Source organism: Henckelia pumila, chromosome 2, assembly GCF_033568475.1.
Source record: "Henckelia pumila isolate YLH828 chromosome 2, ASM3356847v2, whole genome shotgun sequence".
NCBI lineage: Eukaryota > Viridiplantae > Streptophyta > Magnoliopsida > Lamiales > Gesneriaceae > Henckelia > Henckelia pumila.
The window spans coordinates 140,620,975-140,693,063 of record NC_133121.1 but is presented as its reverse complement, the minus strand read 5'-3'; the positions used below and the strand labels follow the sequence as shown (position 1 = coordinate 140,693,063).

General features: G+C 35.3%; 2 protein-coding genes across 2 annotated transcripts; both read right to left on the bottom strand.

Moving 5' to 3' along the window:
• Nucleotides 1–19,851: 19,851 nt before the first annotated feature.
• On the bottom strand, nucleotides 19,852–30,446 carry LOC140880290 (vacuolar protein sorting-associated protein 41 homolog). Its single transcript, XM_073284608.1, has 19 exons — nucleotides 30,046–30,446; nucleotides 29,294–29,563; nucleotides 29,015–29,194; nucleotides 28,671–28,931; nucleotides 27,379–27,511; nucleotides 27,163–27,253; nucleotides 26,060–26,162; nucleotides 25,178–25,281; nucleotides 24,988–25,081; nucleotides 24,732–24,887; nucleotides 24,596–24,658; nucleotides 24,372–24,437; nucleotides 23,043–23,243; nucleotides 21,698–21,775; nucleotides 21,503–21,622; nucleotides 21,339–21,419; nucleotides 21,150–21,235; nucleotides 20,588–20,669; nucleotides 19,852–20,511 (listed from the first exon to the last, which is right to left on the bottom strand). The coding sequence occupies exons 1-19, from the start codon at nucleotides 30,298–30,300 to the stop codon at nucleotides 20,074–20,076; spliced, it is 2,862 nt and encodes a 953-aa protein (XP_073140709.1). The 5' UTR covers nucleotides 30,301–30,446; the 3' UTR covers nucleotides 19,852–20,073.
• Nucleotides 30,447–39,447: 9,001 nt separating this feature from the next.
• On the bottom strand, nucleotides 39,448–43,220 carry LOC140882271 (serine carboxypeptidase-like 51). The gene is made up of 13 exons (XM_073288181.1): nucleotides 42,632–43,220; nucleotides 42,401–42,495; nucleotides 42,183–42,290; nucleotides 41,857–42,097; nucleotides 41,699–41,742; nucleotides 41,548–41,615; nucleotides 41,359–41,464; nucleotides 41,051–41,250; nucleotides 40,898–40,967; nucleotides 40,558–40,608; nucleotides 40,354–40,406; nucleotides 40,028–40,160; nucleotides 39,448–39,592 (listed from the first exon to the last, which is right to left on the bottom strand). Exons 1-13 carry the CDS (start codon nucleotides 42,768–42,770, stop codon nucleotides 39,524–39,526), a joined length of 1,377 nt encoding a protein of 458 aa, XP_073144282.1. The 5' UTR covers nucleotides 42,771–43,220; the 3' UTR covers nucleotides 39,448–39,523.
• Between the last annotated feature and the right edge of the window lie 28,869 nt (nucleotides 43,221–72,089).

Below are 72,089 nucleotides of genomic sequence, written 5' to 3'. Positions count from 1 at the left end.
TACCCGTCCCCATACCCCATAATATATATATATATATACACATTAAATTTTATTATAAAATATTTATATATATATATATATGATATTAGTAAATTTTATTATATAAGAATATATAAATTATTATTCAATATTATTATAAATTAGTGAATTAACTATAAACTTCAAGATATCTAGAATGCAAATAAACAAATAAAGACGAAAATTGCCTTTTGTACCTTGGTGTGTGTACAAGCGCATTCAAAAAGATATTTTCCAAAAGGGTCTAGTAGGATCCTGAAGAAATTAGGGTTGCATATAATCTCATTGTAGATTTGAGTTGCAAGTTCTTCCTGGGATTCTATCCAAGCCGATACTACACGCCGTGCATATTTGTGCATAGAGATGGGTGCGAAACCTCCTCTCAGTTGAGCTACTATATCTCTTTGCACGTCTTGCATCCCGAGTCTTATTACATCCTGCACTAGACCCCACCTGAAACCGGAAAAATGTTGGATTTTATATGCAAACAAGTTTGAGAGTGATAGAGAGAGGGCGTGAGTATAACGTACCCGTATGTATCATGAGACAGCTGATGTACATCAGCTATTAGTTTTGACAAAATATTCGTTTGGTTTTCCAGTATAAAGATTTTTTATCGAAGGAGTTCCTCGAGATGGAGGTATCTGTAGAAAGAAAAACAGCAGCAAAAATACAATGTAAGTGGAGAGAATATAATTTATTTGAGATAACTCAATCGGTGGAAAATGTTCTGCCTTTTGTAGGCATACAATGAACAGCCACGTAGCTTAATTCTCTCAACAGATTCCTAACAAACTAAGAAATAATCAAATACTAGCTAAGAAATAGCTACAGACTTTGACCCACTAACATTTGACTAGGTAACAAATAAATTAATTACCATTTATTCTAATAACTTAAGAATGAATTAAATAAACTTATTTAATAGCCGATAAGTATTGATGTTGTATTTCAATACTCTCCCTCAACATCAGCTTTCTTCCTTTCTCTTATTCCAAGCTGCTGGCGAAGTCTTTCGAACTTGTTTCCACTCAAGCCTTTGGTGAGCAAATCTGCAACTTGACTTTCTGTGCTGATGTGATTCAAAACAATTTCTTCTTGCAGAACTTTTTCTCTGATAAAATGATAATGCACCTCCACATGTTTAGTTCTTGCATGAAAGATTGGATTTTCTGCCAACCGTATTGCCGACTGGTTGTCGCAATACAATGGGATTGAATAATCTGTTGGTTGATGTAAATCCTTCAATAATTGCAGTAGCCAAGAACTCTCTTGAGCTGCCATAGCTGCGGCTCGATACTCTGCTTCCGTTGTTGACAAAGATACAGTAGGTTGCCTTTTGCTACACCAAGAAATTGATCCTTCTCCAAGCATAAAAACATACCCCGTAGTTGAGCGTCGAGTGTCATGGTCACCGCCGTAGTCGGCATCACAATAGCCAACTAATTTTTGACTTCCATCCTTTTTGTACAGTACACCATAATCAAGTGTATCCTTCACATATCTCAAAATTCGCCGAACGGCATCCAAGTGAGGCTTCTTTGGAACTTGCATGTATCGGCTCATCACTCCAACTGCATAAGAAATATCAGGTCTGGTTATAGTTAAATAAATCAAACTACCAACCAATTTTTGATACATCGATGCATCTTCCAAATCTCTCCCTTCATGAGCACACATTTTGGTATTTGGATCCATCGGAGACGAAATTGACTTGCACTCGAGCATCCCAAATTTTTTCAGCAAGTCTCTTGAATATTTTTGCTGACAGAGAAATATTCCCTCTTGAGTATGATCAATTTCTAGACCAAGGAAGTGTTTGAGCTGTCCAAGTTCTTTCATTTGAAAACGAACGGATAAATTCTTCTTTGTTTGAAGAATTTCTGCTTCACAATTTCCTGTTATGATTAAATCATCCACATACACTAGCACAATAGCTAGCTGCCCTCCATCATATTTGACAAACAAACTGGAATCTGCAGATGTCATTGAATAACCATTATGAATTAGGAATTCTCCAATCTTACCGTACCAAGCCCTTGGTGCTTGCTTTAACCCATAAAGTCCCTTTCGTAGCTTACACACATATTCGGGATGAACTTGACTCTGAAAACCCAAAGGTTGATTCATGTAGATCTCTCGATCCAACTCATCATGTAAGAACGCATTCTTTACATCCATTTGCCACAAGTTCCAATCTTGACTGGCTGCAAGTGCAAGTAAAACTCGAACAGTTGTAAGCTTCGCAACTGGGCTAATGTTTCGTCATAGTCTAGTCCATATTGTTGAGAGAACCCTCGAGCAACAAGTCGAGCCTTGTTCCTTTCAATTGAACCATCTGAGCGACGTTTTATTCTATACACCCATTTGCAAGAAATAGGCTTCACATCTTTTGGTTTTGGTACAAGCTCCCAAGTTTGATTTTGTCGTAATGCAACAATCTCCTCGTCCATTGCTTGTTGCCATTCTGGATTTTGTAACGCTTCGTCAAAAGTCGCCGGTTCTTTTTCATTTGGTTCTTCTATTATTGCAGCATTGGCATATTTAACATTTGGTTTTCGAACTCTAGTCGATATCCTAAGAGAAGCTGAGTCTTCTACTCCACTAGATTCATCTTCCATGTTTGGTTGCTCATACACACCTGTCCTCCAAGAATTTTGTCTTGTGCTTTCTTGGATATCATCCCCAAAATCTGTACCATCATTTTTATCAAGGCCCAGCTGGATTTGAGAAGACGACAGTACATCTTTAATGGGATTTTCATTTTCTAACAACCACCAAGAAGATGCTTCATCAAACACCACATTTCGAGATGTATAGCACTTTCCAGATGTAGGATCACAACACCTCCATCCCTTTCTTTGATTGTCATATCCTACAAAAATACACTTAACAGCCTTCTTGTCCATTTTGCTACGTAAATGATCAGGTATAAACACATAGCAAACACAACCGAAAACTCGAAAATAGCTGACCGAAGGCTTCTTATTCCATAATAATTCAAAGGGTGAATGAAAACATAACCTTTGTTGAGGAAGCCGATTGATTACAAAGGCTGTAGTTCGCATTGCTTCTGCCCAAAACCGTTTAGCAACATTTCTGGCATGAAGCATACTTCGACATATTTCAGCTAGATGTCGATTCTTCCTCTCCGCTACTCCGTTTTGCTGTGGAGTGTTTGGACATGTGAATTGATGATATATTCGACATTCTCGAAGGAAATTGCAAAACTCGTTTGAGGTAAATTCACCTCCATTGTCAGTGCGAAGACAATGAATTCTTTTACCTATTTTTGCTTCTGCATCTTTTCTGAACTCTTGAAACTTTGAAAGAGTTTCAGACTTTTCTTTCATGAAATACACCCACAAGTATCTTGAGAAATCATCGATAAAAGTTACCATGTATTTCATCCCACCGATGGAAGCTTGCGTGATAGGTCCAAACACATCCGAGTGGATTAATTCCAATGGCTCATTTGCTTTAAATTTGGATTCTTCATATGGCAATTGATGTGCTTTTCCATATTGACACCCGGCACATATGGTGTCTGTCTTAAATTCATGTTCGGGCAGCCCCTTCACCAATGCTTTTTTCATCATCTCATTTAGCTTGAAGTAACTAACATGACTTAGCCGCATATGCCATAAATCTGCTGTTTCATTTCTTTTAGTTTTATCAACAAAAGCAGTTTCTGCAGACATTACATAAACGGACTCCAGTCGTCGTCCCTTCATCATGGGCTCTTCCATAATCTCAAGATTACGATAAACCTTTACATCTTGCGGACCAAACAACACACAATGACCTGAAGATGTTAATTGTGATACCGAAATGAGATTCTTTTTCATACCTGGGACATGATAAACATTGTGAAGTGGCACTTCTGTGGCATTATTTTGAGGAGCGACTATCGTATTACCGATATGAGCTATCGGTAATTTTGAATTGTTTGCTATCACCACCACTCGGCTTCCCTTATATTCTGCCAAGTCTTGCAACTTTTCTTTATCACCGGTCATGTGATTTGAACATCCCGAGTCAACAATCCAGTCATTGTCATAATCAATATGTTCCAAAGTTGTTGCTGTGAGAGCTAGCTCCTCTTGTTCTGCAGCATATAATGCCTCATCATCCCATTCATCTTCACTTTTCGAAGCAGCAACATTACTCTCCACCAATTTTTTCTTCGAAGGACAAGCTTTCGCCATATGACCTTTCTCACCGCAATTGTAACACTTCCCTTCAAACTTCTTGCCATAGCTGTGATTTTTTGAATCACCCCATGAACAGGTACGTCCACTGCCTTGATGATCTTTTACCTTATCATTACTCTTTTTAGACCAACCATCTTTGTTTTGCCTAGAGTTTACTTTGTTTTTACCGGCGTAGAGTGCTTCCTCTTCACCCTTAAGCGAAACTCCTCCCATTTGCTTAGCTAGTGCTTCTTGTCCAGCAAGCAAATTTTCAAACTCTACCAGTGATGGCTGATTTTGCCATCCTTGTACAGCAGCAACAAAGCCCCTATATTCAGGTCTTAAACCATGGATAATTATTCTCTTCATCCTGGTTTCTCCAATTGAATCACTTGGATCCAACTCGGTAATTTCACGGCATAAAGTTTTCACCTTGTGGAAGTATTGAGAGATCGTCATGCCGCGTTGAGCTATCGACAAAAGTTCACTCTCCAGAAGTTGAAGCCTCGTGTCATTTTTCTTTGAGAATAGTGTGGCGAATGTATCCCAAGCGTCTTTGGGAGTTTTGGCATCCTTTATATGCTCTAGCACATCTTCTTCGACCGTAGTCTTTAACACAAACATTGCCTTGCCTGCTTTTATCTTCCACTTTCTTAATGTACCATGTACATCCTCTGCCTCTGGTTGCACAACTTCGCTTCCATGGACAACCTCCCACAAGTCTTGGCCTTGCATGTAAGACATCATACATGTAGACCAAGTATTGTAATTTTGATTGTTAAGCTTCTTGATTCCACCAATAACTTGAAGATCACTCATCTTCTCAATTGGAAAAGAAAAAAGAAATATTTTGTTGTCAGCAACAGCCTGGCGCTCTGATACCACAATGTAGAAAGAAAAACAGCAGCAAAAATACAATGTAAGTGGAGAGAATATAATTTATTTGAGATAACTCAATCGGTGGAAAATGTTCTGCCTTTTGTAGGCATACAATGAACAGCCACGTAGCTTAATTCTCTCAACAGATTCCTAACAAACTAAGAAATAATCAAATACTAGCTAAGAAATAGCTACAGACTTTGACCCACTAACATTTGACTAGGTAACAAATAAATTAATTACCATTTATTCTAATAACTTAAGAATGAATTAAATAAACTTATTTAACAGCCGATAAGTATTGATGTTGTATTTCAATAGTATCCATATGGATTGGTGCCCATTGCGAAAAAAGTATCAACTATTGCATCAAGTAATGGCTGTGAAAAACACAAGTGATTGCTGTAATATATAAATAAGGCAAAATATTCAAAAAAAAATCAAGTATTGAACAAATTTTCAACAAATACTTGTGTTTCTTTTGCATGTTTAGGGAAGATATGGAAGAAATGGCCGATAACGTGATGACCAAAACAGGCCTTTACGAGCCGAGGAATGAGGGGTACCAAGGCGGATATCACATCAGACATTTGTTCTGGGGTCCTGAGACGATCGACAAGATTCACCACATATAAATACCCATTAGAGTTGAGGCAGACAATCATGAGTAACTGGTTCATCTGTTGTTCATCGCAGACTCCGGAAAGACTTACAATTACAAAGCCACCAAATCGATTGAACATCAACATACATATCTGATCTTTCAATTTTGAAAAGACTAATTGAATGTCCTCCGGTTTCCTATGCAGGAGTATGCGACACACGTACCTGCAACCATCTCGATCAGCTGTTTTCCAAAACGACTCGCCCTTCCAATCTTCCAAAGACTGTGGCACCAGCAGCAGAGATGGAGGGGTTGCGGCGGAAGCAAGCTCTGAAGTTCCGTACTTAAACATCGGTTATGCTTTCAGCGGGCGCCGATGGCCTTCTTCCGTGGGGAAACAGGACAAACTAAAAAGATTGGTAAAGACCGTGGGAAAATAGGACAAACTACAAAGATTGGTAAAGAGATCGAAGAGGTCAAACGTAGGGTTTCAGTTGGCTTTTTCTTTTTATTTTTTATCTTTTCTTTTTTTGGGGGGAAATTTGTAATAAATGCCTAGTTAGAAACACAAATTTCAGCACGATCTCTATGAGTCAGTGAAATTAATTATGCACTGCCTGACAGAAACTTATATTTAACTCCCCAGTTAACAATTTAGGCATTTTCCCATTTTATTTTTAATTTCTCCTTCTGCTTCGTTTCCTTCCCTCTTATTTTCCATTTTTTTTCTGGCAAGTTCTTGCAACGTGATTGATGATGAAGGAATCCCAATATATCAAATGTCATTCATGAAGGGTAAGCTTTATGTTAATTTTAATGTAGAATACCCAGATTCGTTGAGTGTAGATCAAGTTCAAGCCTTGGAAATTTTTTTTTCCAAACCCTCGTTCACAGTTCAAGCTGAAGTCATGACAACTAAATCCATAGCAACCAAAGCCCATCCACTTCGACACCCACCTATGAAACCCACGATCGGCTGAGGCAATGTAAATTACTTGTATGTGTTTGAGGGAAATATGCACAATGTAAATTACTCGTTCTCTCCAAAATCTTTATTTCACACACAACCGGAGGACTTACGATTTTCTTTATTTCCTGGTAATTTGCAAAAAAAAAATTATCCACTTTTGTTTGATTAAAGAAATACCTTAATTGTACATTTTGTCATGTCTTTATGGCTATTCTATTGATTTTGCTGGAGTAGTTATGCAAAATGTTTGTTTGTTTGTTCCATTAATCAATATTATGTGGATGAAGCAATTGCCTTTTTTTTTTTAATGACTTAGCTAATTTGAAAGATGCATGGGCTGGAAGAAGTAATTGCTTTTTTTATTGTTTGTATTTAGGTATTGAACGTTACTTTTGGGTTTCATTATCTTGTAATTCACATGATTGGAATAATTAGCGGTCTACTTTGTATACCTGGAAATATGGAATAACTTTCGTGATTACTTTTAGTTTGCTTGACGGTCGATGAGATTAACTCCTTAAACTTTTGATATGCACCATGATAAAGATAATTGGCTTTCTTAATTGAAATTCTTGGAAGTGTGATATAATGTTGTGCTCGTCAAATTCTGAATTCAAATAAACATAAAAGTGATCTAATATTGAATTTATAAGATTATAGAGTGGTTTACATGGTTCATTTAGTTTAATGTTGATGTATTGGTAGGTAAATATTGAGTAGAATGTGGTATTCTTTTCTTGCCACTTGATTGAGGTTGTTCGATCGGTACTCCTATTGACTTATTTGACACTCTTATGTATATATGTACTCTTGCTTGGTTTTTCTAACAAAAATTTGGGTAAAGCCTTTGGGAGGATAATTGTCCAATATTTGTAGTATGAACATAATGTATTGCACAAAATCACAAAGTTAGTAGGTTGCTTAAAAGTGAGAAACATCAAAGACCACATAGTTGCCTAAAACGTGTACCAAAGCACGATCCAAGAAAGTGATGTAAACAAATCTAATGGAGCCAATCATTAGTTAAATTCAAGGCTCGATATTAGTGGGAGAGAGAGACCTTCTGATTTTCATTTATTTGATTCGTGAAAGTTTCTTCTTTATTTTAATTCTTTAATTAATTTAACATGAATCCTTGTTTGGTGGAGTTCATGTTCCCGATTTATCGACTCCCCTCTTTCTGATCATAGTTAATATATTTGTTGCAGTTACACAATTATTTAGCACATCATGGAATGGTCTATGTTCCAATAGGATACACATTTGGAGCCGACATGTTTGAAATGGACGTAATTCGAGGAGGTTCGCCCTTTGGTGCTGGAGTTTTCTCAGGGGACAGGTCGAGGGAACCAAGTGAAATGAACTCGCTCTCGTGGAGTAACAAGGCAAGTACATGTATGCCCAAAATTGAAATAGTTGCTAGATAGGCAACTCCTAGCCACCACTCGATTGTAGGCCGCAACCTCACAATCCGTATATAGTTTTATGTCTTTATGCCAAAACTACAAACACAATCTTTAACGTCTTTGTGTAAAGACTCTCACTCAGCTAATCTATTAAATACATCTCTCTTTTATATGTGAGTGAGTTTGGTGTGAAGAACTTGACTTTTCACGCTCAAGAATTTTGATGTTTTCTTCACACCTTGGATTTTGCTCTCAACTAGCTGATTTCTTCAAGTAGGCTGCCCATGCTTTGAATCTCCTTGAAAGACTCGTGTTTGAACTCCAAGATGTTGTATTTATAGGCTCCAAGAGTGATATAGCCGTTAGACACAGAAATCGAGCCGTTAAAATACTTTTATACTGTTTCTGTACTTTTTCTGAAGTACTAAACTGATCTTCGGGTACTGTAGCAGTTTCGGTACTATAGTAGTTGAGCAAACTTTGGTTTGGTATTAGTTGAGAAAACTTAATTTTGGTAGTAGTTAAGCGCATCTTCAGTTTAGTAGATAAGCTGGTCTTGGAAAGCTTCAGTTTGGGTAGGTAAACTAATCTTGGCCAACTTCAACTTAGGTAGCAGTTTATCAAGCAGAACTGAGTTGCTAAACTGGATTCTATTTGGAATGATCCGTTGACATCTGGGAAACTTTATGATACAAAAGTTGTAGCCCTTGATCTTAGCTTTCCAACTCCATCAAAATCAATAAATTCGGAGTTCATATGCAAAATTTATGCTCGAAATACTAGAGCTGCTCAAAATCAGTTTAGCACAGAATCAGTTGAGTGCATACGATCAGTTTAGTGCTACATCTCTTGCTTCGTTGATTTTTGGGTAAAGTCATAAACATGAAAGTTGTAGCCCTTTCTCTTATATTTCTATGGAATCAAGAATAACTCAATTCTGAGTTTATATGCGAAAATTATGCTTAATAAACCAGACTATGCCAGAAATTTTGCAGAGCAAAATTTCTGTTCCGAACCAGTGACTTCAACTTAGATTAGAATCTCCTTAGGTTCCGATTCAATCTTTGACTTGCGAATATGATTTGTATATATTTGTCTTATCTTTACAACTCATGGTGAATCGTTCCATTAGGATAATCGAGCTGCAAGATATGGCCAAAATACAGAAACTCCTTGAGGTAAATTGATGGTATATTTTTTGTTAAACTGATCGGATTCAGTTTGGTATTGCGGCGTCTGTTTGACCAAGATAACATCCGTTTTTGCTCAACTGACGTGAAATACAATATGTTCCAAATTGAGTTTTATCCGCATTTGTTTTAGAGGATAATCATTTGCATATCTGATCTATGAGATATCATCAAAATAGTAAAACTCGCCAGAAATTCAGTTTTGCTAACTTTGAGTTTTGGCTTCCATCTTGAGTTATGAACTTCACACTTAGAGTAAATATGTTAGAAACACAATAACAAGTTTTGTTATCATCAAAATCAGGATTGCTTGTATTCCAAAACCCAACAATAATAATGGATCCAAATCGTTCCAATTGGTGAGATATAAGAAAATGACTTGATTTTATTTTATTTATAGCTTCTTATATCACAAAACTACCGTATAAGAAAAATTGAAAATATGGTACCTTGATGATGTTGGTGGTCTAGGTAGGATAATGACGCCTGAGAAATTTTTTGTACCTTGTCCGTAGATTAAGGTAGGAGAATGGTGTAAAATGCAGGTGTCTGTGGCTGAAGAGTCCTAGCCGCCCTGTCAACCGAGCCCTACTCTCACTGGTCTCCTATCTTCGGTAGAGTTCTACCCCAACAAAAATTGTACCTTAACAAGGTAACTTAGAGCTCTTATAAATAAGGTGTTTTTTTATGGTTTTACACATTCACTTTCACGAACACACCCGCTCACTTTTACTCCCTTGCTCCCTTTAACACTCTCTACTCTTTGCATTCGTAATGTAACGTTCCAATTTCTCATTCGAAACGTTACTCAAACATACATACTTAAATTTGGTAAAAAAATAAAAACTTTGCGGAAGCATCATTGATAAGTACATTTTGTATGAATTAGTTCGTGATATTTTTATGTTTATTTTATGTGCATTTATATTTTTTTATGTGCTTTTATGTGTTTTAGTACATGTGTGTGTATTTCACTTCTCGGGTGTTAATTTTGTAGGAAAATAGATTTGTGAAGCATTAATTACGGAGCAGCCTTGGTCAAAAATTCAAATTTAATTTTAAAAGTTTCAAATCCGATCTCCACCGTTCAAATTCAATTTCAAGATATTTTGAAGCTGCTGTCAAAATTTCAGGTCAATCCGACGGCTGGAACTCGAGATATGACTTTTGTAAGAAAACTGCGCGCGAAAAAGAAGACATACACGGGGTCCGTGCACATCGCAAAAATTTCATAATTTAGGCAGAAACATGCTCGCTCGAGTGAGAGGTTGTGCTCGCTCGAGCGAGCGAGACGAAAATCAAAATCCTCGGAACAGAAACTGCTCGCTTGAGTGAGACTTGGGCTCGCTCGAGCGAGCCGCGCGATCAAAGTTTTATTTTTAGAAAATTCCTTGGCCGAGCAGGATACAATCTTTTTAATATTTGGACATATAAATACCCTTTCAACCATAAGATTAAGGGTTCCAGATTTCAGAATTTCAGACGCAAGGCGGCTACTGCTACCAGGCTTGGGAGAAGATTTCTTCTTCTTTTCTTTTGTTTTATTTTTACTTTTCATGATTAAAACCTTGTTTGATCATGAATTTATTTATTGAGTAGTTTTTTTTTTTCGATCAAGGCCACGTGATTGGGCCAGACAATTTATGTAAAAAACTCGTTTGTTTATTTGAGATTTTTAGACTTGATTTGATTTTATTGATTATCGAATTTATATTTGTCTTGCAAATTTCTTGGCCAGTTATTTGCTTGCTTGTTAATCGATTCCAAGTCGACAGAGGAGGTTTTGAATTCGATCACTTTGATATTCAACATAGTGTAAAACTGACTAGAAATAGAATTCGATTTCATTATGCGGTTTGGGTGTAAACTGAATTTTCACAATTATTCATGCATTCAAATTTGATTAGAATTACGAAAGATTAATTCATCAATATTTGAATAGGTTTGATTGTTCTAAAAATAGTTCTTCGAACAAATTAGGAAAATTCCCGTGAATTAAGATTAAGTCTGATGTCTTAGATCGACTGCTTGTTACATGAATTGTCTGGTACCTACGTGAGTCCTTGATCGAACTTTTCCCATATTTGAATTAATCCAAAGTTTTCTGCTGCGTTTTAGTTAATTAAATTTTTATTGCAATTTTTATTTTTATTTTAAAATCTGAATCATCTTTATTCATTAGTCTAAATTAAGTAGAAATAAATATATTTTGGTAATCATATATATACAGTCCCTGTGGGTTCGACATTCGAATTTTATTCACTATCTATAATTTGACCTGGTGCGCTTGCCAGTTGATTTTTAATCATACCGATTTAACCGGTCAAGTTTTTGGCGCCGTTGCCGGGGACTGTTTTGATATCAGAATTTTTATTTCGCTTGATATTAGACTTTTTATTTTATTTTATTAAAAATTCTGAATTTTCTTCTGTTCTTTGTGATTTTCAGGTACTAGCTTGTTGTGTATGCATAACATTCGATCTAAGGAGCTTCTACCACTTGATTTGGAGATCGAACGCACGCTCAGCAAGATCCGGAAAGCAAGAAAGAATCTTAATCTAGTACTTGAAACAGAATCTGAATCAGAAGAAGACATGGCGGACAACCGTACTATTTGGGATATTATCCATCCGCCAGCCGAAGGCTATGGATCTAGCATAGTTCGCCCCGCTGTTGAGTCGAACGATTTTGAGCTGAAACCCTCTACTATTCAGCTGATTCAATTGCAAGCTAGATTTGGGGGCACATACTTGGAAGACCCCTACGCTCATCTGGAGCGATTTCTATCAATCTGTGACACGTTCAAGGTGAATGGGGTAACATCTGATGCAGTGCGACTGCGGTTATTCCCATTCTCTCTACAAGGGGAAGCTATGGAGTGGTTAGATGATCTGCCTGCTGGTTCCATTACTACATGGGATCAATTTGTTCAGATTTTTCTGAACAAGTATTTCCCTCCTACGAAGATGGCGAAGTTGTTCTCAGATATTATATCTTTCAAGCAGAAGGAGGGAGAATCTCTACATGCGGCATGGACCAGATTTAAAAAGATGTTGAGGATGTGTCCTCAGCATAATCTCACACAAAGCCAGCAAACCCAGACGTTCTATAATGGAGCAGATCCTTCAGTGCGTTCTATGCTAGATGCTGCTGCTAATGTATGCTTATTCAGGAAGACGCCAGCTGAAGCCTGAGAGATCATTGGCAACATGGCAGAGAGTAACATTGGGTGGTCGGATGTAAAGAGAGAGAAGAAGGCTGGAGTTTTAGAGGTCGATGCTTTAATGGCCCTGAATGCTAAGATTGACGCGCTGACACACCAAGTGGCACTCATGAAAAAAGCGCCGGTAAATCAAGCACAAAGGAATATGTAACAAGACCAGCAGTTGTTTGAAGTTGAGGCTGTGAATTTTATGGGCAATCAAGGAAGGCAGACATACAACTCAAACAACAACTACAGTCAGAACTGGCAGGCCAAGCAAGAGGAGAAAAAACCGAGTTTTGAGGAGATCATGATGAAGTATGTGGCGAGTACTGAGGCTCGCTTGCAGAATCAGGAGAGCATGCTGCAGAAGCTGGAAATTCAGATGGGCCAGATTGCAACCCAATTGTCCACACGTCCTATTGGAGTTTTGCCGAGCAAAACTGAACCAAATCCCAAAGGCGTGAATGCAATTATGGTAGTGACGAGATCACAATCTGAACAGTCTGAGAAGCAACCAGAAGAAGAGAAAACTATGGAGGGGCCGAAAATTTCAGAAGTCAAGGAGGATGTGCGTGCTTAAAATTCCTCCACGGCAGGTAAGAAAGGTAAGACTTCGAAATTTGAAGTTAATGAGAATGTTGATATATCTACTCGATCTTTTCCCCATAGAGCTAAGCAATTGTTGTTTGAATCTCAATTTCAAAAGTTTCTTGAAATTTTCAAGAACCTGCATATTAACATTCCTTTTGCAGATGCATTAGCTCAGATGCCGAGATATGCAAAGTTTCTGAAGGACTTGATGAAAAATAAAAAGAAGTTGAATGATCTTACGCAGGTTACAATGAACGAGGAATGCTTGGCGGTGCTGCAAAAGAAGCTTCCAACCAAATCTCAAGATCCAGGGAGTTTTTCTATACCCTGTAAAATTGGAAGTCTATCTTTTGAAAATGTTTTGTGTGATCTTGGGTCAAGCATAAATTTAATGCCTTATTCTATTGCTCGCAAATTAGGTGTAGAAAATATTGAACTTGCTGCTATCTCTCTCAAATTTGCTGATGGTTCTATTAAATATCCGAGAGGGATCGTAGAAAATGTCCTAGTCAAGATAGATAATTTAATTTATCCTGTAGATTTTGTTATTCTTGACATGGAGGAGGATTTAGAGGTTCCGTTGATTTTAGGACGTCCTTTTCTTGCTGCTAGTAGGGCGTTAATTGATGTTGAGAGAGGAGAGTTAGTTTTGAGACTGAACGATGAGCAAGTTGTATTTAAAATGTTAAAGTCGGCTACTGAGAGCCCAATTTTAAAATCTTGCTCTGCTGTTTATTTAGTTGATGAGATGCATGATGTTGGTGCATGTCTGCAGGTGCAATTTCCTGCAGGAATTAGTCCCTTGCACAATGTCTTTAATGGTGTAGCATGCAAGTGCAGGAATAATCTGAGTTTTTCAAAGAAGGTGGATAAACCACCTTGAATATCACCACTCAAGAGAGGAGTAGAGTCGGGCTATAGACTATAAATTTAGCGCTGACTGGAAAGCAACCCAGTGTTTTTGTTTTTGTTTTTGATTTTTATTTTGTTTTTGTTTTGTTTTTATTTGATTTTTGTTTCTTTTCCATGCCAGTTTGTCGTGCCCGCCGATAAATCTAGACTGCTGATACCGTCCCAGCGGATACTGTCAAGAAGAAAGAGGATGAATCAAAAACCAGGGGAGTGTTATTTTTGTTTTCATTGTGTTTTTGTTTGTCTTGCATTCTGTTTATTGTTGTGGAGCATTGAGGGCAATGCTTTGGATAAGTATGGGGGGGTAGATTAGTTATTGCATTATTATCTTTGTTTTTCTGTTGCATCTGTCATGTTTCGTGTTTGTTTTCATATTGTTTGTTTTTGTTTGTTTGTGTTGTCTTGCATGAGCTGGATGAGTCATAATAGCCAATGATGATGAAGTTTATTTGAAAAAAAATGGTTTTTTGAAAAAAATTTCTCTTTACTGGACATGAGAAACTGTAGGTTGAACCATGAATATTTTTAAGCACTAATGTTAGACCAGTGAATTGTAGCGAAAGATTTGATGAAGTTTCTGTATGTTTGGTCATTGCACGGCAATAGGTGGTTTGTGGATCTTAATTGTGTTCTATGAATTTTGATGAGGCTCTAGTAAGACACTTATGATCTTGGGCGCACCTAGAAAAAAAATTATATACAATTCCATCCGGGCCTTGAAAGGATTAAAATCCTATAAAAGATTAAATTTAAGGCTAAGTATGCGGATTAAATGAGATTGATGCTCCATCCGGGCTATAGACGAGGGGATTAGAAAGAAAAAATAGAATGATTTTTCGTATCCTAGCCAGTTATAGCTAAGTCAGCGGGTAATTATTGGGGCTAAAGCAATACCGGGTGCAAAATCCGAAGGTGTGTAATTTATTATCTCAAGGGAGGTGGGTTTGTCTAGAGGTCGTTGGAGGGAATGGACACTTGAAAAGTGAAACTTGCACTAATTTGTCATAGGTCGCTAAGCAGATTTGAGACGAATTTGGTCTAAGTTGCATGAAACTGAAATGACATTTCACACACACACACGTTCACGTTAAATCGAAAGTATATTATGAAAAGTTGAGAGCATGTCTGTGTTTTTGGTTTTGTGATTAAACTTCTCGGAGGCTTTGCACATTTATGAATCGTCCTTACTTATGTTTTTGTTTGCATTTTGTTTTTTGCATGTCTTGCTCGAGGGCGAGTAAAAGTTAAGTATGGGGGTGTTGATAAGTACATTTTGTATGCATTAGTTCGTGATATTTTTATGTTTACTTTGTGTGCATTTATATTGTTTTATGTGCTTTTATATGTTTTAGTACATGTGTGTGTATTTCACTCCTCGGGTGTTAATTTTGTAGGAAAATAGATTTGTGAAGCATTAATTACGGAGCAGCCTTGGTCAAAAATTCAAATTTAATTTTAGAGTTTCTAATCCGATCTCCACCGTTCAAATTCAATTTCAAGATGTTTTGAAGCTGCTGTCAAAGTTTCAGGTCAATCCGACGGCTGGAACTCGAGATATGATTTTTGTAAGAGAACTGCGCGCGAAAAAAAAGACATACACGGGGCCCGTGCACATCGCGAAAATTTCAGAATTTGGGTAGAAACATGCTCGAGCGAGCATTGTGCTCGCTCGAGCGAGCGAGACGGAAATCAAAATCCTCGGAACAGAAAACTGCTCGCTCGAGTGAGACTTGGGCTCAGCCGCGCGATCAAAGTTTTATTTTTAGAAAATTCCTTGGCCGAGCAGGATACAATCTTTTTAATATTTGGACATATAAATACCCTTTCAACCATCAGATTAAGGGTTCCAGATTTCAGAATTTCAGATGCAAGGCGGCTACTGCTACCAGGCTTGGGAGAAGATTTCTTCTTCTTTTCTTTTGTTTTATTTTTACTTTTCATGATTAAAGCCTTGTTTGATCGTGAATTTATTTATTGAGTAGTTTTTCTTTTTCGATCAAGGCCACGTGATTGAGCCAGAAAATTTATGTATAAAACTCGTTTGTTTATTTGAGATTTTTAGACTTGATTTGATTTTATTGATTATCGAATTTATATTTGTCTTGCAAATTTCTTGGCCAGTTATTTGCTTGCTTGTTAATCGATTCCAAGTCGACAGAGGAGGTTTCGAATTCGATCACTTTGATATTCAACATAGTGTAAAATTGACTAGAAATAGAATTCGGTTTCATTATGCGGTTTGGGTGTAAACTGAATTTTTCACAATTATTCATGCATTCAAATTTGATTAGAATTACGAAAGATTAGTTCATCAATATTTAAATAGGTTTGATTGTTCTAGAAATAGTTTTCGAACAAATTAGGAAAATTCCCGTGAATTAAGATTAAGTCTGATGTCTTAGATCGACTGCTTGTTACATGAATTATCTGGTACCTACGTGAGTCCTTGATCGAACTTTTCTCATATTTGAATTAATCCAAAGTTTTCTGTTGCGTTTTAGTTAATTAAATTTTTATTGCAATTTTTATTTTTATTTTAAAATCTGAATCATCTTTATTCATTAGTCTAGATTAAGTATAAATAAATATATTTTGGTAATCATATATATACAGTCCCTGTGGGTTCGACATTCGAATTTTATTCACTATCTATAATTTGACCTGGTGCGTTTGCCAGTTGATTTTTAATCATACCGATTTAGCCGGTCAATCATCTTCTTTATTATAAGAGCGTATAATAAGTGCACAAAATAGAATATCATCTAAAAATATTTGCCAAACATGGCCATAACTTAAAAATTAAAACTTGTTTGTCTCTCATCAAATAAAAATGTTTAAAACAACTTCCATTCTAAAGCATTCACACTCATGCATTGCCCGTTGGACCGACCCCTGCCTCTTCTTCATGTCCGCCCACATAATCATCAATAAAACAATCCACATTATTGTTACCTGCACCATTCAAGTATAGTGAGTCGAAAGACTCAGCAAGAACATGCAGAAAAAGGATTTTCTAACTTTAAAAGAGAAAACATTAACTTAAACTTTCATGCAACAAACATAACTTTGATGTAGCCATAACATAAAAATATTTGGGGTGATGAAGTATGAGTAGTGTGGCAACCGTCATAATGAGCCATTCATAAATTTATGTTGATCAACAAGCATATGGCATTACGCCCGTAAACTTTCATTTTTTGGATAGCCGCTTCGGAGCTCATCCCGAAGTGCATACCCGGTATAACCATCTCGTGATCCATGTTTGGATAGCCGCTCCGGAACTCATCCCGAAGTGCATATCCCATGTAATCACCACAAAACGCATAAGTCATCAAAATATTTTTCATACATCATAACATATCATGCTTCATACATATCATCGTCATTCTTCCATAATCATGAACTTTCATAAAACAATGTCGTGCATGCATAAACCAATGTGAGAACCCTTTATGCATAAAATACTTCCTACATTTCATGATTTTCATGGAAAAATAGTTTTCGTTAAGGTTGAAAACATAACTTACATTACAAAGTATATTTGGTCCACGTGAGTCGTTCCGTCCGTCACGGACATTCAAAACTTGAAATGTTGGCGTAAAACCTCCTAAATATACTTAAGACATCTTAAAATAACATGAACATGAATTTAGGACCCTTAAAATGAAGGTTAAAATTTTTGGGACAAACGCATTCCGGACCCTTGCACGGACCCGTGTCCGGATGGGGCACGGACCCCGTGCCCACCCCCGTGCACAACAAAAATTTCGATTTTTAGGGACAGAGGGCACCCGGACCCCCTTCCAGAGTCTGGACACTTCGGAAAATTTTTCTGAATTTTACGAATCTGCATCAAGCTTTCACCAAAAATTCCGATTTTTGAGTTCTAAAACCTATCAACCATCATAAACCTTGGAAAAACAATACCAAACTCAAATGAATCTTCTAATAACACTTCAAAATTCATTCATCAATCCATTGATTCAAAAATTTGAATAAAAAATTCACACCCAACACACTCAACCCAAAAGTTTGGATTTCAAACATCTAAGCCCTTACATCTCATCAAACTTGTACCGAAAACATCAGGAACGCCTCACGTTTCACAATTAAACAACATACTCATGAATCATCAAGAAATATGCATACATCATCAATCTTCAACATAGGGTTTGAATCTTTAAAATAGCTATATTCTTGAATGAGTTTCAAAACGATAAAAACTTGCCTAAATTGTTTGATTGGGATTAACCTCGACTGCAGAACGATCGATCCTTGAGAAGTGGAAGAACCCTAGCCTGAAGATCGCAGTGTTTGAGAGAGTTTTTGAGAAAAGAAAAGGGAGCGTTCAAATGAGAGTTCAGAATAAAATTCTAAACGCTTATTTTTTTTGTGACTAATGGGCTCTAACACGGCCCATTAGTTATTTTTAAAATCCTTTAAAAATTTTACTCTCCTAATTTAATAAAAAAAAATATACTGCATCCCTTTAAACTTAATTTAAAATATTTTCTTACTCGTTTCAAGACTAGACTCGTTCCTGCGACCCAAAATTAATTCCAACATGAAAACTTTAAAATCATACACATCACATAAATCTCAGGCATTACAATAAATCACATAATTAAACATAACAATTAAGCATACTAAATAACATGCATTAAATCACATGATTTAATTATCTTAACGTGATTAAGCTAGTGGAGTTTTTGGACCTTACACGTAATCTAAGCACTGACTTAAGTATTGGATGAGTCACGTCGAAAACATATTCGACGTCCCCCAATCCTATTTCTATTTGTGCAGACTTGATTTGTCCGATCCAACCCGAAATTCAGAAGATTTGAAGATCACTCACCAGACCAAATCCGAAGTAAAATTTTGATTGCATCACATTCGTATAGAGTAATAAATTTGAGCGTTACTTCTTTACAACACTTACATTTTACGTCAGGTTTGATGATCAGAATTTGGGTTTTATTTTATGTTTGGACAGTCATTGGACCCTTTATTTATTTATTTATTTTGCCATGTATTCTCTAGAAAAAATACACGGACGTGACAGTGTGAGTCGAATTTGGCTAAATGATGGAAACTGAGTTTATTTATGCATACAATTTTTATAGATCACATTTTTTTTCAGAAATAGATTATTAGGATTCTATAATATGGTTAAGCACATAAAATTACTCCATTTGAACAAGTATTTATAAAACATTTTTATAAATTTAATTTTTTTTATAAAAAATGTTGTTTAAAAATAAATATGTGTTTAGACAACTATTATATAAAACCGTTTTTTACAATTAAAAAAAATACTATGATTAGTTTTTCATCATTGCTTCCAATTGTAAAAACATAATAATTAATAAAACACATCATTTGATAAAAAATTATACTTGAAATTTTTTTAAAAAAATTATTTTTCGAAATTTTTTACAAAAACTTGTCCAAACGTAATTCTTTAAAGTCTTCTTAACTTATGAAACACTAAAAAAAAATTAAAATTACTACAAAATCATCTAGCATAAATTCCAAAAATTTACACCTTGATTCACCACACAACCGCATCTTAGCCAATTGACGTGCAAGATATTTAAATAATGTTTGCAAGTTTTAAAATTAATAAATTATTACAAACTTTAAAAATAAGTGATTATTTATTTTTTTTAACAAATTAATCATTTATTTTAAAAGTTTGTAAACACCGTCTTCACATTCCTTGAACAGTGTTGGACATTAAATTTAGCTTCCAAGAAATATAAAAATCATAAAAACTTATTAAGTGAAGCTGAACACAAAATCATAAAATTTCACTCATTAACCTTTCTGAAAATCATTATTTCATTTAAATACATCAAAGAATGAAAATACAATCATTCAACCAGATGAATCATTCTTGAACCGTTGATTTCAACATTGAACATAAGGGCTCGGAATCAAAAAATTTCCACAGTTACATTAACCTACACTTTTGAAGGCTGAAAGCAAACCAACCAGAAAACCTTTGACAAGATCTAATACATACAATATATAACACTCTTCCTCGTTTAGACAAATCGTGGTTGTAACATATCAAACACACAAAAATACAAAAGTAGAATTTCAACCTGCAGCAGTAGTACACAATATGCAACGCATCAAGGCATCATCATCTTCATCTTCTTCATCGTCAGTGTCGTCATCATTTTCGTACTTATAAAATGGTAACTCATCCTTGGTAGGTGATGGAGCAGGTTTCTTTTTGCTACCACTAAGTGAATCGATGGAATCCATCAGACATGTCTCGTGATACGCATGACAGCAGTAGAAAACATATATGGACACATTATGTATCGAAAATGGATCAAAACACATGCAACATCTAGTGCCACCTCTGACTTTTGGCTTCACCTCCATGCTTCTGAAGCTCAGAGATCGCTCAGAAAACTGCGAGGACTGGTTCTTATCCGTTTTAGTGTGCGACTCGTCTTCTTCGTTACTCAAGTATATAGCACGTCTGGCTTCCTTATAGTACTTGATCAACAAATTAACACAATCGGCCTACATGATTTGCATAATGATTATTATCAAACAGTTCACTTAAGAGGGTATACAGGGAACTCTTGGGCAAGGATACCTTAAGGATATCATTGCAGCCATGTCTGAGAGAAGTTTCTGTTCTATAGTCCGTGATGATTTTAACTAGACGGTCGCGCAGCCTGAAATGTTTTGATTTAGATATATGAGCTTTATAAGTAAAATAAAATTCTGAAAGGGAAAAAGGGGGAGCCTTTGATGGTTTATAACTAGGTGCTTCTGCTACCAAAAAAAATGCAAGAATTTGGGTAAATATGTTGACTATGAAGTGATTCGAGAAGGCGAAGAGTAGAAGACTCCATCAGGTTTCAATATACAAAAATTCTGACAAGGACTGAGTAAACAGATCCTACTGGCGGTAATAGAATGCTCTCCTATTGGCGGTAACAGAACGCTCACAACACATAGCAAGGGAGAAAAGATCACACCCTTGTGGCACCGGACTGAAATGAAGCAAAATACACTATCTTCGTATAAAAATTTGACCACAGTGACAATTCTTCCACGTAAAAAAGCCAAAAGAAGATGTTATCCGGAGCTTAAGCTCACCAAATATGCATGTTCACTACAAGAATAAAACCAAAACCATGGAATGCTCTTACCGAGGTATCTCCAAACCATTGGGAACCCTATTAACAATATACAAGGGATCAAGATTACCAACAGTATGCTCCAAAAGTACCCCTACCTGCCAGTTGGTCAAAGAATTGAAACCAATCAAAGGGGAATTTCTAGAATAAAGTAAATGCAGTCTACGTTCATTTGACCAGAGCAATAAGTTGGCAACTTACCATCTCTGGTTTGTTCAAACATTGCTTAATAAGTTCTTCCCAGAGTTCATCATCATTCTGCATACTCACAAATTCTATTGCCTGCAAATAATCAAGAAATATACATCTTAACACAGCGTCGTTTCGAAACTAATCGATGGATAATGGAGCATTAAGATGGGCACCTCTTCTATATCCCCCAACTTGTTTATAATTACAGCCAAGGCTTGCTTTGCATTTCCCATTCTTCCAAGGATAAAGACTTGCTCTTTTAACAGATCTCTTTTAACACAAATTTCATATGCCTGTGATTGGTTCCATCAAGGACGTACGGCGACAAGATAATAGAATATTAGACACAATTAACACATGAAGCGAACCTTTTCCAGTGTATAATGCTGACTATTTCGGAGAAAGGGAAGCAACATTTTTGGATCGTAATCGGCATAGAGCTCAACCTGTTGAAAGCGGTCCAAACATGGAAGAAATGTCATCTACATGCAGAGTGCAAAGTATACACCCATCAAATACATATTGAACAGCTTCTTTTCCTATTGGAAAATTTCCTAGAAGCAGGACTCCCGACTCTCGTACCCGGTTTATTCCCTGATGATAGTGAATTACCCTTACTTGGAAGCAGAAAATAAGTAAATATTTGCCAGAGTTTACGGAAAGAAATTAATTAAGTTTTGCTAAATCTCCCGTTCGTGTACTTACTGATCACATAATAACGGGCTAGGGCTCTTGGTTGGGTGGCTAGAAGCTTGGACTAGCGTGTAAGTATCTGTTTTTGTCCATTGCAAAAGGTAAGTATCTGTTTTTGTCCATTGCAGAAGGTGGTCCGCAAATCCCAAGCTTGGTATTCATTGCCAAACATAAAACGGATGGTGGTGGGTAGTTGGGTACACAAGGGTGTGGTGGTGGATGTGTTCTCTGACTGCATACAGATGAAACTTGTGATGGTTCCAGACAACGAAAATTCAACTTCTTTTTCAGTTTAGTGCAGGAGTTGCAAGAGGTAGTCATGTGTCTGGCATGGACTACCGAAAATATTCTCTTAAATATTATATTATGATGGGATCTGTGTCAACATGTTCATCCATTAAAAAAACGTCTAAGATGGCCCAGTTAACCAGTTCAAAGTTATAGTTGAAATACATTAAGAAAGTACAAGATAACTAGATAAGCAGCAGAACAGTAGTATCACTTCTTGCTGCAGAGGATGACAAGGTAACACAAAGAATCATAGGAAGATTTCGCTGCAAATACTTAAGTATCAAATGTGATGGATCACACCTAAATTAGGGGTAATGGGGAAAATAAAGTACCAAAGGGAGTCATTTTTTCTGAAAAAAGCAACTGCAGAACATTATCAGCAATTCACATCAGATTCAATTCGCAATGTTTCATTTCTATTTGGGTCAGCTCAAATTTCACTACTCGAGGGATTGTAGATATGGCTTCAATGAAAAGTGTTATTTGCTAGTTTAATTGACATATTGGGACTAATGGTGTTTAGCACACTTCTGATTATCCTTGGCCAAGAAAATAAAGACAAGTAAAGTGATAAAAACATTGCATTGACATATTGGGACTAATTGTGTTTAGCACACTTCTGATTATCCTTGGCCAAGAAAATAAAGACAAGTAAAGTGATAAAAACATTGCTGACGTGTAGATCAAAAGATAAAGTACTAAAATTGGGAATGTTCAATCTCCACAAACCTGCATGTCATGGAACTCCATTCCAGCATGTGGATTTGACACGTACAGAGAATGCAGATATAGATGCAAAAAGTATCGATAATCGCATTTATTCTTTGCAGCCATAAGTTGTGAAACAACATCAGATGGGCTTATGAGATCTCTCTGCTGAATAAACAATGGAACTGCGCGTTTGCAATCTATCATCATAAGTTGTGCAACCTGAAATGCCGCGTGAAGGAAACAAATAAGTCATAGAACCGTTAATTGTTAAAAAAAGATTATGAATATGATACAGTGTTCTAATGGCAGTTGAGGGCCGCCTATTGTTAAAAAAAAAGATTATGAATATGATACAGTGTTCTAATGGCAGTCGAGGGCCGCCTATTGTTACAAAAAATATTATGAATATGACAGAGTGTTCTAATGGCGGTCGAGGCAGCCGCCTAGGCAGTAGGCGGCCCTCGACCGCCCCGCCTTTGTCTAAGGCGGTCTCTGTAGGAGGTCCGAGGCCATCCGGTGAGCGAGGCGGACAAGCAGGTGGAGTAGTGGCGGTCAATGATTTTAAAATCCCAATCAACTATCAAGGTCAAATAATTTTAAAAATCAGTCAAGGTCAATCAATTTAAAAAACCCTATATATAATAAAAACAACTATCACTCTCTTTTGTATTTACGTTGGTTTCAAGTGTCCTCCACAATCAACCACCACCTGTCTCGAACCGCCTCCCACCGCCTGCCGTCATCAGCTACCACCTTGATTATCTTGTTAGTTTGCATTTATATATTTATTTGCACTTTGTTTAGATTGTATTATATTGTATGAAGCTTCTTTATGCTTTAACATTATTTAATTACATATATTACATAAAAATTATGACTATTTGTAATTACATTGCATGATTATATATAATTATAATTACCTGAAAATTGCTAAAAAAATTCAACCGCCTAAGCAGCCGAGGCGTTAGGGGGTCACCGATAGCCCGCCACCGCCTCCCGCCATTTACAACATTGATATGATATTACATATTTGTCTTGAAAATAGTGATCTAACATAGTAACGCGGCATGTGATCTACATTTAGTTCTCCAATTATATTTCTTACAGCATAACATGAAGTGGTGTAATACACAAAGCCATTTATTTGACTATGACAGTGGAGCAAAACTACAGAAAGAAGTTTTGTAAAGTCTTTTTGGGGAAGGACTGTGGAACAAAGGAATTTAAAGAAACAGAATCTGAGTTCAGGATCCCATAAAGGCAACAACGGGATAAAAAATTCTAACATTGAGCAACTACAAGTTATTATGATAACGACTCAATCCACCAATATAGTGCTAAAAGTACCTTTTCTCGAATGCCATCATGCAAATCATGTTTCTCAATAAAATCAAATACACATGGCTTCATAAGCTGAAACACATAGAAACTAATGTTAAATAAAGAACAAACAAGTGAATTTGAAGGAATAATAACTCCAACCATACTCCAATATGGCACATCGCAACCATTTGAAAAGGGTTGTGAATGTAGTGACTGACCAAAATTGAATCACTATGCAAATCACTTACATCGGCATACAGACTGAAACCTTTCTCGTATTGCCCATCAATGACATAAAGCTCAGCCAGAGCCTGACAAGAAAAAGTACGCACCACATAAGATGCATGAAGACGCATGTGTCAAACAGAAAATCCTGAAACTAACCTCTTTGAGTTCACCAGTCATAGTAGACGTATTCAGCTGAGGTTCAATAGCTGAGATGATGGGCAAAGCAGAATAAATTACAGGTGGCCAAGTTTTAACAGTTGATAGGAGATCCTTGTGAAATGAGGTATTTGTCGCCAAAGCAACAAGAGCAACCTAGTTCATAAGAGAGATTCAGCCCTCGTTACCGATTTGATATAATCACAACACAGAAAAGATGGGATTTGAGCTGTGTTAAACACTTGCAATTCCACACCTCATAAGCAGTATCACGTAGCCTTGGATTTTCCGTCGGAATGTAAGGAACCAGCACAGGAAGTTGACGGAGATGAGCAAAATGGAAAACCCACCTGAATCAAGTGCCGCACCACCAGTTAATGAAACAGACTGAGAAATTGTTTCTCAACTAGATGTCTGTATCCATGTGAATGTATTTACTGTCTTACCTTTCCCATGCAGAAGCTGATCCGCGCAATAATTTTGGACATAATGAAGCCGCTTCGGCATATTTGCGTTCCACAATCAGATGGTCAAGATATCCTGATCCCACCTGTATGGATTTGAAATTAGAGTGTATACTCTGTAACAGTACATCCCTAGTGTTCTGCCACATCACCATAATATTGTGGCTAGTTATTTGGGAGTTTAACACTTAACGGTAATTATTTAAAATCGGCAAGTACCTTGCAGCACAAAATTCATTTAGAAATTATTATCTACAACTCTATATTTGCAAGAGCTCTGCAGCTTAAACAACAGATAAAATGTTTCTATTCTGCAAAAAACAACTTCTTGCGATAGTCAGAATATGAGGATCAAAGTATTACTATGCGCGTATATTAAACCTTTGTGCATTGCAATTATGAAAACCTGTGATAAAGTATTACTATGATGTAACAAAGGTCGTGATAAATATTATTCGGAAACAATGACGGTTTGCAAAGTCTTTAAAAGTAAAATTCCAGTCTATTTGTTAACCGTTAAAATTAACATCGTGCGCTACCTGAGTAATTTATTCACACTCATCATATTTCAAAATCGTATGGTTAAAATAATTAAATAACATATCGAATTCGTTACCAAGAATTTGAAAGGGCCTGTGGTGAAAAATCTTAAAATTAGCAGTCCAACCTCAGCGCAAGGAAAGGAAAAATTCTACAAGTACTGTGGTTTCTATTACCTAAGATTGGTATGTGACCGAAGGAAGTAAAAGTCGCGGCAAATGACAGTAGGTAGCATCACTAGCTAAAATAACTGGTTGATCGTGGATGACAAGCAACAACAGATGCAATTTAAAAACCTAACACGTCCAAATTTGAGCAAACTACCTCGTCAAGAAGCTCACTCCGTCCCTGACTAGCTTCAACCGCTTCCAAGGCTTTCTCATGCCATCCGTGTTGAACCAGCCATGCTATGTGATCCTCTGCATCCCTAACAGCCAAAAAGCAATTAAAGATTTATAGTTCAGAATCTTTGACTAACTTCAAAGAGAATGCGAACAACATATGACCACAATGATCAAGAGATAAGGACTTCTTAACTTTTCCTTTCAGTTTATTTAGTAGAATATGAAGAGAGTGATTTTATCTGCATGCCAGATGCCTAGAAATATTAAAGCATAAAACAAGATAAACATGCCAAAAGCCTCTTGGCTTGATGGCACGACCTCTCCCATTTAGGGAGAGGATGTAGGTTCAAATTCCCCCACCCCCTTTATTTAATAAATAAAAAAAAACAGATAAAAAAAGTAACGGTATAACAACAGCCGCAGCAGCAATATTGATAATAACAAGCCTCAAAATAAAATATTATGACAACACATAATTTTTTCTTAATCTCTACATAAAAATTAACCACAATCAATCATGCTGATGAACAAGGACCAGAAAGAAATCAACTCCTAACTGGATTGACTTAAGATCTTTCCACACATTTAAATCATGTAGAGTTTCATGACTTCATACTCCAAGTCGCAAGACTTGCAACAGCCTTCTAGAAGCTGGTACAGTGAAATTGGGGGAAGATACAAACTTGATCAGCCAACTAGTTAGATCAGCCAACCAGATAGAGGTAACAGCCACATGGCTTTGCTATTCGAAACATATAAAATGATCAATTTGGAGTTAACATATATACAAGTAGTTCATTCCAGCTAACATTTTACACACCATCATAAGTTTTCAAGACATTGCTACTAGGTTATCCTTGCATCCATTGTTCTATTTACACATAATTGTAATAAGTAAGGTGTGATTGTTACAAAAGGGGCAAAACTAAGATGATCAAGCAATATTCATTCCTATAATAAATAGTAGGCTTTGATAAAATAGCACGTCAAAGCAAAGTTATCATGTTTCCAACACGCCATCTGATTAACAACAAAGATATGAGGAGAGTATTTGATGGAAGATGAGGAAAAGGTATCACTGACCTGGGTTTAGCAATCACAACATCTTTTGGGGACACAATGTAGTATAAGGGTTCATCTCCAGCAGCCCACTGACCACCGGCATAACTGCTACCTAAATCACAAGCACAATGGCACCTTCATCACAGATATCATTCAACAACTAACAACAGAATGAAGTAGCAAGATGTAACATCATTTGCATACTGAAATGAGATTACACATAAAAGCAAGCAAAACCTGAGAAAGGAGAATGAGCAAGAGAATAATCTTTGGCCTTGTAATGTTCGAAGCCAAGAACAGGTAGTGCATCGGTTGCCAGCTCATCATTAGTCCGAGTGACAACTCGCACTTCTGGTCTCTGAGCATTTCCCTATTGTTACAAGATTGACCCACTTAAGCAGTTGGTTTACTCAACTTCTCAGAGAAACAAAGGGAAGATCATTTTGTTATCATGCAAAGTTTTTCATAGACAAGTTAACAGATGGTTATGGTAAAGGTGGTCAAGACTTGCTCATACAAAAACCAACCTCCATCCCTAGAAAGTGAAATATCCACAAGACCACAACCATAGAAAACTTATAAGCCAAAGACACTAAGACCATAAAAACAAGCCATTAATACATTCAAATCGGTGTTCTAACTGGTGGCCGCCCAGGCAAGAGGCGGTATACTCTCTCTTCCAAAACATAATAGCCCCACCAGCCCAGTCACCCGCGACCCCGCCTCCTTCCACCTTGAACCGCCGGCCGCCTCCACCAGCCCACTAGGTTAGCTTATATTTCTAATAAATTTTTGTCCTAATTTTTTACCTCTTATTTAATTGTTGAAGTTTTACGGCGGAAGAAGAGAAACAACCGGACGTGGAATTGAAGTAAAAGTTTAGCGATATTGCTTGGATTATGTGTTGTTGTATTGCTAAGAAAAAAGATATTAGATCACATGCAAATTGTGTAAAAGACTTATTGAGGAAGAAGTTTATCAAATGAAGTATCATAATGTGGGTATTGCAGGACAACTTGAAGTATGTCCTAACAAAAAAAGAGTAAGAGCTTAACTTGAGAATAGCAGGAATAAAAAGCAAGAAAGGGTGGAAGAACTAAAAGAAAAAAGGAGGAAAGTAAATATAAGTGTTTAGTCCGATGACGGAATGATTACGAATGTAGTTTATGGTGCATGTGTAGATGAATTAGAAGATTAGTTATGTTTACTTTGAATTTAAACTTAGGCCTTCGGTAAAAGTAATGATATTACTTTTTTAGTATTAATACGTTAATTAAACTTCATTCATTTGCATTTATATATTTATTTGCAACCTGTGTAAATTGTATTGTATTGTTTGAAGTTTATTTATGCATAAACATCATTTAATTAAATACATTACATAAAGAATGATGACTATTTGTAATTGCATTGTATGATTATATATAATTATGTATCAAAAAATTCAACTGCCTAGGCACTGTCGGGGCGGTCGTTGACTGCCCGCAATGCTCAAGGAAAATAGCTTTACCATTCCATGAAGTAAATACCTGGCGTGAAGGAACACTGCTGCTAAAGTCTTTCTCACCATCTTCTTTCCCAGGGATATATGCTAGAGCTACCAAAGAATCCCCAAAGGGCGCAATTCCTGAAATGAAATAGCTGGTTTGAAAAGATGCCACAATATCCACCTGGTTCATGCTAGACACTGAAAAATGCTTAAATGTCCCCTCAGCGCCATTATTTTGGTTGGTTCTAATCGATGCAATTTTAACAGATGTTCCCCATCCAATGACCAGCAGAGTATCATCCTAGTGTCAGGATAAAACATGCAATATGAAACACATTAGTATCTGGAATATTGCTACTTATTTATTTCACATGTTATTCAAACCTGCCAGACTAAATGAGGCAGCAGAATCTCAGGGCGTGGGCTCCCTCGAGGTCTTTCGATGAATGTTACACGCTGATCATTAGAAGCATCATAAACTTTTACACCAGCATCATTAGCCCAAGCAATGAGACTGGTTCTCCATTTCACTGCATGAATTGGGCCTTCACCAGAGTGCAAAATCTGGGAGAAAGATGATAATTCAACTGAGCGGCCATAGTTTCAGAAAGATTCAAAAAACTTAGAACACGTGAATAAAGCATGCCAGGAACCTAGATAAACCTGGTCTCTATAGCCTATCCATTTCTTCATGTTGAAGTATAAGTTACCAGCTAAACCTCCAGTAACAAATCTTCTTGATGATTTTCTTGTATAGTCTGGGTCTAAAGCAATGGCTTTCATAGGGCGATGGTACTCAAACTTCATTCTCTCCTCAGTAAAAAGACTATTTATTACAACAGAACCATCATCAGAGCAGCTTCCAATGTATTCACCTTCGATGTCAAAGCAAAGATCATTTACAGCAGATGTGTGAGCATTAAATTCTTTAACCTGGAGAGAAAAAATCGTGTTATTCATGTTACCGTTAATCAAATGAGTTACGTCAAATAAAACAACCAAGTTATATCATCAACTACCACAGGATTCTTACTTAAGAACTCCAATATAATGTGTGCCATTTACATGTGAGAACGAGGTCGTAGGCCATGCTTTTCAATATGCTGAAACTAAATATATGCTATGAAGCTATGAGATTTTACATACTTAAGAAGTTTATTAGGATGGAAAAGATTAAACTTTTACAAGCAATTTATGCATTTTTATCCATTATGTGCTTGAACTTTCAATCAAACATTTATGAATATTTCAACATTGGAGAAACAACTATTATCAGTCATCAAGCCAAACGCAGGAAAGAAACCAAAACTAATCCTCAATCATTCTGAACCCAAAATCTCCCAACATAAAAAAAAAAAATACAGTCGACCCAATCAACAAACACCACAACACAAAATACAAAGAACCAGACTCACTTGATTGCCAAGAAAATCAAGAATGTGAACGGAGCCGCCATGAGTACCCAGCGCGATCATTCGTTCCGAGACGGCAATACACGAAGCGGCGTCGCTTTGTAGGAGCGCCGGCACGCTGCCGCCCATCCGCTGGTACTTGAGGCGAGGCTCATCTTCCTCCTCTTCCCCCTCCTCACCTTCCGAATTTTCTTCCTCCGAATCTTCTTCCCTTTCGTCGTCTCCTTCCATTCCGATATCCGACGGCTTCGGTGACATTCTGGTGAATCTTGATGCAAAGAGAGTACCTAGCGCTATTCGATTCTCCAAGGCTCTGACTTGGTGGATGGATCCAATCCAATTTGGTCACGTTAAATTTCCCATGAGACAAATACAATAATAATTTGTAATAATTGCCACTTTTTCTATTTATATTTATATTAGCCGTACGCGTGTGTATGAGAGGAGAGGACTACACTTAAATAAAAGAACAAAATTAAGGTGGCAAAGGAATTATAAGATTTTGGTAAAATCAATCATCAAACCCAATTATTTCCGTTCAAATTCAATTAAATAGAAAACACCAAGAAAACTCGAGTTAAAAATAAATAAAATAAAAATCAAGGAACCTTATGAATCTGCCAAATTTCTGTAGTAGTTTGAAGCTTCATAAACGAAATTATGGATGTTTTAATTTCACACAAATATTTTTAGTGAGATTGTCTCACGTGTAAATTTAGTTTATTTATTTAAAAAATTATATTTTTTATGTCATAAAGATTACTTTATATTGTAAAGATAAATAATGTTGTCTTCTCATGACAAAAGACTTATAAGGTTAAGACGAAATGCAAATTCATAAACCGAAGAGTAGAAGCAAGTAAAGAACTTGTGTTGATTTCATCTTGTGCCCAGAAACAGGCCTCAGCCTCTATATGGGTTCGACTTGGGCCACAGTGCATAGGCAGAACAAATTTCATAGTATAGTATACTATGTTGTATAATAAATATCATAATCTCTAACATTAATACACATTACTATCGTCTCTAATTAACAACATCTCTAATTTTGATGATCATATTAATTTTTGAACTTTTTTTTGTTGAGTATTTATCCATATTAAAAACGTACTAAAATCTAATCGATTTTTTTTTTTTGAGATAAAAATCTAATCGATTTAAAGCCCAACCCGCTGGATTTTGTCCTTTTGGGGTGTGTCGGGCTAAAAATGAAACGGAAGTTCTAAACCCATTTTCCATATTTCCATCCTTGAGGACTGAGTAGGGTTCAAACTTCGGATAAATAAAAAAAATCATAAATTCAAAATGAAAAAATCAAACTGAAAATCAGATTTTGAAATTAGATATAAATGTTAAAATCGAAATTTATCCTGTTTGATTTCGATTTATATATTTCAAAATCGAATCGACAAAAAAAAACCGGATTTCATTAAATTAACAATTTCATTTATATTTATATTTATATTTATATATTTTATTAGATGATATTTAGTTAATAAAAAAACGTTAATAAATTTTAGTTGATTGTTGTTTTAAAATCATTTAGACTTTGAATTTAAAAATTTTACAAAAAAAATCATGTAAAAAGACAACATATTATATTTTAAAATATATTTATATTATTAATTAAAATAATTGTATTAAAATCGAATTAATCGATCAAAATAACCAAATTGTTTTTTATAGAAAACCGAATCCGACCGAGATAAAACCGTTCGGATATACATATATTTTTTTGGGTAAATTATAAATCCATACCCAAACCTATTTTCATCTTACATTTTAATACCTCGTCCATTTAAACTTATTTTCTACTCCCTTGAGAGAGAAAATTTTGTTTAAAAATACCAATTCTACCCTTATCTACTAAAAATCCTAATAAATCACAAAAATCGTCAGTAAAAAAAATGAGAGAATGAAAAATAAAAACAAAATTAATCCAAATAGTATATATATATATATAAATTCAAATTAAAATCAAAGAACATAAACCATATCATATACATGCTTATGTTGATACAGGAGCAAGTATGTGTTTAGGAAGCAAACATATACTTCCAAATCATTATTGGAAGAAATACGATAAATGATTAAAAGTTCGAATAGGAGATGGATCAATAATCATGTTTGATACAGTAGCAGAAAAATTAAAAATAAAAATTGAGAAAACAAAATTTGTAATACCCATTATATACCAAATGGAATCAGGAATGAACATTATAATAGGAAATAAATTTTTAAAAGAATATCTTCCTTTTACACAATTTGAAAATCACATAATTTTAAACAAAAGATCATCAATGATTTACATTCCTAAAATACGAACAGCATTTCATGTAGGAAATGAAGGATTTAAAAAGAATTTTCATAAAAGAAATACAAATCCAATAGAACTAAAAATAAAAAATATTTTAACGATTAATCCTGAAAAAGAAATCATGAAGAAATTTCATGATATTTGTTCTGAAAATCCTCAGGACAAAATTAAGAAAAGAAAACAATTCATTGCTTCAATAAAACTTAAAGACCTTAATATCACAATCGTGAAGCACCAAGAAGATGTAGCATGGATGATGTAAAAATATTTGAAAAAGAGGTTCAAGAATTATTAAAACTTAAGATAATCATCCCTAGTAAGAGTTCACACTCTTCACCAGCCTTTTATGTCAGTAAGAAAGATACTGATAAGAAAAGAATGGTAATTGATTATCGAAAAATGAATAAAGCAACAATTATGGACGGATATTATATCCCAAATAAGAATTATTTACTATCTTATATAGGAGAAATGAAATATTTTTTCAGACTAGATTGTAAATCAGGATTCTGGCAAATTCAGCTAGAACCACAAACACAATTACTTACAGCATTCAGTTGTCCAAAAGGACAGTATCAATGGACTGTATTACCTTCGGACTCAAACAAGCACCAGGTATCTTTCAAAAATATATGGATGAATCTTTTAAATCATATGTAGATTTTTGTTGTGTTTATATAGATGACATATTAATTTATTCAAAAATACTAGATCAACATTATAAAGACCTCATGACAGTATTAGATATTTGTCATAAATATGAAATTATACTTTCTGAAAATAAAGCACAATTGTTTAAAACAAAAATAAATTATTTAGGATTACAAATAGAAGATGAAAAACATTGTTTACAACAACATATACTTAAGAAAATTCATGATTTTCCTAGTGAAATCAAAGATAAATATTAATTAAGAAGATTTATAGGATTATTAACTTATTCTGGAAATTACATTAAGAAACTTGCAGAAATCAAAAAACCTCTTCAGACAAAACTTAAACAGGACTATAAGTGGAAATGATCTAAAGAAGATATTAATTATATAGACACTATTAAAAAGAAAATAATTAGTAATCTTTCTGAGTTATATTTTCCTTCTAATAAAGACATAATAATAATTAAAACAGATGCTTCAGATGAATACTGGGGAGCATGTTTATAAGCTTATACATGAGAAAGAAATTTAGAAGAACTTACTAAGACAGCTACTAGGAATAATGAAGAATTATGTAATTATACATCAGGAACTTTTCAAGGTGCACAACTAAATTATAACTCAAATGAAAAAGAATTATTAGCTTTAATATTTACAATTAGAACTTATGAAATTTATCTTATCTCTAAACCATTTCTAGTAAGAACCGATAATATGAATTTAACATATTTCAAGACAAAAAAAAATATCAAGAAATGCTGGGAGAAATGCAGCAAGATTAATTAGATGACAATTAGAATTGAACCATTATCAATTCGAAATCCAGCATATCAAAGGAACGGATAATTCATTACCCGACGCATTAACCAGATAACTTCATCCAAATTATATTATCCGTAGTAACGGAATAACAAAGAAGATCCTAAGTGATCCAGAAAATAACTGCGAGTCATCTGAACATGCCTCAGAAAGCATGAGGAATATAAATTGATGAAATGATATTTATATTCAAAAACATGAATTACTCTATGAGTAAAATAATCAATCTCATAAAGATTGGTTCAATTCTTGCAAAAGAATTCATAAATGCAATGATACGCATAATAAAACTATCCGAATTACTCACGATAAAGAGTTAAATTTCTAACCATTTATATATATATATATATATATATATATATACATATATGTTCTCTTGTGCAGGATGGACAAACTAAATCAATTAGAGGAAATATTGATCGACATACAGGAAGAAATTCAAATTCTTCAACAAAAAGAAAAGAATATAATCGGAAAAATTCAGAGGATAAAAGAGAAGATGACAACCTCGTCATCATCATCCTCACCAAGAACACCAAAAAAGATAGCAACTTCATTTGATAAAATAATGGAGATGAATGAGAAACAGTCAGTGGTCACAGCCAACACTAACAACAAAGAAAAAAGAATCGGTAGTCACAGCCAACACCGATAAAAATGAAAAAGAAGAAAGTACGTTTAAAAGCGCCCTTGAAACAAGAGAAATAAAGATGGTCAATTTGCGACCACAAAAACCAATTTTTGAAAAAACAAATTTTTCAGAAAAACTCAAGACTGAATTCTTTGAAGCACTAAACTATTTGAGAATAGCCAAACCATCTGTAGGATCTTGGCTACAAACTTGTGACACACAAAGCATATCAAGAGCAAGAACACTGCAGGGTGATCCAGTGCATGAAGTCGCAAGATTCTTTTCAAATGGATTATTAAGTGGATTAGAAGTCAGTCCCAACAATCAAGAGATAGAACTATTTTCATATCAATTGAGAAATAGTATCATCCAGTTCAAGAAAGCAGTCTTCAAAGACGATCCGGGACATTGAGTATTAATTCAACCCTTCCAGATTGGGAAAATGACAAATTCTATCAACCGATGATATACATTCAATGTCGAAGAAATAAAGACAAGTTCTTATTTGAAGGATCAAATGAAGAGAAACCAGTAATAGATATCTCAACACTTCCTGATAAAGACATTAATTGACATGATCTCAAAGACAGAAAAGATTGATGGAAATTCAAAGGTTAAAATAAATTTTGCAACTAGTAAAATTTTATTAACCACTAAACACAAAGAGACAATCCAAAAGAAAGAACAAGCCATGTTAGCTCAATTCGAAGCTCCAATCTATGAAGCAAAAGTTGACATGATCAGAGAAACTCAACAAATGCTATGTCAAAGACTAAGACCAATGATTTCCACTCACAAATGTGGACATTGCCAACCAATTCAGACAGAAGAAGCAGCTGTCAAAGAAGACGAACCAATAAAGAAATGGTCCGAATGTGCCAGTGATTCAGAAAGTGACACAATGTAAAAACAAAAAAAATCGTGGACCACACCACATGTGAAAGACATCCACTCAGATGTAAAATGAGTTGTTTTCCATTATGTAGTGTCGGGTGGTCCCCTTCTTTTCCTTTATTTTAATTTTGTATGCGTTTATCCACGCCTATAAAAGGAGATGTTTGTGTTGTAAATAAACAGGTGAAGTTTGAGTATCTCTCTCTCTTCTTAAGTTTCTTACAATCTGGTTCATACAAGACCTATGAAAATTATCAGAAACTAAGAAACATAAAATCAGAAATAAAATTAAGCCTTATGGCTAATAACTAAACAATCAGGGCATAAGGAGGATAAGGTTGGAAATCAACCATTGAAGTTTCATGTCTAGAGTAAACCTGGAGATCCATAGAGCAAGTACCAGTTGATCAAGTGATCGTTAAGGGAAAGCAAGAATTTGGCCTCTGCTAAAAAACAAGACTCATTCAATCAAGGTAACCTTCATAAACCTCATGCAGCCCTTAATTTAAAGAAATATTCAAAATACATTAACCATGTCATCATCCATTATAAGAAATGGAAGATTAATAATAAAAAACTGGTTTGAAACAGAGGATGATCATGAATATCATTAAATAATTATGATTTAACCATATTCGAATCAATTTATCAACTAAAATTTGAAATAGTAATTTACGAATGGGACCATTTTGGATTAAATCATTTATCTGTTATAAATGAATCAGATCTGTAAACCAATGAATAAAAAGTTCATAAGAATTAAGAAGTTCGTAAGAATTCCGCAACCTGGTATCAGAGCAGTTATTAAAACAGATTACTTATGCCTGGAGTAACCTTAGATATTGAGATTAAAAATTTATTTGATAAAATAATCTTACTAAACGATTCACGTCAAATAAATCAATATTGGAATAGAATAAAAGATCTCCAAACCCTCTATTTCAAAAATCATAAAAAAGAATATTTTTCAAGCAACTGGAAAATGATAATTCAGATTTTTAAAAATGAAGAAATTGAAGACATAACAATCTGTTATGTATAAAAATAAGCTTTGTTATCGAAACCCGGTCAACAAAAACAAAATAGTAAAAATAACAATTTTTACTAAATGAAAAATGTATGAACATACAAAAACAAATATCTTTAATTTATATTTCATGAATATAAATTTTGATATAGAAAATTGTGAAAACAATTTAAAACATCTCAAAAATTGTCAATCTTCAATTGATAATTTCGAAGATTTTCAGAATCTATTAGAACAAATCGATTCAACAAAAAGACTTCTAATAGCCTTAAGAAAATTAAGAAGTTCTATCATTTGTTAAAATGACAGAAGTAACAATTCAAAATCAAAACAATCAGATTGATGAATCTGAAGAAAACCAAAAGTATAATTTGAATATTATATTTAATCAAAGTAAGTTTGCTGAAATACAGAAAATAAGATTTTCTAATTCAAAAACTAATCTAATAGATCAACCGAGAATATTAAGCAAGATTTCAAATTTTATTAATCCCAGAAAAAATTTAATTTATTATTCGATTCGTACAAAAGAACGATAATGTAAAATAAATAACGAATTAAGGTCTAATACTCTGAAGTTGTTAACAACTCAAGATATTGATACTATCATGGCAAAAGCCAGTGAAAAAGAACGATCTGTACTGAAATATGTTCATATCGGAGGAATTGAAATAATAGTATCAGCTCACTATCGAGAAGAAATAGATACACCAATTGGAATCACAGTTCGTGACAAATGAATACGTAACTTTGAGGATTCTATCCTTGGAAAAATTGAAGGAAACTTATGTTACAAAAAAATGAAATTTTGTATTTATCCTCAATACAATATATCTCTTTTTGATAAAAATATAAATGACTTTTTAACACTAGATTATTACTTTTATAGAAATAATCTTATGTTAACAGAAAACCATCCAATCAATATAAACTATGTTTTCGGCGTAGCAATGAGTAATAATTCTCAAACAGAAATAATTTCAACAAAACCAACTATTTCTGTTGAAAGAATGTTTGAAAATATTACAAGAATTGAACACCCTCGAAAAACATTTATTGAAGAAATAAATCCCTATAAAAGATGGAGTTCAGACGACCTCCAAATCACGAAACAGTCTGTACCAAGAAGATCATTATCATTTGCTAGAAATGATGAAGATATTCTTGAGAAGATTGGAACCATGAATCAAAATATTCTAAAAATTAAACAAGCTATTGTTAATGAGTCAACCTCATCACAATGACGTTCTTAATAAAATTAGAAAAAGATATAGGAGATTTAAAAAATAACATTAATAAGATCAATCTAACAATACAAGAATTAGAGAAAAATTTCAAAGAATATATTGATTTAGCAACGACTAGATTAATAATTGAACAAGAAAGACATAGTAATGAAATATTAAACTATCTTAAGGAAGTTCTTCCAATAGATAAAGGAAAAAGGAAAATGGAGGAAGAACCACCATTCAAAATCGAATCATGGTATAGAAATCCCCTTAGTTATGGAAAACATAAGTATGGAGATGTTTAGTGAAACAGACCAATCTGATTTTGAACAAATAGGAGTAAATACAGAAGAATTATATCATTCACATCAGGAATCAGAACAATACAGAGATATGGATATTTCAGAATCAGAATCCGAAGATAGTTCTAGACCACGATTAAATCTACGAACAAATGTAGAAGGTAGTGGCGGAAGAGATGATGAAAAATTTAAATATAACAGAGACCAATATTCTGGATCTTATAAAGATGTTAGAGATATTCTAAGAGAATCAAAAACATCAGGATTTGTGAAACAAAATATTTTAGATTTAGGCTGTTCAACAGCTAAAGAAAGAAAAGCAAAGATAGATCATTGGGCAAATGAACTATCAGTACAAATTCAATTAACACAATTATTAGATAAAAGTGAGAATATTCAAGTTTTAACTCATGAGATGATAAAAATGACATTGGTAGGAGCAGTAAGAACGTGGGCTGAAAATCTAGTAATTACTAATCTACCACAAGGAATGACAGTACATCGATATTTTGAACTATTTGTTGATGCCTTGTACCAAGAATTTTTGAGAGTTTCTAATAATGATGCTAATCTGGTAGCAAAAAACATAGAACAAAATAGAGAAATTTTTATTCTGGATAATATAAAATTATGCAATTTATGTTATCTAAAAGAATTTATATGTGATTATGAAACAAACTATTATCAGTTAATAGAAGCTGATAAAAAAAAACATTATAAATTAAGTATTTTTAATAAAATACCTAATATACCAATAAATAGTAAAGATGAATTCTTAACTAGCGCTTATGCCAAAACACTAAGAGGAGCTATTAAATTTATTAAAGATATTATAACAAAGAAATGTCATGAAGTAACATTAAATAAAAGAATATCCAAATCTTACAAACAAAATAATAAACTGTGTTGTGAAAAAATGAAATTCAAAGTAAAAGAATATGGTTGTAAAACAAACATGTCACACAACCATTTAAAACGATAGAAACAAAATAAATTTAATAAACCTTATAAATCTTTTAATAAGAAATTTATTCCCTATAAGAAAAAGAAATTTAAAAGAAATTTCTTCAGAAAACTTTACAAAAGAAAATTTTATAAAAAGTTTGATAATAAAAAACCAACTTGTCCAAAAGGTAAGGGAAAGAACTGCACATGTTAGTTGTGCAATGAAGAAGATCATTATGCAAATGAATGTCCAAAACGAAATGAAAAGAAAAACAAAGTTAAACTATTAGAAGAATTATACACTCTTGGATTTTATCCAGTAGAAACAGTTGAATTTTCATCAGATGATGAAAATATTTATTATCTTGATGAATCAAGTGAATCAGATTCTGATTCCGACTCTACACTTGATAGTTTCAAAAATAATAATGCTTCTGGCTAAGCCAAGGGCATTTTTGGAAAATAAAAGTCTAGGTACTAAACTCAAATTTTTGTTTCGCTTAGGTACCTATTGCCAAGTTGCCCTATTTTTTTTTTAAACCAAAAAAAAAAAAAAACCGAACCCACCGATTTTTATTAAACGTGTGAAGCCGAGAAATTAATGAATTGATATTAAAATGCTTCATTTAATATTTTGCAAATTCAATACAATTTTGATTTCCTATGCAACTGGAGACTTAGTGACACCACGTATCATGCTCAGAGCCACACAGGGCTGGTCAACAGGTACCTGAAAATTCAGACAAAATAAATAAATCAATCAACTCCAAATACGTCCGTAGTATGAATGTGAATAAATATAGAACTGTATTATTTATTATTTGGACTAGATATTTGGAATTTATAGGATTATCGAGTTTTCGATTACACGAAAAACTCTTTCAAGATTTTCTGACACATATATAATAGATTAGATAGGTAGGAAGACAGTAAATGAGAGCCTGTCAATCAATCGTCTTTAATGTTAACACTTTAGCATTTCATTTTATTTTCATCATGTATTTTAATACAGAAATATTTCGGTGTATTTATTTTCCTCTGATTTGGGGAACTTTATGATATTCTGAAAAACGTGAACGATGTGTACAATGCTTTGAATTGATGATTTATGGCATTTAAGTCGAATAAATATAATTTTTTCTTGAAAAAAGAAAAATAGACATACAAAGTGGCCAGCTCCAAGAATCCAGTAGAAATGTAAGTTCCTGTAAGATTTGAAGTAACCCTTTGTCATCTTTTCTTTCCCACAATAAAGTGGTGTTCTATCCATGCTCAAGAAACTTTTCAGCCCATCCCATCTGCCGCATAAATGAATAAACACATGTTAGTGAATCTACATAGTCATACATAAGGTCATTTTTTGTTAAAAAAAAAATGTTTGACCGAGATTAGATAATAGAATACCCCCTTCATATTTAAATTCGGATATGGATATCGAAGAAGAGGTGCTAAATCAAAATTAACATATACATGTATTCAAATTTTACTCACTTGAGCTTTGACACCCATGCTTCAGTTCCTTTTGTGGAGCAAATGACATCTAACTGCATGGCATTACAAATTTGATCAGTACAAATGAACTTTACAATTGAAATACATTTAAGTCGAAATCCTAGCCAAAAAAACATTAACGTTTCCTTGATAAAAAACAATTTGTGTAGAATAAGGGAGAAAAAACAAGACTGGAAGTCTTACCTGACCGCTATAAATGGTCATATTGACTCCTTTAGCCAGCAACTCATCAACCTGTTGATAATGGTTAAAACAACCAAATAAACCACTTTAATTTGGTGAAACTACTGGTGCTGCTTGAATAGAACACTAATCCATTGATTCAAGTCGTTCGAAAAATCCCATCGAATCGCATATCATTATTTCACTTAATCTTTTACTCAATATGCATCGAACACAAAAATAACAGACCACAATGTTGGGTGATCAAAGACTCTAAGCAATAAAAGAACCAGAAAATGGAATATTTTCAATATTTTTCTGCGTAAACGCAGAAATCCCTTCAAGAAATTAAATTTGTCACCTCGTCGATCCTTGGCTTCATGAAATCTGCTTCTAATGCAGAGAAAACAAGATCAGATTGCCCACCCCATCTGCACACACAACACAAGCCCCATAATCAATACGAAAACAAAAAAGAAAATGAATAGTTGAAAATAAACAAAAATTCACATACAGAACATCTTTTGGTATAATCTTCAGTTTCTTTTTTATCACACCATTCATTAAGCTATCAATATCACCATCACCACCCGCAGTAGACCTCAACGAATTCAAATATCTCGAGTATCTCTTCATCGCTATGTGTTGAGATAGCTCCGAAGTTGTTAATGATACAGGATCCATCCCTGAATCCAATAGAAAGTTGTAGAAATCCTGCAAATATTCCATCACGAGACATTAAACCCGTCGAATATTGAGTCGTAGGAAGCAATTTTTAAGATTAGGGGGGAAAAAAAATTAAGGGAGAAGGAGAATTTTTACAACTGAGTTACTGCTAGAAGTAATAACATTCTCGAGCTCGTTCCAGGATTCGGTAGCCTCTTCGAACTCACCGTCGTCAAGTTCTTTTTTAATTTGCTCAGCCAAACTGTTTTCTGAATGTAAATTTATCAGCACAACAACAATATATTTTCTTCTGAGAACAAGAACATGAATGAAGCAAGGTTAGACCCGTTTGATTTTTCTAGGCCACTGTTGTCTAGCCTGGAGACATCTTTGAGGAGAGGACCCCATGAAAACTGCAATAAACATGTGCAATCTTGGAATATCACTTGACTAAGTTAACAAAATCTACATATAATTTAGAATGTTGAGTTCATACCACAAAATCTTCTGGTGAAATCCAAGTGTCACCCAATGCAATTCCTAGATACAAGAAAATTACAAATCAGAACACTCAGATGAATTTCAAGCTTTAAACTTAGGTTCTTCTCAAGACATTGAAATGCTTATTTTTTCCCATTAGAGAACAATGATCACCTCCAAGTTTGAGCTTTAACTTTCCAGATTCTATAGCTTTGAGAACTGATAATCCAAGGGTAACAGCATATTTTCCTCCATAAGATTCTGCAACTATATAAAGAGGGCTCGTTTGGAGACTCTGCTTTCTATTAAAAACTTGAATCAAAAGTGTAGTTAAATCAGTGGCGGCTTCATAATCAGTTTTCACCAAAATTTTTGTATCTTCCACAAAACTGTATCCAGTCCCAACAGGATTATCCTACACGAAAACAAAATAAATAAAAACAACACAAAATATAAAATCATCTAACATTGGGTACATTTTGAGAATACGCAATTCTCACCACAAATAAGAGATCAGCAATGCTTAGCCATGTCGAATTCCTAGGCTTCAAATCTGTATCCAAAGGCCCAATTTCTTCAAAATTCCCAATCCCAACACCAGAAGCACCCTAATTAACCAGATTCAGAGGAAAAAAGTACATCATTCATTTGATAAAGTGAATCAAGATTTGTGCAATGATCTTTTTTGAAAATTGAACAAGTAAAATACTATACTGACAGGTCCACCCTGCAGCCAAAGAATGATTGGCCATGGCTTGTTTGGATCTTGATCCCTGTTTGGACTTCTGTAATACCACCAAAACATGTGGGCTTCTGTTACATGTACATACGCAATACAGCCCACACAAGACACGAAATCAGAGCAATAAAATGAACGCAATTCTCATCCAAAACATGAAAAAGAAAGAAAAATCGAATCTTTTCAGCATAAAAAGAAGCAGCGGCTTACTGGGCCTGACTTGAGCATATCCCCACTCCTCTGATCCATCTTCAGTTCCTGCAGCTTTGGCTGGTGATACTTGAAGAAAAAGTGGAATGAAGAACACAAGATAAGCAAAAAGAGGTGCAACAAAATGGGACTTTCCCATTACAAAAGTAGGAAAAAGGCGAACTTTTCCACTTCCCAGGATTTAAAAAATAAAAATAAAAAGCAATAGGCAGTGCAGATCGAAGTGGGAATGTGGAACAGTGTAAGTGGGGTTTTATATGCAAAATTGGGATCGTGATTGGACGGTGTTCTTGAGTTCTGGTCTCTGACTTCAACAGAAATAACCAAAAAAAGTGGGGGTGCAAATCAATGGGAAGGACCAAAGGAATTTGACTTCACTGTTTATTTAATCTTTCTTATATTTCAACAAAAAATTAAATTTATGTTAATTTTGTAAGACGAAATTTTTTTGTTTAGATTATCATTCAAAAAAAATTAATTTTATTTAAAAAATATTACTTTTTTATTAAAAATATAAATAAAATTAACTCGTTTCATAAATAAAAATTATACTACCTCTCCGAAGAGAAAATATTTATGGTGGTGGCGCAAGGTAGACCGTAGACGGAGATTGAGTGCCAGAAGGTGAATAGTCCTTTTCTAGGCAACAAGAAAGACACTTCCATCGTTTCGTTTGAGCCACAAATATTTTTCTTTTTTCCCATTATTTTATTAGGTGAGATAAAACGTAATGTGAAAAATATTTTTTTTGGCACCAAATTTCTTTACACTCGATAGTTATTCGGGTAACATAATCTTCTTATGCACACTCAATTTCTTTGACTTGAGAAAAAGTGAGAGTACATTCACCTTTTTATGAAAGACACGTTTCTTGCATTTTGATATCTTATCTTTTATTTCTAGTATACAAATTTAAGATTCCATTTTATCTTCACCCATAAAAGTTTTCAAATATATTCCATAAAAGTTCTTTGCTTTTAATATAATGCTAAAAATAGAAAATAATTCGCCTTTGTCTCAATTGCACCATGGCTAAAATACTAAATAGACCCCTACTTAGCATTTAATATTACAAATCAAATCAAAGAAATATAAAGGTGAAATTATATTTTACTTTTATTAAGGTATTGTCGTGATAGTGCATGTAATAGTTGATATTTAACATTATACGTGAAATCAAACTTTTTTAATGAACACACACGTGGAGATAAATATCCACTTTTAGATTCAATATTAAGGTATTCTCATAAGGGTTGAAATTTCTCAAATATAAAGTTACAAAATGGATCACAAATATAATTAATGCCGGCGGAATTGAGCAATACAAATTTATAAAATGTGATGAGAACATGGTAGCATAAAGTTAATACTCACATACTACATTTTAAAGGGTTCAATATGTAATCATATATGTTCAAAACAATTTTAGACACTTACATTTTGCATTAAGATGTATCCTTTAAAATAGAATGAACTGGATCACAAATAATTATTAATTAATGCAAGCGAATTGAGCAAAGAATAATTAGTCATCATTCGGCGAACATTTCTTTTTTTTTTAATTAAAAAAAAGTTTAACATAGTTAAAATAATAAAAGATTAATTTTGTAAATTAGTACTCGAATCCTTGTACACTGGTCATATTGCGGCATTAAAATGGTTGCAAGGTTTCTTTCAGTTGGAGTCGACGAAGGGCGCAGCTGGCCTAGGAAACTAACACAATGAAATTAACGTTATTCGTGTTTTTTTCTTTTGTGTCAGTTTGTTTTTTATTAATAGCTAGGTTAACTTGGCTGTTTTTAAAATATTTGAGGACAAAATATTAAATCAACGGACGACTAGTATAAATTGAATAATAATGTTACCTTGTACGTGTATAGATATTATCTATATTAACGACAATACATACACAATGCGCATGTGTATTCGAAATATTTTATTTTTTAAAATAAATTTTTTTAAATGATTTTTTTATACAATTTTATATCAAAATTAAATCCGAATTTACATGTACAACTGTTGCTCAGCATGTTTAGATGTTTGGCATGATTTTGAGTGGGTTGATGCCTTACCTTGTTTTTTAAAGCTAAGTTGTACATGTTGATATGGTTTGTTAGCTATCAATACAACGGTTTTAGCTCAAAAAGATTAAATTAAATCAGATCTAAAATATTTTTTAATACTTACATCATTGGATAAAGTTATATTTTTAGAATTTAAAAATCCACTAAGTGTTATAAATTATAATAAAAATAGATAGATGAGTAGAGAGAATTGAGAGAAGAGACAATCATATAAGTCAATATTCAGGTACAAATTTCATTGAACTCAATCACCCATATTTATATGGAAAGATTACAAGATACAAATTTGTATAAATATTATCTTTACATATTTATCTTGACCCCATATTTTTAATAAGATAATCATCTACAATAATAATATATTTATAACACTCCTCTTTATATGATTATTTGCACAAATAACTGATTCTTCAAAATCTTCATTTGGCAAGATGTATGTCTGGGAAATTCATCGGAACTTCAAGTGCTGCCTCGTTAAAACCTTGACAGTAAAACCCCGTGGGAAAAAACTAAACGAAGGAAAAAGTGTACAACATCATATACTTTCTTTGGATATCTTCCCGAAAATGGATGCGCCTCGTTACAACCTTATCAGGAAAATCCCAGTGGGACAAAATCCTAATGAAAGAAAAAGAGTACGACATCCCTTGATACTTATTAATTGTCTCATTAAAAACCTTGTTATAAAAAACCACGTGGAAAAAATCATAGGCAAGGGGAAAAAATTACAATTTTGATTGCTCCCCTTTTGCCAGCATCACTTGAAATTATTAACTCTTAATATTTCAATCTTATGCACTGATTTGCCAAAATTGATTCAGATACTGATTTTGCCATATATATGATATTTCAAGACCAAATATATCTTTTTTTCAAGTTGGCAAAAACAATATTTTGAGCATCAAATCCTTCGAGGATGATTCTATATGTATCACCATCAAATCAGTACATCCACGATAGATGCAAATATTTTCTTATAATTCGCTCGAAATATTTTGAGAAACTTTGCTAATATTTGCTCATATGTCACATGTCACTTGTCAATCATTTGTTATTGACAGTCATTATTTTGCATAATAGCAAAAAACACATTAATGACTATATCATTTCGATCCCAAATAATTTGTGAAATCGCATCTTTCAATATACTTGTTATTCTTTCAAGAATAACATAATACAAATTGGATTCATTGAAATAATTGGTCGTTCATGCTTTTAGCGTCCTTTTTTCATTTACTTGCAAGTAAATATAAGATATGGTCCTGCAGGACGTCGATTTATTTCATAACGATCAACCTTCATTGTTATTTTCACATTAAGATGTTCACTCATTTTCTTTAAAGGGATTTCGTCACTAAAGATGATTTATATATATTGTTCAACTTGAACATAAATGAAGCTAAACAATCTTATACACAATATCAAATAATACATTTTGAGATTTAAATTTTGAACGTCATGGTCACTTTATATTTTATTGGAATCGATCTCAAATATTCTTGTACCTTCTAGTTTCTCCCCCTCAATGTTGGAAACATTGTTTTACAAGAATAATAAATGAGAATTTTGCGTCAGAAAATCTCATTTCTCAAAATAATTGATAATAAGATCCAATTTATTTTCAACATATTTACAATCTCTTCAAGAGATTTATGTAGTGCTTTTCTCGCACAAACATTAACTTTCAATACATAATCATTTGACATAATATATATTTCAGATATCCCCAACTATGACGCATTTATTCCCATGGTTTAGTAGTTGATTGGAGGCAAAATAAATCAACTAAACCAACATATTTATAATCATAAAATTGATATGCATATCCTCTTTTGATCAAGCTTGTTTTGATTAAATATTCTGAAATTTTTTCTCAATACGTATTTTCGCAAACATCATGTTGCGCTTCATGTGCCCATGTTATTTATTCATTACATATAATAAGGGGATTATCTACCAATTTGAGCTAATGATAGTGATATCAAATTTGATAAGCCAATAAGAATTAATAAAATCTTCTTATCTTTGATTCAAAAACATCCATATTTATTGATCCAGGAGTTTTTTGCTTATTCATTAACAACTTTGTGCACTATCAATAGTTTTTCAACTATTTATATAATTTGAATTCTCAATTCAATCCGTTATGTCAAACTCTGAAAGTATTTGTATCAATGATACTTTTGGATCTCTTTAGCTCTTCTAGAAATATTGATTTGTAATATACTATTTAAACCAAATCAATATCTACTAGATTCAAAAATCCATATACGTCAATATTTTATATCACTATTTTATAATATCAAGCACATCATATCATTTTTTTTCATCGCCAATCAAACAATCTTCAAGATCTTTCATACATTCATATCAACATACGATGAAACATATAATTTGGGTAGACATCAACTGTCTCCACAAACTTTTATATTTTGCTTGATAGATATCAATAAAATCTCTTTACGTACTTCAGGTACGATAGTGATACGAGATACCGATGTGCATTTAGTACAATACTTGATTGTGACGTATATCTCAATATTTTGTGTCGAATTCATAATTCATATCTCACTTCATACGAGATAACATATTCTTCATTAAAGAATTAAACTACAGTGTATCAACTGTGTTCATTGGCACTGTCATATTCTCTTAAAAGAACGCACCATTAATCAGACATATTTCATAATTGTTTTTCTTGAACAAAATATAATAAATAAGAAATTACAAGAATTGAAATTGAAAAATCAAGGATACCTTTTTTCATATTCTTGTATGCACCAAATTGAGTTTTTACTTTCAACAATAACATTTGATCTATCACGAGTATCATTTCACATTGAATTTGTATTCTTACATTTGCAAAACATGTAAGATAATAACATGTGATAAAAATATTTTATCATTTATTTAAAAAGTAATAGAATAATTTTGAAAGAGTTCAAAATTTATATGCACAATCAAAATTGAGTAATTTAAATTCATTATCAAATTTTATGGAATAAAGATTTAACAACCCAATATATATTCTTAAAAAATAAAAATTTCAATTCAAAAAATTTATCATCAAATTACATAATCAAGATAACAATATCTTATGCAATATATTGACTAATAGAATAGATTCACAAAATTTTTGGTTCTTATTTTATATCATCAAAATAATTTATGTGAACCAAAATACATGCTAGAGTTTTTCAAAATTTAGTTTAAACATAAATAAAAACTTAATTTACAAAAAATAAATTAGTTCAATAAATAAATAAAATGACTTGAAGTAAGTCATAAATCAACTCATTAACATCATCATGCATAGACTACCATTAATCCATTATCATCGTTGCCCAATATAGATGATGGTCCTATTCATTGGGTTTAACATTTATTTTTTTTTTGATTGATAGTGTTGCGATCTTAGTACCGCACATTCATAATTTTCAATCAATAGCCTATGCAATTCATCATTGAACATCAAGTCGTTATTCCAAAAAAATAGTGACAAATAATATATCATGCTTCTTCTAGAGCATTAAGAACAAATATATGATTTGAATCGATACCAAATTAATATCTTTTGATATATATCTTAATATTTTTTTTCTTATGGATATTGATAATTTTAGATCATATATCGATATTCTTTGAGAAATTGTACTAAATTTCTCAATTCATAAGATCTTCAACAACCAAAAGAGCATTACATTATATTCTTCGAGAATATTTCAAAACCTTGGATCTTATATTAATATTCTTCATGAATATTATCAAATCTTGCATTTTTTTTTTATCAATATTTCAATATTGATACAATCTTGCATTATTTTATCAATATGTCAATATTGATATATTTTGACAGGAGATCAATTTCTTCAACGATATTTATAGATATTTGATATCATATCAGATATCAATCATGATTTTTTCACTTTCTCAATATAGAAAATCATATATCACATCTTTACCATAAATCTATTCAAATTCTCAATATATTATATTATAACTAGGAATCTCTTTACATTCTCAATATATTTGATCTTATATCAGATCTTAATCTTGAATATCTCAATATTCAATATATTATATCATGAATTCATGAATATCTTTCGATATATCAAAATTGTAATCATGAATCTCTCAAAATTCTCAATATATTATATCATGATCATGAATTTCTTCAAATTCTCAATATAAAATCATGTTGTGCAGCCATCAATATATTCATGATATTTCATGGGCACCAATATATCAAAATTTTTCTTGTGCTACTTTTAGAGCACCAATGAATATCTCTCTCATAAAATTGAGTATCGACAACACGTTATGCTATTCCAATAACATCAATAAAACGAGAATTATTTTCATTCTCAATTGGTTACAGCATTGTGCTGATAACGTGTTATAAATCATAATAAAAATAAAGAGATGAATGGAGATAATTGAATGCATTGTGCAAATTTCATTGAACTCAATCATCCCTATTTATAGGAAAAGATTACAAGATACAAATCTGTACAAATATTTTCTTTACATATTTATCTTGATCATATATCTTTAATAAGATAATCATCTATAATAATAATATATTTATAACACTAAGGAATTAAGTGATTAATCAGTCAAAATATAGATGTTATGTGTTCAAAAATTGTGGGAAGATAACTATCTTATGGATTAATGGATAGTTGGTACAGTGTGGGACTTTGGTTGATTATTCCTTACAATTCTTCCCTCAAACGAAGTCTCACCAGGCCTCCCTCAATCCGTCCCTCCAATCGAGCCTACTCACCTTCAATGCGTTGCATCACACGCCTTACATGAATTATCGGTAGCGCCCCTCGAGAGATTTTTTTCACAGATCTTAATCGGGGCCTTCAAACTTCTTCTTCTTGAGTTTTCAAGGATTCCACCCACATTAGCTCGATCAGACCATGACTCTGTTCCCACAGACGGCGCCATTTGTTGAACCATGAAATCTAGATATCTTCACAATGGTATGATATTGTCCACTTTGGGCACAAGCCTTCATGGTTTTGCTTTTGGAACCCCCAAGAGGCCTCATACCAATGAAGATATCATTCCATATATTAATACATGATATTTCCTTTAAGATTTTAATGTAAAACTTTGGTTGACCATTTCTAACAATGAAGCTAGAAAAGTATCATTGCAATGTGAAAATGTTTCGCCAAATCACATTTGTGAGTCCTCTTTTTATATCTAGTAATAGATGTATAAATCATTGATTTAAAATAGTGTCGTATATGAGATTTTGTGATCGAGTCGAATTTAAAAAATCGAATATCTTTAACTTTCCAGGCTCCAATTGATATGTCACCGTCTTTTAATTTCATTAATTTTTTTTAAACAAAAAAAATCCGTAACAAAATCATCTTTATTTCGAACATTTCAACTAAGAATTCTAATAGTTTTATCAATTTTTTTTCTCAATATTCGGACTCTAGAGAACATGACTACATGAGCACTTAATTAAAAACAAATTAACTCTCTTAATTTAATTATATTTTCATGTTAAACATCTTCAATAATCTTTAAATTGTTTTTCTCATTCATATTATTAATAATGGGAGTTCAAATCAATTTTATTTATTTATTTTTTTGTCGTTGTCATTTCAAGTTCTTCAATACCCATTATTGTTTCGATCTTTTCGTTTTTTTGTGAAATCACTTGTTCCTTCGCATATTATTTCATCGTTTTTTGTGAAATCACTTGTTCCTTCGCATATTATTTCATCGTTATTGGCATTAAAATATTTATCAATGTATCTGGCCCTCCGTGTCTCCGGTGTACAAAAAAATGCTTTAATATCATTAATTATTGATTATATGTAACAAAAAAAATAATTTATTTATAAATCATATAACTTACAAATTTTGAATTCATCTGCATAGTAATATATGTGCATACATGTTTCACTAAAATAATTTAGTATCCATTTCATTAATGATCAGTCTAATTGACTACAGGAATAACCAATGTCTTGAAAAATACAAGAGGCTTTGGTTATATCGAAAATGTGTGCGGACTAGTGGAGATTAGTGTCACGCCTCGAAATCGGGCCTAGTTGACATCGGCGTTGTTTAACAATTTAACATTGAAAACAACAAGCCTCGTAGTACAAATCTTGCCAAAAACCAGTCTATTTCATAAACTATAACTGTTTTTACAGTGAAGAACACAAGTGCATAAGTAATAACGTAGTAAGAAATAAAACTGAAATAAATTCTTGAATTTCCATATCTTGAACTTGATCACCAACCCCAAAATGCGTGTTGTTCATCATCTTCCAACTGATCTTCGCCCGTATCTGAGGAGGAAAGTAAGGGGGTGAGTGTTTTGGAAAACATATAGTAAGTGGGGGCCAATCGTACACACAAATATCGAATATATATATATACATGATACGAATTCAAAAGAAGACATATTCCAGAACATGTAGCAACAGGAGTCAAGATATGAGACAAACAGAATTCGAAACAAAGCATCAAGACAAATCATAACTTAAGCATAACTTAGACATAGCACTGTTATTCATCTCGTTAATCCTGGCTACTGATCAGTCCCTAATTGTTACTCCTCTAAGGGAACGAGGCCTTAAACGGTTATTATAACCCACCGCATCAGGGCCTTATCATATCATGTTTTCGGAATTTCCTTACCATTTCTTAATTTGAATCCTAACAGTGCATTTCAAGATCTCATTGCATAACAGAGGAATCGTACAGAACGAAACATGAAACGAAATCAAAGGACATGAAACGAGAAATGTACGATCGAGTTTTCAAAACAGGAACATCATTCTTTTAAAAATATATTTATTCATATCTTATCATAATGACCATGGGCTTTTACTGGTTTTGGGCTCCCTTTGGGGCCTTTTCCTGTAAACGGGCTCCCTCTGGGGCCTTTTCCCACGCATGGGCTCCCTCTGGGGCCTTTTTCTGTAGACAGGCTCCCTCTGGGGCCTCTTCCCTCACAGGATTTTTCCAATGCGCCATTATTCAAATCAGAATCATCACAAACGAACATATCACATGGGTATCAATTGGAACGAAAAGAACAGAATGAATCTGAACAAAGACTTAGCAAAGGAATGCATAACGAATCATAAGGTACTTCAAAATGAAGCATAACAAAGGATTCATGTGGAACGAAACATATACGGAATCAAAGGATATAAAACAAATAATGTACGATCAAAACTTGAAACGGATACTTGGTGATTTCAAACAAGAATAAGCCCAAACAAAGATTTCGATGGTTTCTTAGAATAATGCTTAGAGAATCAAAATTAACAATAAGAGTCCAATAGAAACAATACTCAATGATTTCCATCGAATTGAAACAAAGATGGCTTAAAGAAACAAAAACCCACTTACTTTATTTTTGGATTTGTATGCAACAAAATTCAGTCAACTTGCAGAAGTATTTATTGGAATATTGAACCGTAGGATCGACCTCAAATTTGGTCCGCACGTTCATAAGGATGTAAGAAATATTATGAACGGTTAAGATTGGCTTTGTAGGTCATTTAATACTGTTTTTGGTCGACGAACTGGAGTCACTCCCTTCTCGCCTAGAGTCTGCCACGTATTAGTGTGAAGGCCTTTTACATATCTAACCGTTGGATTGGGCTAAAATTTGGATATGTTATTCAAAACATGTGTGGGTATAATATGAACGGTAAAGATGAGATTTAAAGCACTTTAGCGATGGGAATGACGTTTTCTCGGCTGCTAAAAATTTCAGGATTTGGACAGAAACTTGGGTAGTGCATATGCTCGAATTTGTGTGTTCTTTTCCATCAGCTTAATCCCCTATTTATAGGCTTCACATAGCTGCCAAAGGCCTCCTATTAACAGTCATTTATCTTTCATAATATCCATTAATCTCCATTACCATGGATGTTACAATGGTTGTTACAATTCTCCATCATTTTCCATTACTATGGCTATTACTATGGTTGTTACTTCCTCTCCAAAATCAGCTGCTTGTCTTTTTGAATTCCATCGGTTGGGGAGGTGCTTCTGAAATTTTGAGTCTTCACATCCCACCCTCCTTATTGAGAGTTTCGTCCTCGAAACTTGAGTTGAGTTGCTCTTCAAAAAGGTAAGGGTATTTTTTCTGCATCTTATCTTCGAGTTCTCATGTGGCTTCTCTTTCAGAATGATCAGACCACTACACTTTAACGTATGGTATGATCCGTCTCCTCAGTATTTGGTTCTTTGTATCCACAATTCGAATCGGAACCTCTTCATACTTAAGTTCCTCATTTAGATTCCCTTCGATTATAAGGGGTGCACTTTCAAGGACATGACTTGGGTCCGGGATGTACTTTTTTAGCTGGGACACATGGAAAACATTGTGAATTTTTGACATATCTAGTGATAATGCCAGCCTGTATGCCAATGTTCCCACCGTGTCCAAAATTTCGAATGGTCCAACATATCTCGGGTTTAACTTCCCAGTTCTTCCAAACCGGATCACCCCTTTCATGGGTGAGACTTTAACATAAGCCTTTTCACCTACTTCAAACTCCAACGGTCGTCTCTTCATATCAAACCATTTATTTTTTCGATCTATAATCCAATATTATCAAACTAACTTAAACTTCTACAATCACGACTTTAAATTTTTATCTATAATGTAATGAATACTAGCTCCAAAATAATTCTTTATAAATATGAAATCATATATTAAATATTTCTATCGACCAAGTATTATAAATAATCGTCCCAAAATGAGTCCAACTTAAGTCCGAGTAAACATTCGCAAAATTTCTACTATAATTCTAATATGTAGCCTAGTTTCCTAACCTCTACTTAAAATATTAATGGATTCTAGTCTAAGCTTTGAATCTTAGAAGTGATACTGATGGAGGGAATTGAATAGATTTTCCATCATGGAACAATAAGAATATTGACTAGATTTATGATATTTGAAACAACTTAACGATAGACAAGAAATGAAAATTAATTTAACTTAGTATAATCAATATGATTTTGGCAACTAAGTAAAATGATTTGGATAATAAAGGTGCGTTATGGATTTTATCATGTAAACGAGAAAGTGAATATGAAAATATCGGATAGGTGAATTATCAGAAAAATTAACCATATAGGTTAAACAAATGAATTAGCTACATCAAATGGTATGACCAGGTAACGTAATCAAATGTGAGGAGATAAATCTAGTTGAATAATGATGTACAAAACTTTGTAACTCTAACAAATTGCCAAAATAACCCAATCGAACCAATAAAATTAGGATGATGGATATATTTGGAAAGAAAAAAATATTGGGTTATCTGGACTATGAGTGAAAATATATATTAGCAAATAGGTGAGGCTGATAATCATATAAAGTTTATCATATGACAGGATAACATGGTTGGGTAAAATAATAACAATCAAAAGGGATATATTCTAAAGAAAATGCAAGTCGGAAAGTAGCAAATTTTGATATGAATATCAGAGGTAAAACTGAAATGATTTATGTACAATGAAACAAGAAAACTAAAAAGGGCGATATTGTCAAACGGACTTATTGGATCAAGATGAATGATGGCTTGACAAAATAAAAGTGTTACTCAAAATGTATAATCAAAGGTGAAAGAAAACAAAAAAAAAATGTATACAAAATATGGTATAGACAGATAAAATGTCTAAACATTTGGGTAAGATGCAAAGAGAAATCAATTTAATAGGTTAATTGAGAGGGAAAAAGATTCGATCTTATTTAAACCCAAAAGGAATTTTGATAAAATTAATCTCCATAAAAAAAAATTCTTATTGTCATATCTCTACTAATTGAACCCAATTTACTTAATTACCTTGGTTCTATCAAGTTTCCTAAAAAAAAAACCCATCTTATCGGCATGCTTCTTTTAGCCGAACTTTTCTTAATTCTGTCTATGAGGATTACCTACCAAATTCTTATTAGATGAAGCACTAATATTTGAATTCTTCTCTACATATATCCCGAACCATATTTTCCAATAGTTGGATAGTTCAAACCTAAATTCCTTTAACTGAGTTTCTCTTAACTAGAATCATCCTTAAATGGTTTTATCCTTAGCTAAACACACAAGATATTGTATGGCAGATCTATGACTTAAAAATTTCTCCTTTTGGTGATAAGCTTAGTATGTCGCATTTCAGACATTTATACTTCAATTGGATCTTCTTCATCCACGTTCTTTGCGCTAACTGGTGTCGGGTTGTAGCTAACTTGATTGGAGTACATCCCATAAATCGTTCAAGAACAAAATTGAAGTTCATTCTATAATAAGATTACTCTTAACAAATCTATTCTATCAGCCAGCTATTTTGTCTTATCGGATTCTTTCTCTCCCAACTGGTCTATTTTCCCAGCTGGTCTATCTGAACTAGGGCTGCTTCACAACTGAAATTTATTTTTTTTTTCCAGCAAGAAGCTCTTCCCATCCGGATTATGGAACCTGACGGCTTTGATACCACTAAAATGTCATGCCTTGGAACCGGACCTAGTTGACATCGGCGTTGTTTAACAATTTAACATTGAAAACAACAAGCCTCGTTGTACAAATCTTGCCAAAAACCAGTCTATTTCATAAATCATAATTGTTTTTACAGTGAAGAACACAAGTGCGGAAGTAATAACGTAGTAAGAAATAAAACTAAAATAAATTCTTGAATTTCCATATCTTGAACTTGATCACCAAACCCACCCCAAAATGCGTGTTGTTCATCATCTTCCAACTGATCTTCGCCCGTATCTGGGGAGGAAAGTAAGGGGGTGAGTGTTTTGAAAATCACTCAGCAAGTGAGGGTCAATCGTACACATAAATATCGAATATATATATATATATATATACATGATACAAATTCAAAAGAAGACATGTTCCAGAACATGTAGCAACATGAGTCAAGATATGAGACAAACAGAATTCGAAACAAAGCATCAAGACAAATCATAACTTAAGCATAACTTAGACATAACACTGTTATTCATCTCGTTAATCCTGGCTACTGATCAGTCCCTAATTATTACTCCTCTAAGGGAACGAGGCCTTAAACGGTTATTATAACCCACCGCATCAGGGCCTTATCATATCATGTTTTCGGAATTTCCTTACCATTTCTTAATTTGAATCCTAACAGTGCATTTCAAGATCTCATTGCATAACAGAGGAATCGTACAGAATGAAACATGAAACGAAATCAAAGGACATGAAACGAGGAATGTACGATCGAGTTTTCAAAACAGGAACATCATTCTTTTAAAAATATATTTATTCATATCTTATCATAATGACCATGGGCTTTTACTGGTTTTGGGCTCCCTCTGGGGCCTTTTCCCTCACAGGCTTTTCTCAATGCGCCATTATTCAAATCAGAATCATCACAAACGAACATATCACATGGGTATCAATTGGAACGAAAAGAACAGAATGAATCTGAACAAAGGCTTAGCAAAGGAATGCATAACGAATCATAAGGTACTTCAAAATGAAGCATAACAAAGGATTCATGTGGAACGAAACATATACGGAATCAAAGGACATAAACCAAACAATGTACGATCAAAACTTGAAACGAATACTTGGTGATTCAAACAAGAATAAGCCCAAACAAAGATTTCGATGATTTCTTAGAATAATGCTTAGAGAATCAAAATTAACAAAAAGAGTCCAATAAAAATAAGACTCAATGATTTCCATCGAATTGAAACAAAGATGGCTTAAAGAAACAAAAACCTACTTACCTTATTTTCGGATTTGTATGCAACAAAATTCAGTCAACTTGCAGAAGTACTTTTTGGAATATTGAACCGTAGGATCGACCTAAAATTTGGTCCGCACATTTATAAGGATGTAAGAAATATTATGAACGGTTAAGACTGGCTTTGTAGGTCATTTAATACCATTTCTGGTCGACGAACTGGAGTCACTTCCTTCTAGCCTAGAATCTGCCACGTATTATATTGAAGGCCTTTTACATATATCTAACCGTTGGATTGGGATAAAATTTGGATATGTTATTCAAAACACGTGTGGATATAATATGAACGGTAAATATGGGATTTAAAGCACTTTAGCGATGGTAAAGACGTTTTCTCTGCTGCTGAAAATTTCAAGATTTGGACAGAAACTTGGGTAGTGGCTATGCTCAAATTTGTGTGTTCTTTTCCATCAGCTTAATCCCCTATTTATAGGCTTTACATAGCTGCCAAAGGCCTCCTATTAACATTCATTTATCTTTCATAATAGCCATTAATCTCCATTACCATGGATGTTACAATGGCTGTTACAATTCTCCATCATTTTCCATTACTATGGCTATTACTATGGTTGTTACACTCTCTCCCAAATCAGCTGCTTGTCTTTTTGAATTCCATCGGTTGGGGAGGTGCTTCTGAAATTTTGAGTCTTCACAATTAGTACATACTTTAAAATATTTTTGAACTTGGTAATAATAGAGCTGAGTTATTAGTTTTATTATCAAATTTTTCTTAACAGATAGGTTGGTACAAGAACTGAACTGGTAAGTCAAACTTGAGCTGATTACTATAGGTAGATAGAAATATTGCAGTAAAACAAGTAATACGGAGATTTTTTTATGAAAGTTCGAAGGCTAAACTTCTACGTCTTACCTTCTTCTGTTTTCAAAAGATTTTCACTAAAAGACTTTGATTTATACATACCTTGCACAAACTCAATCCAATCGACTCTCGATTAGAACTCCTAGTAACTTACTAGTCTAAAAAACACCATCTACTCAATACACTTTCTGATATAGTTTCAATAACAATCAACAAGTACAATTCTTGAAATTCGTAAGCTTGAAGTGCAGCACAATCTGATCACAAAATTGATACGATATATCAGTAGACGTGTGCTAGCAACTTGATATTTGAGATGGATTATTTTGAATGCTTGAACAACTTATTATGCAAGTGTGAGACCTCGGTTCTAAACAACTAATCTCAGCTTAAACAACAATTAAACATACAAGATCCAAGACCAAAGTAAGAAAGAATTTTTTTTTTTTTAAATGAGGCTGCGCTCGGGCGGGAAAAAACTGCCGCTCGAGCGCATCCTAAACTCCAGCACTGCTGGACAATAAAAAGGGGGTTGCGCTCGGGCGGGCAAAAACTGCCGCTCGAGCGCGCCCTAAAGTTCAGCACTGCTGGATTACTCGAACTGGGGTGCGCTCGGGCTGCTAAAAACTGCAGCTCGGGCGCCCCCTACAGCAGAAACAGAACAGAGCAAAAAAAGCTTGGCAGCTCAAACTAAAAGTTATTCCATACATCAAACTCAAATTCATGCATTAAAAACATAACTTCTCCAGTTATTACATGAAATGCTAGCGTTGATCAACTACGAACCAGTCTATAACATGCAACATAAGACTCGCATAATCGATACAACATAAACAACGAAGTTCAAGATCTAAACATGTTCTAATATAACTAGATAAACATATTGACTTGTTCCTGCCCCACCTGTTGCCAAGCACACATACAAAACAAAGCAACAGCCGGATAACCGGTGAGAATGATAATCCCAGTAAAAACAACATATCAAGTAATACAACAATAAACATGCTTTCAAGACAACAACGAAATCAATAAAGATGTAATGAAATGCATGTCTTTAAACCGGGATATCAAATCTGATAACGAGGGATTGCTGCTGTGCTTTTGGGATCCCAAGGGTGAGATTACGTAACGACTCACCGACTCACCCAATCGAGGTAATGCCACGTATCCCACTTCTCTAGACTTTGAGCAACTATAATGAGTATGCTAGCACTAGGTGAAACGACTACGACCTAGGCCACTCAATCATAGTTCCCAAAAGTCTAAACAAAAAGGGCGGTTCTGCCCGCTGAAAACAAGATTGACTCAAGATGAATGCATAACAGAAACATAAAACATATCCATATAACAAAAGCTCAATCAAAACAACAAAATACAAGTTCCTCATGCTAGAACGAGTGTAGATGCAAGTATGTGATTTTAAGGGAAACTCGAGAACCAACTGTCCCGAGTATGCTATCCTGCTATCGATGTCTGCCTTTACCTTTCAATGTCGTAGATCCAACTCCGGACAAGCTACAACAAAAGATTGTATCAACAACTATACAACCTAAACAACAAACAACGGTTCAAGAAAATCTCTTTACCGATCTTCGTCCAACTCTTGACGAACAATGCTGCTAACATGGGCTTGACAAACTCCAAACGAATCTTTTCAGATACAAATCAAAGATCAATTACCATGATCGAATTACAAGCCAAGTTCAACAACTTCAAAAATGGTTCAAATCTCCAAAACTCAAACCGACGGCATAATGGCTATAACTGAACAAAACAACAACGCAGACAGCAGTACAATAACGATATAACCTCATAACAATTCTAAGACAACCAAAACAAGGCAATCCCAACAAATCTCAAATCACAATTTTCGAAAATGGCTTCCAAAAATCATAACAATTCCGAACGTCGCTCAAATTCAAAACCGACAGATAATAGACGATCAGAACTCTGTAGAGAACAACATACTCGAATCTAGAACGATTCTAACAACATCCAAAAACTAGAATGTATCTGATCGTAGAAAAACTTACGATATAACAGAGCTCTCACTGCAATGATCGATAATCTGCCTTAAGAAATAATTTCTAACGGACGGATCGAGCTCGGACTGAAATCTAGAAGCTTGAAAAGGTGATGGGGCATTTCAATGGAGGAGGAGCCGGCTAAGGAAGGAGAAGGATTAAAGAGAAAAGTCAAAAGTTGAGTAGATAATATATAAAATCCACTATTTGCGTTTTAGTCCCTGAAAAATCCAATTTTTGCAAAAAAGGACCCTGATCAAAATCAAGTCGGCTCGTGAACTCTGTAATCTCCGATTAACTCAAATAAACTTATTTAAGATAAAAATGGGGCGTTACAATTCTCCCCCACTAAGAAGAGATTTCGTCCTCGAAATCAACAAGAACCACAACTCATAAGATAGAATAAATAACTAAAGACAGTAAGAAGAACTCACGTCATCCGAATAACTCCGGAAATCGTTGTCTCATGTCAGATTCTGTCTCCCAAGTCGCTTCCTTGATGCCGTGATGGCTCCACTGCACTTTCACCAACAGAATCGACTTGGTTCTGAGTTGTTTCTCCTTCCGATCAAGGATTTGAATCGGTCGCTCAAAGTAGCTCAGAGTCTCGTCTAACTTGGCTTCGTCAGGCTGAAGAACATGAGAAGGATCTGGATGATACTTTCGCAGCATAGAGACGTGAAAAACGTCGTGAATACCAGATAAAGATGAAGGAAGTGCAAGTCTGTAGGCAAGATCGCCTATCTTCTCGAGAATCTCGTACGACCCGATGAATCTCGAAGATAACTTTCCTCTCTTACCGAATCTGACAGTGCCTCTGAAAGGTGAAATCTTCAGAAAGACTCGGTCTCCCTGATCAAAACTCAGAGGTCTACGCCTGACATTCGCATACTTCGCCTGTCTATTTTGAGCTGACTTCATTTTGGTCTGAATCATCTTAACCTGCTCTGCCATATCTCTAAGCATCTCCGGTCCCAAATTTGGTGACTCGGACAATCCATCCCAAAACAACGGAGATCGGCACTTCTTACCATACAAAGCCTCAAAAGGCGCCATACCGATACTCGCTTGGAAGCTGTTGTTGTAAGAAAACTCGACAAGAGGCAAAGAATCCTGCCAACTAGTGCCAAAGTCTAGCACTACCGCTCGCAGCATATCCTCGAACGTCTGGATAGTCCGCTCTGACTGTCCATCGGTCTGATGATGATAAGCTGTACTCAGATGCAATCGAGTACCAAGTGCCCCCTGAAGACTGTGCCAAAAGTGAGAAGTGAATCTAGGATCTCTGTCTGAAACGATCGACTTCGGCACACCATGAAATCTCACAACATTGCTAACATACAACTCAGCCATCTGATCATGACGATACGTCATCCTGTACGGAATAAAACACGCAGACTTCGTCAATCGGTCGATCACTACCCAAATGGCATCGCATCCTCGAACGGATCGTGGTAACTTTGTGACGAAATCCATGGAAATGTGATCCCACTTCCATTTAGGAACAGATAGACTGTGCAACAGACCTCCTGGTTTCTTCCGTTCTGCTTTCACCTGCTGACAATTCAAACATCGAGATACAAACCTCGCTACGTCGCTCTTCATTCTCTTCCACCAAAACTAAATCTTCAGATCGTTGTACATCTTACGACCTCCAAGATGAATACTAAACCGACTGCAATGAGCCTCTCGGAGAATACGCTGTCTCAATTCCGAAATATCAGGCACAACAATACGGTTATTCACATACAGTACATCATCTCTAACCTGGAATTCAGACTGATGCCCAGATCTGACTTTCTTTAGTGAAACCTGAATGCTTGTCTCAGACTTCTGTGCTTCTCTGATTGCAACAAACAACTCCGGTTCGGCTTGAATAGCAAACACTCTGATAGTCTCCCTATCTGTTTCAAACTCTAAACAAGAAGTGCAACAATCATCGATCAACTGAGAAACACCAATAGTAGAAAGAGATAAAGAACATAGCTTTCGGCTCAAGGCATCTGCAACTGCATTCGACTTTCCCGGATAATACTTGATTTCACAGTCGAAATCCTTCAACAGATCTAACCATCTTCTTTGTATCATATTCAGCTCTGTCTGTGAAAACAAGTACTTAAGGCTCTTATGGTCAGAAAAGATCTCGAAAGACTCACCATAAAGATAGTGACGCCAGATCTTCAGAGCAAAGACGATCGCAGCTAGTTCAAGATCATGAACCGGATAACGAGTCTCGTGCGGTTTCAGCTGCCTTGATGCATACGCTATCACATGCTTATGCTGCATAAGAACACAACCCAAGCCTCGGTTAGAAGCATCACAATAGACTGTGAAACCTCCAGTACCCTTCGGAATAGAAAGAATTGGAGCACTGGTCAGTCTCCTCTTCAGATCAACAAAGCTAGCCTCACAATCTGGGGTCCAAACAAAAGGCGCATTCTTCTGAGTCAGCTGGGTAATTGGCTTGGAAATAGACGAGAAACCCTCGATGAAACGACGGTAATAACCAGCTAGTCCCATGAAGCTTTGGATCTCAGGTACTGATGTCGGTCTAGGCCAATTCATAACCGCTTTAATCTTGTTGGGATCGATAGAAATCCCATCTTCAGAAATAATGTGACCGAGGAAAACAACTCGATCCAACCAGAATTCACATTTCGACAGCTTGGCAAACAACTTCTCCACTCGTAAGATCTGCAAGATGATCCTCAAGTGCTCTGCATGGTCAGTACGGTTCTTTGAATAGATAAGAATATCATCGATGAAGATAATGACGAACTCATCTAGATAGCGCTGAAAGATATGGTTCATCAATCCCATAAAAACCACGGGAGCATTAGTCAAACCGAATGGCATGACTATAAACTCAAAGTGACCATACCTCGTTCTGAATGCGGTCTTAGGAACATCTTCCTCTCGCACTCTCAACTGGTGATAACCTGACCTCAAATCAATCTTAGAATAGACAGAAGAACCCTGCAGCTGATCAAAAAGGTCATCTATTCAGGGTAAAGGATACCTGTTCTTAACTGTAGCCTGATTCAATTGGCGGTAGTCAATACAGAGCCGCATAGAACCATCCTTCTTCCGCACAAATAGAACAGGAGCACCCCAAGGCAATACACTAGGTCTGATGTATCCCTTGGCAATCAAATCCTCAAGCTGCTCCTTCAACTCTCTCAATTCAACAAGTGTCATATGATAAAGAGCTTTTGAAATAGGTTGAGTACCTGGCACTAAGTCAATGCTGAATTCAACCTCTCGAATGGGTGGCAATCCAGGAACATCTTCCGGAAACACATCCGCAAATTCTCTAACCACCGGTAAATCCACCAAAGCTGGGCTAGATTTTAGTACATCAACTGCATACACCAAAAATCCTTCTGCACCTTTTTGTAGCAAACGAGTCATAGATAACACTGAAATCAAAGGAATTCTAGATCGAGAACCCTTACCAAAGAATTTCCACTCGTCTGCCATTTCAGGTTTGAACCTAACAACTTTCAGAAAACAATCGACTGTTGCCCTGTACTTGGTTAAAGCATCTATACCGACAATACAATCAAAATCTGACAGTCCAAGCACAATACAGTCGAATTCTAGAAAATTTCCCTCAAAACAGAGCTCACTGTTCCTGACTAATCTGACAGAAACAATTCCTCCACCCAAAGGTGAAGTAACAGCTACTACTGTAGGCAACAATTCAGTTGGCAAAGCATGCAATAATACAAATTTCTCAGAGATAAAGGAATGGGAAGCACCTGTATCTATCAAAACATGAGAAGAATGACCAAAAATCGAACAGTTACCTGCTATAACATCATCAGGTGCCGCGTGAGCCTGATCCTCTGTCAAAGCAAAGACACGTGCTTGCTGTCTCGGAGGCTGGTTCGCACTAGAATTACCTTCCTGTCTGTTCTGCTGCTGAGGCTGGAAAGAGTGCACTGCAGACGACTGTCTCTCCGGCTGAACTGCAGGTCTAGACGAACTCCCACTCTGAGCTCTATCTCTGTTACGCTGAGGGCATACCTTAGAGAAGTGTCCCGGTTTCTGACAGGTGTTACAATTACCAAAGACTCCCACACACTGATCCGGTGAGTGTCTTCCTCCACACTTGCTGCAGTACAAGGTTGATGATCCAGAATTCTGCCCTGAACCAAACTGTCGGGAATACTGGAACTAGACGAACTGTTCTCCTGCCTTTTGAACTGTTTACCTCTTGCCTTGTACTGATCCTTTCTATTTCCCCCACTGCTACCACCTTCATACCTCTGCTGCTGGTTCTGATGCTGAGGTGGTTGATTCTGATACTGAGATGGTTGGTTCTGATACTACCTCTGCTGCTGAGGTGCTACCTGATTACCTCTCTGCCTCCACAAGCCTGCTTCTGCTCCCTTTGCGTGATTCATGGCATCCGCAAAATTGTCTGGCCTAGCAGTGTTCACCAATGTGAAGATGTCAGGATTCAAACCATTTATGAACTGATCGGCTATGGCTTCTTCATTGTTGGTAATGTGCGGGGCAAAGCGCAACAAGCTATCAAACTTGGCTACATACTCTTCAATGTTCATATTCCCTTGTCTTGGCAAATTCTGCTCCCTTGTCCTTTCGGTACGAAACGGGGAAAAACAGCTTATAAAACTCAGTTTTAAAAAGAGACCAAATGACAACTGTACCCCTGTTCTCCAAGGATCTCTTGGTTGTAATCCACCAGTTCTTGGCCACACCACGAAGCTGATGAATGACTAACCTGGTTCGGCGGTCATCAATATAATCAAGGGAATCGAATAATTGATCAATATCATCCAACCAACTCTCACAGTCGACTGGATTCTCTATACCCATTAACAACGGCGGATTAAAAGACTGAAACCTCTTCAGCAAGGTTTCCATAGGTGTTGCTGTAGCATCCCATTCAACCGTTTCAGTACTAGCTTGCTCAGTTGTAGGAATAACTGGCGGTGGGTTTCTGTTTAACTCTCGACGAGGACCCATCTGATAATCAAAGGTTAGGACACGATATACTCAATCGCTACGATTCGGTGCCCTACAACCGCTTGGAATACCGAGTACCAGTTGATAACAGAAGCAGTTATATCTCAAGTAGTTCATGCTTTATAAAATTAAATCACAGAATCAAGTAATTCAATTAATTTCTCAAATAATAAAGCATGCTCGCATGGTAATAAATAATCAATCAAATAACTCATACACATGCGAGGAGCCAATACATGCAGACTCGAACTACCCCGCTCACTCTTGTTCAACCAAAAATCTTAAGTCTCTGATACCACTTAATGTGAGACCTCAGTTCTAAACAACTAATCTCGGATTAAACAACAATTAAGCATACAAGATCCAAGACCAAAGTAAGAAATTTTTTTTTTATTTTTTATTTTTTTTAAAGGAGGCTGCGCTCGGGCGGGTAAAAACTGCCGCTCGAGCGCGTCCTAAACTCCAGCACTGTTGGACAATAAAAAGGGGTGCGCTCGGACGGGCAAAAACTGCCGCTCGAGCACGCCCTAAAGTTCAGCGCTGCTGGATTACTCGAACTGGGGTGCGCTCGGGCTGCTAAAAACTGCAGCTCGGGCGCCCCCCTGCAGCAGAAACAGAACAGAGCAGAAAAAGCTTGGCAGCTCAAACTAAAAGTTATTCCATACATCAAACTCAAATTCATGCATTAAAAACATAACTTCTCCAGTTATTACATGAAATGCTAGCGTTGATCAACTACGAACCAGTCTATAACATGCAACATAAGACTCGCATAATCGATACAACATAAACAACAAAGTTTGAGATCTAAATATGTTCTAATATAACTAGATAAACATATTGACACGACTTCTAAACCGAGTCTCACTTCTACAACTTTCCCTCGGAGCTAACCATGCCTCTTCTGACTTGTTCCTGCCCCACCTGTTGCCAAGTATACATACAAAACAAAGCAACAGCCGGATAACCGGTGAGAATGATAATCCCAGTAAAAACAACATATCAAGTAATACAACAATAAACATGCTTTCAAGACAACAATGAAATCAATAACGATGTAATGAAATGCATGTCTTTAAACCGGGATATCAAATCTGATAACGAGGGATTGCTGCTGTGCTTTTGGGATCCCGAGGGTGAGATTACGTAACAACTCACCGACTCACCCAATCGAGGTGGTGCCACGTATCCCACTCCTCTAGACTTTGAGCAACTATAATGAGTATGCTAGCACTAGGTGAAACGACTACGACCTAGGCTCAATCATAGTTCCCAAACGTCTAAACAAAAAGGGCGGTTCTGCCCGCTGAAAATAAGATTGGCTCAAGATGAATGCATAACAGAAACATAAAACATAGCCATATAACAAAAGCTAAATCAAAACAACAAAACACAAGTTCCTCATGCTAGAACGAGTGTAGATGCAAGTATGTGTTTTTAAGGGAAACTCAAGAACCAACTGTCCCGAGTATGCTATCCCGCTATCGATGTCTGCCTTTACCTTTCAATGTCGTAGATCCAACTCCGGACAAGCTACAACAAAAGATTGTATCAACAACTATACAACCTAAACAACAAACAACGGTTCAAGGAAATCTCTTTACCGATCTTCGTCCAACTCTTGACGAACAATGCTGCTAACACGGGCTTGACAAACTCCAAAAGAATCTGTTCAGATACAAATCAAAGATCAATTACCATGATCGACTTACAAGCCAAGTTCAACAACTTCAAAAACGGTTCAAATCTCCAAAACTCAAACCAACGGCATAACAGCTATAACTGAACAAACCGACAACGCAGACAACAGTTCAATAGCGATATAACCTCATAACAATTCTAAGACAACCAAAACAAGGCAATCCTAACAAATCTCAAATCACAATTTTCGAAAATGGCTTCCAAAAATCATAACAATTTCGAACGTCGCTCAAATTCAAAACCTACAGATAATAGACGATCAGAACTCTGTAAAGAACAAAATACTCAGATCTAGAACGTTTCTAACAACATCCAAAAACTAGAATGTATCTGATCGTAGAAAAACTTACGATATAACCGAGCTCTCACTGCAGTGATCGATAATCTGCCTTTAGAAATAATTTCTAACGGACGGATCGAGCTCGGACTGAAATCTAGAAGCTTGAAAAGGTGATGGGGCATTTCAATGGAGGAGGAGCTGGCTAAGGAAGGTGAAGGATTAAAGAGAAAAGTCAAAAGTTGAGTAGATAATATATAAAATCCACTATTTGCGTTTTAGTCCCTGAAAAATCCAATTTTTGCAAAAAGGACCCTGATCAAAATCAAGTCGGCTCGTGAACTCTGTAATCTCCGATTAACTCAAATAAACTCATTTAAGATAAAAACGGGGCGCTAAAAGTGTGCAGAAAAATCTTATTAAATGTTAGCTTACGTGTCACTTAGTTAGGCTTAGTAAATCACAGTCATTACATTACTATAAATAGGCATATTTGACTCTTTGTAAATAAATCAATCTTTTTTTCAGAATATAAAATTCTCTTTACAGATCAATCTCGATTCCATGAGCTGTGAATATTTTTTGATATGGTATCAGAGCGGCTAGATCCACAACTCTGACTGTTTGAAGATTGTTCCAATTTCAACTTCAATCGGCTTACGATGGAGAGAGGATGAGGATGAAATCAAGCTCCAAATCCAAATCCGATTGTTCGCACATTTTCAGAAGATACAGCCAGTCCTTATTTCCTCCAAAATGGAGATCATTTTGGTTTGAAGCTCGTATCTCATCTTCTTGTAGCATCGAACTACAATACTTGGAGTCGAGCTAAGATTGTGGCTTTAACGGCGAAAAACAAGCTCGGTTTTATTGATTTCTCAATTCAATGTCCTCGATCGAATGATTTGCTATATGGATCTTGGATTAGATGCAACAATGTGAGACCTCGGTTCTAAACAACTAATCTCGGGATTAAACAACAATAAGGCATTCAAGATCCAAGATTAAAAGCAAATAAATTTTTTTTTTGAAATGAATAGTTCTCCGCTCGATCGGTAAGATCTTACCGATCGAGCGCAAGCCAAAAATTCCTCATATTCTGTCCAGGTAAAACCATCTCTGCTCGATCGGTAAGATCTTACCGATCGAGCGGCCAACAAAATGCAAAAATAGAGAAAGGCAAAAATTGCCATCGCTCGATCGGTAACATCTTGCCGATCGAGCAGTGACAGAACATAGTAGAAAAATAGCAGAATTCTAGCTGAAACTCAACCCTAAACATTCAATTCATAACCATGCATTGCAATCAAACTTTCTCCAATTAATACATAAAGTTCTAGGGTTGTTCAACCGCTCAAAAGTATAGAATATGCAATGACAACCTTTAAACAAAAGCTCGCATAATCAATACAACATAACAACAAAGTTTGAGATCTAAAAATCTTCTAACATCACTAGGTAGACATGCTGACACGACTTCTAAACCGAGTCCCACTACTAGCTCTCCCTCTTTTTGCTAAGCAGGTCTTCGCTGACTTGATCCTGCCCCACCTGTTGCCAAGTATACATACAAAATAAAGCAACAGCCGGATAAACCGGTGAGAAAGATACTCCCAGTAAAATCAACATAACAAGTAATGAAATCAGTAAACATGCTTTCCAGACAACACGTAATCGATATCAACGTAATGAAATGCATGTCTTTAAATCGGGATATCAAATCTGATAAACGAGGGATTGCTGCTGTGCTTATGGGATCCCGAAGATGAGATCATGTAACGACTCACCGACTCTCCCAATCGAGGTGGTGCCACGTATCCCACTCCCCTAGACTTTGAGCAACTATAGTGAGTATGCTAGCACCAGACGAAACGACTATGACCTAGGCCACTCAATCATAGTTCCCAAACGTCTAAACAAAAAGAGCGGTTCTGCCTGCTGAAATCAAAGTTGGCTCAAGATGAATGCATAACAAAACATAAACATAAGCCACGTAATAAGAGTTCATTCGATCAACAAAATACAAGTCCCACAAGCTAGAACAAGTATTGATTCAATGTGTGATTTGAAAAGGGGAAACTCGAGAACCAGCTGTCCCGAGTATGCTATCCCACTAACGATGACTGCTTTTACCTTTCAATGTCATAGCTCCAACTCTGGAAACGCTACAACAAAAGTTTGTATCAAAGACTATACAATCTAAACAACAACTACGGTTCAAGGAAATCTCTTTACCGTTCTTCGTCCAACTCTCGACGACCAAATGCTGCTAACACAGGGCTTGAAAAACTCCAAATAATCTGTACGAAGACAAAATATGATCAACAACAACGATCACTCACAAGCCAAAGTTCAACAACTCAAAAATGGTTCGAAACTCAAAAAACTCAAACCGGCGGCATAACGGCTATAACTAAACAACCGAAAACACAGACAGCAGTTCAATATTGATATCAACTCATATCAAAGCCAATACAGCAAAAACAAGGCAATTCCAACAAATATCAAAACTCAAATTTTCGAAAATAGCTTCCAAAAATCATAACAAATCCGAATGTCGCTCTATTTCAAAACCGACAGATAATAAACGATCAGAACTCTGCCAAGAACAACATACTCAAATTTCAAACGATTCTAACAACATCCAAAAACTAGAATGCATCTGATCGTAGAAAAACTTACGATATAACGGAGCTCTCGCTGCAGTGATCGCTAAACTGCCTTCAGAAATAATTTCTAACGGCCGGATCGAGCTCGGACTGAAATCAGAAAGCTTGAAAGCTCAATGGGGCGCCTTCAATGGAGGAGGTGTGCAAGGGGAAGGAGAGGAATGAATGAGAGGTCAAAAAAAAGTGTAGATAATATATAAAATCCACTATTTGCATTTTAGTCCCTAAAAAATCTAATTTTTGCAAAATAGACCCTGATCAAAATCAAGTCGGCTCTTCAACTCTGTAATCTTCGATTCACTCAAATAAACTCATTAAGATAAAAACTGGACGTTACAATTCTCCCCCACTAAGAAGTGATTTCGTCATCGAAATCAACGAGAACCACAACTCATAAGATAGAATAAAGAACTAAAGACAGTAAGAAGAACTCACGTCATCCGAATAACTCCGGAAATCGCTGTCTCATGTCAGCTTCTATCTCCCAAGTCGCTTCCTCGACCCCGTGATGGCTCCACTGCACTTTCACTAACGGAATCAACTTGGTTCTGAGCTGTTTCTCTTTCCGATCAAGGATCTAAATCGGTCGTTCAAAATAACTCAGAGTCTCGTCTAACTCGGCTTCATTAGGCTGAAGAATATGAGAAGGATCTGGATGATACTTTTGCAGCATAGAGACGTGAAAAACGTCGTGAATATCAGATAAAGACGGAGGAAGTGCAAGTCTGTAGGAAAGATCGCCTATCTTCTCGAGAATCTCGTATGGACCAATGAATCTCGGAGATAACTTCCCTCTCTTCCCAAATCTGACAGTACCTCTGAAAGGAGAAATATTAAGGAATACAAGGTCTCCCTGCTCAAAACTCAGAGGTATACGTCTGAAATTTGCATACTTCGCCTGTCTATCCTGAGCTGACTTCATTCTAGACTGAATGATCTTAACTTGTTCTGCCATATCTCGAAGCATATCCGGTCCCAAATCAGGTGACTCAGACAAATCATCCCAAAACAACGAAGATCGGCATTTCTTACCGTACAATGCCTCAAAAGGCGCCATACCGATACTCGTTTGGAAGCTGTTGTTGTAAGAAAACTCAACAAGAGGCAAAGAATCTTGCCAACTAGTACCAAAGTCTAGCACTACCGCTCGCAGCATATCCTCTAATGTCTGGATAGTCCGCTCTGACTGTCCGTCGGTCTGAGAATGATAAGCTATACTCAGATGCAATCGAGTACCAAATGCCTCTTGCAGACTGTGCCAAAAGTGCGACATGAATCTGGGGTCTCGGTCTGAAACGATCGACTTCGGTACCCCATGTAATCTCACAACATTGCTAACATACAACTCAGCCATCTGATCGTGATGATACGTCATCCTGTACGGAATAAAACAAGCAGACTTCGTCAATCGGTCGATCACTACCCAAATAGCATCGCATCCTCGAACGGATCGTGGTAGCTTCGTGACGAAATCCATAGAGATGTGATCTCATTTCCATTCAGGAACAGATAGACTGTGCAACAGACCTCCTGGTCGCTTCCTCTCTGCTTTCACTTGTTGACAGTTCAAACATCAAGATACAAACCTCGCAACATCGCTCTTCATTTTCTTCCACCAGAACTGATTCTTCAGATTTTTATACATCTTACGACCTCCAGGATGAACACTGAACCGGCTGCAATGGGCCTCTCGGAGAATAAACTGTCTCAACTCCGAAATATCAGGCACAACAATATGGTTATTCACGAACAAAACATCATCTCTAACCTGGAATTCAGACTGATGCCCATATCGGACTTTCTCTACTGAAACCTGAATGCTCGGCTCAGACTTCTGTGTTTCTCTATTCGCAACAAACAACTTCGGCTCGGCTTGAATAGCAAACACTCTGATAGTCTTCCTATTTGTTTCAAACTCTAAACCAGAAGTGCAACAATCATCGATCAACTGAGAAACACCTATAGTCGAAAGAGATAGAGAACAAAGCTTTCGGCTCAAGGCATCGGCAACTGCATTCGACTTTTCGGGATAATACTTGATCTCACAGTCGAAATCCTTCAACAGATCTAACCATCTTCTCTGTCTCATATTCAACTCTGCCTATGAAAATAAATACTTAAGGCTCTTATTGTCAGAAAAAATCTCGAAAGACTCACCATAAAGATAGTGACGCCAGATCTTCAAAGCAAATACGATCGCAACTAGTTCAAGATCATGAACTGGATAACGAGTCTCGTGCGGCTTCAGCTGCCTTGATGCATATGCTATCACATGCTTATGCTGTATAAGAACACAACCCAAGCCTCGGTTAAAAGCATCACAATAGACTGTGAAACCCCAGTACCTTTCGGAATAGAAAGAATTGGAGCACTGGTCAGTCTCCTCTTCAGATCAACAAAGCTATCCTCACAATCTGCAGTCCAGACAAAAGGCGCATTCTTCTGTGTCAGTTGGGTAATCGGCTTGGCAATAGACGAGAAACCCTTGATGAATCGGCGGTAATAACCAGCTAAACCCATGAAGCTTCGGATCTCAGGTACTGATGTCGGTCTAGGCCAATTCATAACCGCTTCAATATTGCTGGGATCGACAGAAATCCCATCACCTGAAATGATATGACCGAGGAAGACAACCCGATCTAACCAGAATTCACATTTAGATAGCTTGGCAAACAACTGCTCCATTCGCAAAATCTGCAAAACGGTCCTCAGATGCTCTGCATGGTCAGTACGGTTCTTAGAGTAGATAAGAATATCGTCGATGAAGATAATGACAAACTCATCTAAATAGCGCTATAAAATACGGTTCATCAAACCCATAAAAACCGCTGGAGCATAGTCAATCCGAACGACATGACTATAAACTCAAAATGACCATACCTCATTCTGAATGCGGTCTTAGGAACATCATCCTCTCGCACTCTTAGCTGATGATAACCTGACCTCAGATCGATCTTTGAATAGACAGAAGAACCCTGCAGCTGATCAAAAATGTCATCTATTCGGGGTAAAGAATACCTGTTTTTTACTGTAGCCTGATTCAATTGGCGGTAGTCGATACAAAGCCTCATAGAACCATCCTTCTTCCGAACAAACAGAACAGAAGC

Coding starts and splice junctions, on each gene's coding strand:
- LOC140882271 (XM_073288181.1), bottom strand. CDS start 42,770: ATGGGAAAGTCCCATTTTGTTGCACCTCTTTTTGCTTATCTTGTGTTC. Junction 41,616..41,698: donor TTTCACCAGAAGATTTTGTG/GTATGAACTCAA, acceptor TGTTTATTGCAG/TTTTCATGGGGTCCTCTCCT. Junction 41,465..41,547: donor GGCCTAGAAAAATCAAACGG/GTCTAACCTTGC, acceptor TTCAGAAAACAG/TTTGGCTGAGCAAATTAAAA.
- LOC140880290 (XM_073284608.1), bottom strand. CDS start 30,300: ATGTCACCGAAGCCGTCGGATATCGGAATGGAAGGAGACGACGAAAGG. Junction 24,659..24,731: donor TGACTGGTGAACTCAAAGAG/GTTAGTTTCAGG, acceptor TTTTCTTGTCAG/GCTCTGGCTGAGCTTTATGT. Junction 24,438..24,595: donor GTTTCAGTCTGTATGCCGAT/GTAAGTGATTTG, acceptor TATGTGTTTCAG/CTTATGAAGCCATGTGTATT.